Source organism: Papio anubis, chromosome 14, assembly GCF_008728515.1.
Source record: "Papio anubis isolate 15944 chromosome 14, Panubis1.0, whole genome shotgun sequence".
Lineage (NCBI taxonomy): Eukaryota > Metazoa > Chordata > Mammalia > Primates > Cercopithecidae > Papio > Papio anubis.
The window spans coordinates 79,485,984-79,554,594 of record NC_044989.1 but is presented as its reverse complement, the minus strand read 5'-3'; the positions used below and the strand labels follow the sequence as shown (position 1 = coordinate 79,554,594).

General features: G+C 39.3%; 3 protein-coding genes across 4 annotated transcripts; 1 reads left to right on the top strand and 2 right to left on the bottom strand.

Moving 5' to 3' along the window:
- Positions 1-19,945: 19,945 nt before the first annotated feature.
- On the top strand, positions 19,946-20,971 carry LOC101007254 (lithostathine-1-alpha-like). The gene is made up of 2 exons (XM_021925013.2): positions 19,946-20,009; positions 20,653-20,971. Exons 1-2 carry the CDS (start codon positions 19,946-19,948, stop codon positions 20,859-20,861), a joined length of 273 nt encoding a protein of 90 aa, XP_021780705.1. The 3' UTR covers positions 20,862-20,971.
- A 13,328-nt stretch (positions 20,972-34,299) lies between these two features.
- Positions 34,300-38,138, bottom strand: LOC101005786 (lithostathine-1-alpha). 2 transcript variants are annotated; one of them, XM_021925012.2, is made up of 5 exons: positions 36,785-37,315; positions 36,025-36,143; positions 35,585-35,722; positions 34,753-34,864; positions 34,300-34,563 (listed from the first exon to the last, which is right to left on the bottom strand). In XM_021925012.2, the coding sequence occupies exons 1-5, from the start codon at positions 36,846-36,848 to the stop codon at positions 34,496-34,498; spliced, it is 501 nt and encodes a 166-aa protein (XP_021780704.1). In that variant the 5' UTR covers positions 36,849-37,315; the 3' UTR covers positions 34,300-34,495. The 2 variants fall into 2 exon arrangements, with proteins under 2 accessions (XP_021780704.1, XP_021780703.1); XM_021925011.1 differs by having other exon boundaries at positions 34,301-34,864; positions 36,785-38,138.
- Positions 38,139-56,709: 18,571 nt separating this feature from the next.
- LOC101006360 (lithostathine-1-alpha-like) lies at positions 56,710-61,547 on the bottom strand. Its single transcript, XM_021925010.2, has 5 exons — positions 60,854-61,547; positions 60,106-60,224; positions 59,672-59,809; positions 58,828-58,939; positions 56,710-58,617 (listed from the first exon to the last, which is right to left on the bottom strand). The coding sequence occupies exons 1-5, from the start codon at positions 60,927-60,929 to the stop codon at positions 58,550-58,552; spliced, it is 513 nt and encodes a 170-aa protein (XP_021780702.2). The 5' UTR covers positions 60,930-61,547; the 3' UTR covers positions 56,710-58,549.
- Between the last annotated feature and the right edge of the window lie 7,064 nt (positions 61,548-68,611).

Genomic DNA, 68,611 nt, shown 5'->3' with positions numbered 1-68,611 from the left:
TGAACTACACTTTAGACAAACGGACCAGACAAATATACAGAGCATTTCTTCTAACAGCAGCATAATAAACAGTCTTCTCAAGTGCACACGGGACATGCTTCTGGAGAGATCACATATTTGGCCATAAACCTAGGCTCAACAAATTTTAAAGGATTGAAATCATATCAAGTATAATTTTCACCCAAAATAGTACAATGCTAGAAATCAATAAAAAGAGAAAGATTTGAAAATGTTCAAATATGTAGAAATTAAATGACATTATCCTAAACAACCAGTTGGCCAGAGAAGAAATTAAAAGTGTAATTAGTGGTGAGATCCAGTAATTCCACTACACAAAAAAAGATTATATATCAAAAAGACACCAGCGTACGTATGTTTATTGTAGCCTAATTCACAGTTACAAAGATATGTGCCCATCAATCAAAGAGTGGATAAAGAAAACGTGGCATACATATATATACACATATACCATGGAATACTGGTAATTGACTATTTAGCTATTAAAAAAAAAACAAAATAATATATTTTGCAGTAACTTGGATGGAACTGGAGGCCATCACTCTAAGTAAAGTAACTCAGGCACGAAAAACCAAATATTGTATGTTCTCACTTATAATTGGGAGCCAAGCTGTGGGAACCCAAAGGCACACAGAGTGATAAAATAAACATTAGAGACTCAGGGTGGGGAGGGGAATGAGTGATGAAAAACTACCCACTGAGTACACTACTCAGGGTACAGTACTCGAGTGACACGTGCATTAAACTCTCAGACTTCACCACTATATAATTCATCCACGTAAGCAAAAGCCAATTGTACCACTAAAGCTATTGAAATAAAAAAATAAATTAGTATAAAAAAATGTTTTGAGACAAATGAAAATGAATATACAACATACTAAAACTTATGGTATGCAGCGAAAGCAGTCCATAGAGGGAATTTTATAGCAATAAATGCTTACATTAAAAATAAAGATTTAGGCCGGGCGTAGAGGCTCATGCCTGAAATCCCAGCACTTTAGGAGGCTGAAGCGGGCAGATCACGAGGTCAGGAGATCGAGACCATCCTGGCTAACACGCGGAAACGCTGTCTCTACTAAAAATAGAAAAATTTAACCTGGTGTGCTGTGCCTACAGTCCCAGCTACTGGGATGCTGAGGCAGAAGAATAACGTGAACCCGGGAGGCGGAACTTGCAGTGAGCCGAGATCGCGCCACTGCACTCCAGCCTGGGTGACAGAGCGAGACACCGTGTCAAAATAATGAATAAATAAATACAAATAAAGTTCTCAAATAAACAACTTCACTGTACACCTTGAGAAACTAGAAGAAAAAATAAGCCAATATTTTGTAGAAGTAAAGAAATAATAAAGATTAGAGCAGAAATAAATGAAATAAAGACTAGAAAAGGAACAGAAAAGATTGAGAGTGAGAGTTTTGTTTTTTTTTTTTTTTAAAAGGTGAATTAAATTAACAACCTTTTAGCCAGACTAAGAAAATAGAAGACCCAAATAAAATAAAGTTGAGAAAGGAGACATTACAACTTAAACCATAGAAATTCAAAGGATCATTAAAGAATATTATAAGCATATAAGCCACCATGTATCAATAAATTGGAAAACCATAAATTCATAGATTTCTAGACACAGAACCAAACAAGATTGAACCATGGAGAAATCTAAAATATACATAGATCAATGGCAAGTAATAAGATGTAATCACTAATAAAAAGTCTTCCATCAAAGAAAAGCCCAGAATTGGATGGCTTCAAGTCTAAATTCTATTTAAAGAATTAATACCAATCTTTCTCAAACTCTTCCAAAAAATTAAAGAGGAGGGAACACTTCTAAACTCATTTTATGAGACCAACATTACTCTGACACCAAAGCCAGAGAAAGACACTACAAGAAAATAAAACTAAAGATAAATGTCCCTGATGAAACAAGATGCAAAAATCCTCAACAAAATACTAGTAAACTATTTTCAATAGCACATTAAAATGACCAAGTGGGATTCATCCCTGGGTTGCAAGAATGGTTCAACATATGCAAATCAATAAATGAGATACACCATATTACTAAAATGAGGGACAAAAAAGATTATCCCAATAGATGCAGAAAAAGCAATTGACAACATTCACCATCATTTTACGTTAAAAAAAAAAAAAAAAAAAAAAAAAAAAAGCCTGTCAGAAAATTAGATGTAAAAGGAATGTACCAGCAGGGCCCAGTGGCTCATGTGTGTAATCTGAGCACTTTGGGAGGCTGAGGTGTGTGGATCACCTGAGATCAGGGTTCGAGACCAGTCTGGCCAACATGGTGGAATCCTGTCTCTACTAAAAATACAAAAAATAGCTGGCCCTGCTGGCAGGCGCCTGTAATCTCAGTTACTTGGGAGGCTGAGGCAGGAGAATCGGTTGAACCTAGGAGGTGGAGGTTGCAGTGAGCTGAGATTGCGCCATTGCACTCCAGCATGGGTGACTAGAGTGAAACTCCGTCTTCAAAAAAAAGGAATGTACCTCAACGCGATAAAGACCATATACAACAAGCCTCCAGCTCTCAACATACTCAGTGGTGAAAAGTTAGTTTTCCCTCTAAAATCTGGAACAAGACAAGCATGCCCACTCTCACCACTTCTCTTCAACATAGCACTCAAAGTCCTACCCAGAGCAATTAGGCAAGAGAAACAAGCAAAAGCATTGAAATTGGAAAGGAAGGAGTTACATTCTCTCTTTTTGTGAATGAAAGGATCTTACATTTAGAAAACCCTACCGACTACATACAAAAAAAAAAAGACTATTAAAAGTAATAAAATAATTTGATAAGGTTTCACGTTACTAAATAAACATACAAAAATTAGTAGCATTTTTACACTAACCATAAACTCTCTGAAAGGAAATCAAGAAAACAACCACATTTCCAGTAACTACAAAAATACTTAGGAATAAATGTAACCAAAGAAGTAAAAGATCAGTGCAATAAAAATAATAAAACTATAATCAAAGAAATTGAATAAAACACAAATAAATGAAACTTATCCCATCTTCATAGATTGGATAAGTTAATATTGTTAAAGTGTTCATACTACCGAAAGCAATCTACAGTTTCAATGCAATTCCTATTGAATTTCTAATAACATTTTTCACAAAAGTAGGAAAAATAATCTTAAAATTGAGATAGACCCCAGATATTCATAGCAATCTTGAGCCAAAAGAATAATACTGGAAACATACAACCTGATTTCAAAATATACTACAAAACTATATCAATCAAGACAGCATTCTAGTAGCATAAAACAAATCCATAGACCAATGGAGCAAAATAGCCCAGAAATAAGTCCACATATTTATAGATAATGGAGTTTTTAAAGATGCCAAGAATAGATAATGTTGATAAACAGTTTCCTCAATAAATGGTGTTGTGAAAGCTTAATGTGCATACATAAAAGAATAAAATTAGACACTTATCTCATACTGTATAGAAAAATAAACTCAAAATGGGTTAAAGACTTCAACATAAGACTGCAAACTCTAAGACTACTGCAAGAAAACTTAGGGGGAAACGTCACAACATTGTCCATGTCATGACTGTATAACAAAATCAACTGGAAAATCATTTTTTTGGATATAATATAAAAAACACAGGGGTAAAAAAGCAGAAAGAGACAAATGGGATCGTATCAAAATAAAAACTTTCTGCACAGGAAAGGGAACAAATATTAGAGGGAAGAGACTACCGACAGAATATGAGAAAATATTTACAAAGCATACATATGATAAGGGGTTAATATTCAAACTATATAAGGAACTTAATAACTAGCAAACAAATGCCCCAATTTAAAAAATGCTCAAAGGACCTGAACAAACTTTTCTCCAAAGAAGATACATATATCTAGAGGTATATGAGGAAAACGGCTTAACATCAGTTATCACTAGGAAAATTCAAATTAAAACCGCAATGTCATCTCACCTCATACCGGTTATGATGGCTATAATTAAAAATAAAAAGTACAGTTGTTGGCAAGAACTCAGGGGAAAGGGGATATTTGTATAGTATTGGTGGTAATGTAAATTACAATAGCAATTATTCAAAATGCTGTGGAGGTTCCTCAAAAGATTAATAAAGAATTACTGTATAATCCAGTGAATCCATTTCTGGGTGTATATGCAAAAGAAATGACTTCCAATCTCAGCACTTTGGGAGGCTGAGGTGGGTGGATCACGAAATCAAGAGATTGAGACCATCCTGGCTAACATGGTGAAACCCCATCTCTACTAAAAGTACAAAAAATTAACCAGGTTTGGTGGTGGGTGCCTGTAGTCCCAGCTACTCGGGAGGCTGAGGCAGGAGAATGGCATGAACCCACGAGGAGAAGCTTGCAGTGAGCCGAGATCACGCCACTGCACTCCAGCCTGGGCAACAGAGCGAGACTCCATCTCAAAAAACAACAAAAAAAAGAAATGACATCCATATGTCAAAACATATCTTCACTCCCATGTTCACTAAAACCTTACAATAGTTAAGATATGGAGTCAAATTCAGTGTCAATCAATGGATGACTATATAAAGAAAAGTATATACATACAAAATGGAATGCTATTCAGCCTTAAAAATAAAGGAAGTCCTGTCATTTGTGACAACATGGATGAACTTGGAGAATGTTATATTAAGTGAAATAATCCGAGCACAGAAAGACAAATACTGTATGATCTCACCTTTATGTAAAATCTAAAAAAATTAAATCACAGAAGTAGAGAGTAGAATTGTGGCTACTATGGGCTGGAGTGGGGGTTATTGAGGAGGTATTGGTTAAAGGATACACAATTTCAATTAGACAGGAGGAATAAATGGAAGAGACCAATTGTATACAAAGTAAATGGAAGAAACCAATTATACAACAAAGTGACTGTAGTTAATAACAACATATTAAATGTTCTTACAAAAAAATGATAACTATGTGAGGTAATAAATCCGTTAACAACTTGATTTAGGCATTTCACAAGGTATAGGTATTTCAAAACATCATATTGAACATCATAAACATATACAATTTTAATGTGTCAATTAAAAAATGAAAAGTAATTTTTTTAAAACACAGTCCTTCTGAAACTTATAGAGGTGAAGTAATTGTTTTTTTGTTTTTTAATTTTCAATCATCTATCATAAGAAATACCTGTAAAATAAATTTTAAATAAATAAAAATCAAATGGAAAAACAGATCATCAAAATGCAAGCTTTTTTTTTTTTTTAACCAATTTTGACAAACATGAATGTAATCTGTGAAGTTGTCATGACATTTTCTAGTATCTTTCTGCATTACCTCACCATAATTGGCTAGCAAACTGACTATCAGCACTGGTACATCACAGTATATGTTGTCCTGTCTCTGGAAGGCACTTGGAAGAAAAGACTCCAGTAGGTTTTCTGTCTTTGGGCCATAAAATGTATTCTGGGGGTTGAGATGACCTTAATGTCCACTGGAATTTCTATTAATACCTACATGTTTCTAAGTAGAAAAAAATTTTACTCTTCCACTTCTCTGACATGGAAAAGAAGTTATCACATGAGACCACTGACAATGTTATCCATGTGTAACAGGAACACTATAACATTGTCCTGGAAAGGTATTCCTTCCCAAATAAATATATGCATTGAATAGGCAGTGCCAATTCTTAAAATCAATGTTACATTTCTTTTACTCTTTCCAAGATAGACTATCTTGAGTAAAAACCTATTTAGCATTTTTGATGGAAACAGTTTTCCATCAGTTTAAAAGAATTTGCAGGGGGCAGTTCCAAGATGGCTGAATAGGAACAGTTCCAGGCTACAGCTCCCAATGTGAACGACACAGAAGACGGGTGATTTCTGCATTTCCAACTGAGGTACCGGGTTCATCTTACTGGGGCGTGTTGGAAAGTGGGTACAGGACAGTGGTACAGCCCACCGAGTGAGAGCCAAAGCAGGGCGAGGCATTGCCTCACCCAGGAAGCACAAGGAGTAAGGGAATTCCCTTTCCTATCCAAGGGAAACCGTGACACACAGCACCTGGAAAATCAGGTCACTCCCACCCTAATACTGAGCTTTTCCAAGGGTCTAAGCAAATGGCACACAGGAGATTATATCCTGTGTCTGGCTTGGAGGGTCTCACGCCCACGGGGCCTCCCTCATTACTAGCACAGCAGTCTGAGATCTAACTACAAGGCAGCAGTGAGGCTGGGGGAGGGATGTCCACCATTACTGAGGCTTGACTAGGTAAACAAAGTGGCCAGGAAACTCGAACTGGGTGGAGCCCACCACAGCTCAAGGAAGTCTGCATGCCTCTGTAGACTCCACTTCTGGGGACAGGGCATGGCCAAACAAAAGGCAGCATAAACCTCTGCAGATTTAAATGTCCCTGTCTGACAGCTTTGAAGAGAATAGTGGTCCTCCCAGCATAGAGCTGAGATCTGAGAATGGACAGACTGCCTCCTCAAGTGGGTCCCTGACCCCCGAGTGGCTTAACCGGGAGGCACCCCCCAGTAGGGACAGACTGACATCTCATGCAGCTGGGTACCCCTCTGAGACAAAGCTTCCAGAGGAACGATCAGGCAGCAACATTTACCGTTCAGCAATATTCACTCTTCCGCAGCCTCTGCTGCTGATACCCATGCAAACAGGGTCTAGAGTGGACCTCCGGCAAACTCAAACAGACCTGCAGCTGAGGATCCTGGCTGTGAGAAGGAAAACAAAGAAACAGAAAGGACATCCACACCCAAATCCCATCTGTACGTCACCATCATCAAAGACCAAAGATAGATAAAACCACAAAGATGGGGAAAAAACAGAGCAGAAAAGCTGAAAATTCTAAAATCAGAGAATCTCTCCCCTTCCAAAGGAAAGCAGCTCCTCGCCAGCAATGGAACAAAGCTGGATGGAGAATGACTTTGAAAAGTTGAGATAAGAAGGCTTAAGATGATCAAACTTCTCCGAGCTAAAGGAAGAAGTTAAAACCCATGGCAAAGAAGCTAAAAACATTGATAAAAGATTAGATGAATGACTAACTAGAATAACCAGTGTAGAGAAGTCCTTAAATGACCTGATAGAGCTGAAAACCATGGCACGAGAACTATGTGACAAATGCAGAAGCTTCAGTAACTGATTCGATCAACTGGAAGAAAGGGTATTAGTGATTGAAGATCAAATGAATGAAATGAAACGAGAAGAGAAGTTTAGAGAAAAAAGAGTGGAAAGAAATGAACAAAGCCTCCAAGAAATATGGGACTATGTGAAAAGACCAAATCTACAACTGGCTGGTGTACCTGAAAGTGATGGGGAGAATGGAACCAAGTTGGAAAACACTCTGTAGGATATTATCCAGGAGAATTTCCCCAACCTAGCAAGGCAGGCCAACATTCAAATTCAGGAAATACAGAGAACGCCACAAAGACACTCCTCAAGAAGAGCAACTCCAAGACACATAATTATCAAATTCACCAAAGTTGAAATGAAGGAAACAATGTTAAAGGCAGCCAAAGGGAAAGGTCAGGTTACTCACAAAGGGAGGCCCATCAGACTAACAGCGGATCTCTTGGCAGAAGCTCTCCAGTCAGAAGAGAGTGGGGGCCAATATTCAACATTCTTTAAGACAAGAATTTTAAACCCAGAATTTCATATCCAGCCAAGCTAAGTTTCATAAGTGAAGGAGAAATAAAATCATTTACAGACAAGCAAATGTTGAGAGATTTTGTCACCATCAGGCCTGCCTTACAAGAGCTCCTGAAGGAAGCACTAAACATGGAAAGGAACAACTGGTACCAGCCACTGCAAAAACATGGCAAAAGGCAAAGACCATCAAGGCTAGGAAAAACTGCATCAACTAATGTGCAAAATAACCGGCTAACATCATAGTGACAGGATCAAATTCACACCTAACAATATTAACCTTAAATGTAAATGGGCTAAATGCTCCAATTAAAAGACACAGACTGGCAAATTGGATAAAGAGTCAAGACCCATCAGTGTGCTGTATTCAGGAGACCCATCTCACGTGCAGAGACACACGTAGGCTCAAAATAAAAGGATGGAGGAAGATCTAACAAGCAAATGGAAAACAAAAAAAGGCAAGCGTTGCAATCCTAGTCTCTGATAAAACAGACTTTAAATCAACAAAGATCAAAAGAGACAAAGAAGGCCATTACAGACCGGTAAAGGGATAAATTCAACAGGAAGAGCTAACTATCCTAAACATATATGCACCCAATACAGGAGCACCCAGATTCATAAAGCAAGTCCATAGAGACTTACAAAGAGACTTAGACTCCCACACAATAATAATGGGAGACTTTAACACCCTACTGTCAACATTAGACAGATCAATGAGACAGAAAGTTAACAAGGATATCCATGAATTGAACTCAGCTCTGCACCAAGCAGACCTAATAGACATCTACAGAACTCTCCACCCCAAATCAACAGAATATACATTCTTCTCAGCAACACATCACACTTATTCCAAAATTGACCACATAGTTGGAAGTAAAGCACTCCTCAGCAAATGTAAAAGAACAGAAAGTATAACAAACTGTCTCTCAGACCACAGTGCAATCAAACTAGAACTCAGGATTAAGAAACTGACTCAAAACCGCTCAATTACATGGAAACTGAACAACTTGTTCCTGAATGACTACTAGGTAGATAAAGACATGAAGGAAGAAATAAAGATGTTCTTTGAAACCAATGAGAACAAAGATACAACATATCAGAATCTCTGGGACACATTTAAAGCAGTGTGTAGAGGGAAATTTATAGTACTAAATGCCCCCAAGAGAAAGCAGGAAAGATCTAAAATGGACACCCTAACATCACAATTAAAAGAACTAGAGAAGCAAGAGCAAACACATTCAAAAGCTAGAAGAAGGCAAGAAATAACTAAGATCAGAGCAGAACTGAAGGAGATAGAGACACAAAAAAAACCATCAAAAAATCAACGAATCCAGGAGTTGGTTTTTGGAAAAAAATCTACAAAATTGATAGACCACTAGCAAGACTAATAAAGAAGAAAAGAGAGAAGAATCAAATAGACGAAATAAAAAATGATAAAGGGGATATCACCACAAACCCAACAGAAATACAAACTACCATCAGAGAATACTATAAACACCTCTATGCAAATAAACTAGAAAACCTAGAAGAAATGGATAAATTCCTGGACACTTACACTCTCCCAAAAGTAAACCAGAAAGAAGTTGAATCCCTGAATAGACCAATAACAGGCTCTGACATTGAGATTATAATTAATAACCTACAAACCAAAAAAGTCCAGGACCAGATGGATTCACAGCCAAATTCTACCAGAGATATAAGGAGGAGTTGGTACCATTCCTTCTGAAACTATTCCAATCAATAGAAAAAGAGGGAATCCTCCCTAACTCATTTTATGAAGCCAACATCATCCTGATACCAAAGCCTGGAGGAGATACAACAACAACAAAAATAAAATTTTAGACCAATATCCCTGATGAACATCGATGCAAAAATCCTCAATAAAATACTGGCAAACCAAATCCAGCAGCACATCAAAAAGCTTATCCACCATGATCAAGTGGGCTTCATCCCTGGGATGCAAGGCTGGTTCAACATACGCAAATCAATAAACGTAATCCAGCATATAAACAGAACCAAAGACAAAAACCACATGATTATCTCAATAGATTAAGAAAAGGCTTTGGGAGAATTCAACAGCCCTTCATGCTAAAAACTCTCAGTAAATTCGGTATCGATGCAACATATCTCAAAATAGTAAGAGCTATTTATGACAAATCCACAGCCAATATCATACTGAATGGGCAAAAACTGTAAACATTTCCTTTGAAAACTGGCACAAGACAGGGATGCCCTCTCTCACCACTCCTATTCCACATAGTGTTGGAAGTTCTGGCCAGGGCAATAAAGCAGAAGAAAGAAATAAAGGGTATTCAGTTAGGAAAAGAGGAAGTCAAATTGTCCCTGTTTGCAGATGACAAGATTGTATATTCAGAAAACTCCATCATCTCAGCCTGAAATCTCCTTAAGCTGATAAGCAACTTCAGCAAAGTCTCAGGATACAAAATCAACATGCAAAAATCACAAGCATTCTTATACTCCAATAACAGACAGACAGAGACACAAATCATGAGTGAACTCCCATTCACAATTGCTTCAAAGAGAATAAAATACCCAGGAATCCAACTTACAAGGGATGCGAAGGACCTCTTCAAGAAGAATTACAAACCACTGCTCAGTGAAATAAAAGAGGACACAAACAAATGGAAGAACATTCCATGCTCATGGATAGGAATAATCAATATCATGGAAATGGCCATACTGCCCAAGGTAGATTCAATGCCATCCCCATCAAGCTACCAATGAGTTTCTTCACAGAATTGGAAAAAACTACTTTAAAGTTCATATGGAACCAAAAAAGAGCCCGCATTGCCAAGACAATCCTAAGCCAAAAGGACAAAGCTGGAGGCATCACGTTGCCTGACTTCAAACTACACTACAAGGCTACAGTAACCAAAATAGCATGGTACTGGTACCAAAACAGAGATATAGACCAATGGAACACAACAGAGCCCTCAGAAATAATGCCACACATCTACAGCCATCTGATCTTTGACAAACCTGAAAAAAACAAGAAATGGGGAAAGATTCCCTATTTAATAAATGGTGCTGGGAAAACTGGCCAGCCATATGTAGAAAGCTGAAACTAGATCCCTTCCTTACACCTTATATGAAAATTAATTCAAGATGGATTTGAGACTTAAATGTTAGACCTAAAACCGTTAAAACCCTAGAATAAAACCTAGGCAATACCATTCAGGACATAGGCATGGGCAAGGACTTCATGACTAAAACACCAAAAGCAATGGAAACAAAAGCCAAAATTGACAAATGGGATCTAATTAAACCAAAGAGCTTCTACACAGCAAAAGAAACTACCATCAGAGTGAACAGGTAACTTACCAAATGGGAGAAAATTTTTGCAATCTACTCATCTGACAAAGGGCTAATATCCAGAACCTACAAAAAACTCAAACAAATTTACAAGAAAAAGCAAACAACCCCATCAAAAAGTGGGTGAAGGATATGAATAGACACTTCTCAAAAGAAGACATTTACGCAGCCAACAGACAGATGAAAAAATGCTCATCATCACTTGCAATCAGAGAAATGCAAATCAAACCAACAATATGATACCATCTCACACCAGTTAGAATTATGATCATTAAAAAGTCAGGAAACAACAGGTGCTGGAGAGGATGTGGAGAAATTGGAATGCTTTTACACTGTTGGTGGGACTGTAAACTCGTTCAACCATTGTGGAAGATAGTGTGGCAATTCCTCAAGGATCTAGAACTAGAAATACCATTTGACTCAGCCATCCCCTTACTGGGGATATACCCAAAGGATTGTAAGTCATGCTGCTATAAAGACACATGCACACGTATGTTTATTGCGGCACTATTCACAATAGCAAAGACTTGGAATCAACCCAAATGTCCATCAGTGACAGACTGGATTAAGAAAATGTGGCACATATACACCATGGAATACTATGCAGCCATAAAAAAGGATGAGTTCGTGTCCTTTGTAGGGATATGGATGCAGTTGGAAACCATCATTCTCAGCAACTATCGCAAGAACAGAAAACCAAACACCACATGTTGTCACTCATAGGTGGGAACTGAACGATGAGAACACTTGGACACAGGAAGGGGAACATCACACACTGGGGCCTGTCGTGGGGTGGGGGGAGGGGGCAGGGATAGCATTAAGAGATATACCTAATGTAAATGATGAGTTAATGGGTGCAGCACACCAACATGGCACATGTATACATATGTAACAAACCTGCATGTTGTGCACATGTACCCTAGAACTTAAAGTATAATAAAAAGTAAATAAATTTTTTAAAAAAGAATTTTTCTTTGGGTGATGACACAAATCTCGATTTTCTGCCCTGGATAAAGCAATAAAATGGGTTAGAAAAGTCCACACCAATTGTACTTGGGTAAGCTCTTATTTTAAAAAATATTTAATTGACAAATACAGACTGTGTGTGTGTGTATATACACACATATATATAGATATAGATATACACACACACATATATACACACACATATATCTGTATTTTTGGTATATATGTATATATCACAATCTAATTAGCATGTCTATTACCATGGAACTATCAGACATTGATGAAATAAATTTTAAATGGAAAGTATCCCATGTTCATGTATTTGAAGAATTAATATTGTTAAAATGCCCATATTCCTCACAATGATCTACAGAATTGGTGAAATGCATATCAAAATTCCAATGGCATTTTTCATATAAATAGAAAAAAGTTCTAAAATTGGTATGAAACCACTAAATACCTCGAATAGTCAAAGCAATTTCAAGAAAGAACAAAGCTTAAGGCATTGATTCCTGGTTTCAAACTATATTGCAAAGCTATAAAAATCAAAACCTTATGATACTGGTATAAAACCCAGCTCCTCTTAGTCTGGGTTCTCCCTTTAATGACAGGTGAGTTATCACAGCTGTGGAAATCACATCCTTTTCTTACAGTTGGAGAGGCCTATTGTGAAAGATAGGACATTTGTAATTGCAAATAAGAAAAATCCCAATATAATTTGGATTAAAAATGCAGTGATCACTTTGGGAGGACGAGGCGGGCAGATCACAAGGTCAGGAGATCAAGACCATCCTGGCTAACATGGTGAAACCCCATCTCTACTAAAAATACAAAAACAAACAAACAAAATTAGCCAGGTGTGGTGGCAGGCGCCTGTAGTCCCAGTTACTCGAGAGGCTGAGGCAGGAGAATGGCGTGAACCCGGGAGGCCGAGCTTGCAGTGAGCTGAGATGCGCCACTGCACTCCAGGCTGGGCAACAGAGTGAGACTCCATCACAAAAAAAAAAAAAAAAATGCAATGATATTTATTTGACCACATAAACACTAAGAATCTAGGCATCAGTAGTCTTTGGATACAGTTCAATCAGAGCTCAAGTGCCATTTCTCTAGGATTCTCTTTTCTGTTCTCTCTTTCATTTGTATGTTTTCCTTTCTCTACTGGTTTCCTTTTACACCTCAAGATAGTTGCTATCTGCAACTGGGGCTACTGATTCTTTATCAGTTCCAGAAGGGGAAGCATAGGCTACTTTCTAATTATATACTTTTTTTAAATCCTAAGCTTCTCTCTTTTTAGACAAATCTGAGAAAGTCGCCATGGCCAGGGCCAGGGGCTAGTGACTGAAGTCTAAATCACTGCACAGCATTGAATCGTCAATATAGGAAAGAGGATACATTATGCTTGTTGAGTTTTACAAGTTATAAACAGCTCAGGATTTGGGGTGTAATCATTATCAAATGCACTATCAGGAGGACATATGGGTTGGATTTTCACAGAGAACACACCTGGCTACTATTTAAAGAAGGCAGAAATGAAACAGTGAAGCCAGATAGATAACCCAGGGAATATCACTGCACATACATTCAGGCAGAGAATTGGAATTAGGAAAGACTTGGCATCATAATCCATTAAGATTAAGAAACAGGAAAAATCATATAAGCCTTGTTTGTCACTTAGTATTCCACAAACACCACATTACTGTCATCAGAGAATCAAATTATAAATATGTCCAGAGAGGGAAAACATCCCAAATTTGGCAGTCCTCAAATCAGGAATCAGCCACGTTCTTGTTGTCAGTTTACTGTTGACACATGACAGCTATAAAATATCACTCTTTCAACTTTCCTTGTATCTTTGGTTGTTCCTTTTCAGTTATTAATTAATTAATTAATTAATTTTTTACCAATTTACATTGTGCAGGCTCTATTACCGTTTTCTTTTGCTCAAATAATAGTATGAAAAAGCCATGGTCATTGCAAGACTCTCTCTGAAAGTAAGCAGCCTCATTGAAACTTAAACTTTAGGTAACATGATTTTTAAGCCTAAGGTTGGTGATATTCCATATTTTAGACAAGCTGATGGGTCATCTGATGAAGGCAAAATCAAAGTCCTGTCCCTGCCTCGGAGAAAGAAAAGAATTAAGTGAAAATGAAAAAAATTGTAATACTGTTGCTTATTAAATATTTTGAAAACTCTTCTTTCTAAAATCAAGTTTAGAGTGAACATTACTGCTCCCTCTAGGATCTGTTCAACATTATGATAATGAATTTACCTAGAATTTCAATAAGACCACTTGGCAACGATATTCTAGGTCTGTAAACCAAGTGACTGCTTAGTGATTCCTTAACAATTCAGGGACTATATAGCCAGTTCTTTCCTGACAGACATTTTCCCAGAAACAAGTGCTTGCTTACTCTTTCTGTCTCTCTCTCTCTTTTTTTTTAAGAAACACCATTGCAAACAATCATTATAAAATGGAAATTAAAGATATAGGCATCTAGCAAACAGGATATATTTAACAAATTATGATACATGTATTAAACTGAATGTGGTTGAACTATTATATATGATGCTGTAGACATTTTGCATATGTTTTAAATTACAAAAGGCAGATATGGGGAGAGGAAGAGGTGAAGACAATAAATGATCTTCTTTCACATCCCCTCACACAATGTCCTGCTGGAATGGTTTTGCCAGCGTAGATGAGGAAGATCTTTCACTAACACATCTGATAGGGGGAAGAGCAGAAATTGGAGCCAAGCAAGTGAGCAGGACTTGAGACACTGAGGACACTGAGAAGGGGCACGGGTGAGTGGGCTCAGAGAGATTTCTGGCACGGCGGGATGCTCTTCCAGGCAGGAGCTGGGACATAAGGTATTCTCCCACAGTCAGAACACAGTTTCCTTCAGGTAAAGGTGGAGTTTTACTGTTCTCTGGGTGGCACCAGGTGCCCAGTTCCCATGTCCCTGAGAGGCAGAGGGAGAAACAAGAGATCTTCCAGGAAAGACTGCAAGAGGATACATGGGATCAACCTGGGAATAATGTGGACATGTGGGGTGACATTCACAGAAGAAGGACTCAGTAGATAAGAGTAGACTGAGCATTCCTCCTGTGGGCAGCCCATCTTATCTCTTGATTTTATCCCTTGCCCCAAACTAATGAAAATGACCAGTACTCGCCTATGTAGAATCCGATGGTGGCAGAGAAGGATGATTAAAATAATCATTCTTCCAATTGAATCCAGCTACTGTTGTTCTCTGAAAATCTGACTTTAGTGTAAAAAGTCAGCTTGTATCTCATTATTTGTATTTAAAAGCTGTAAGCTTGTATCTCATTATTTGTATTTAAAAATCTAATATAGTAGGTGTTCACCACAAACCCTCAACCAATTCTCTAAATCATATAAACATCTATATATAAACGGCAAAATATCATGCTGAAATGAAAAATTCTTTAAAAGTTAGCTCTCCTATTGGTAGATGAAAAATGTGTTTCTTAAAAACCATTTTCTTGTATGAAATGTCATGATCCAATGAGTCTCTTTTTACACCAGCAACATGTATGACACATGACCAGGACCCCTTTATTGACCATCAGTATTGTTTTCAAAGTACACATGATTCTGTTTCTTCATTCATTGAACTTGAAATGTAACTAGAGATTTAGCCCACTTATAATTGTATTAAAATACTTACATTGTTATTTGGAGATGCATATATAAAATATTTCTATGTAAGCTTTGGCTGAAAAAAATGTTGCACTGAGGAACATAAACATTGTGTGGAGTTGAGGTATTTAGAAACCAAGAGGTAGTCTATCGAGAAAAAGTTAGCCAGAGATGCTGTCTGTAGAATGTGCATGTAATGTCTTAGGTGCTACTTGAAATTTATCATAGGGATGAGAAAAGTTTTCCAGTTGTATAATTCTTTTGCACTCCTTCTTCAATTCCATCATTTTAAAGATTTTCAAAAGCTTGTCTCTCTGCTACCAACTTCCCACAGACCTTTCCTCAGAAAATTAAATCCATACCAATCATCTTTTTCTAAAAGTCATAGTCATACTCTTAGTATAAAAAGCCGTCTTGTTTTATGGAGAGAGAAAAAAATGTTCAGAGAAGAGTTGAGAGACTATTGTCTGTGTGTCTTTCATGTTTCTCCACTTCTTGCAAGCAGAGGCACTTACTGCCATTTTTTTCTAGACTATCTTTCAAGAATGTTTGGCTAGTGAAAAACCTTTAAAAGTAGAGGCAGCATCTTCCTCCAGAGCAAAGGGTAGGTTTGCTTATAGTCTTGAAAGTTTCCATTCATAGTGAAGACAGGCATACTTACTCCCAGGTACAATAAAGAAGTCTCCCTCTGAAGCAAAGGGTAGGCTTGCTTGTTTCCCATTATAAGTGATTCAGGTTTCCTAAACCCTCATAATGTAATTACAGGGGGTATTTCTCCCCTGTAACATAACCCACTCAATGTGAAGGCATCTGTCTGGCCCATCGATGTCACCTCCATGAGACTTAGAGTAACAGGACCTAGGGTGAGTGTGCTGCTGCTTGTGCTGCTTACTGTACCATGAGTAACAAAAAGTCCTTTGTCTTTTGCCAATATCAATCAAACTGTGGAAGTCTGCCTTACCTTGCAAGTAGGGTACAAATCTCAGAGCCTTTATAATTCTTGACATGCAATTAAATGATTTTCACTTGCAGCACATTGGAAGAAAAGAACCTCAGCTTTCTTTTCCTTTCCTTGAGACAGAGTCTTGCTCTGTCACCCAGACTGGAGTGCAGTGGTGCATCTCCGCTCACTGCAACCTCTGCTTCCCAGATTGAAGCGATTCTCCTGCCTCTACCTCCCAAGTAGCTGGGATTATAGGTGCCTGCCACTGTGCCTGGCTAATTTTTGTATTTTTAGTAGAGAGGGGTTTTTCCATGTTGACCAGGCTGGTCTCAAACTGCTGACCTCGTGATCTGCTCACCTCGACCTCCCAAAGTCCTGGGATTACAGGTGTGAGCCACTGTGCCTGGCCCAGGAACAGCTCAGCTTTCTAAGAATGTCTCCCCAAAGGAAACCTGAAGGTGAAACAAATGTGCTTCCAAAATATTTGCAAATATCAAATACTATGGAGTTCAAGAGGGTCACAGATTCAGGAATCTTGTAAGAAAATAAGTGTGGAAAAAAGTCAACCAGAACATTATTAAAATTTGGGGTTATACAGTCGAAATTTTTATTAGCCTATCCTCAACAATACTTAGGAAAATAAATTTTAGGATTTTTCCTTTTTAAAAATAATTTATCTATATTTCTAAAGCCATCTTTGTAACAACTTTTAAAATGCTGACCATTAAATAGTTGGAATCTTTGAACATTTTGAGTATAAAGTGCCAGAGAATACAATTATGGGTTATTTAACTATGGGGATATGTTCTAAAAAACGCGTCCTTAGGTGATTGCATTTTCACATGAACGTCAAAGACTGTACTTACACAAACCTAGATGGGATATCCTACCAAACACTGGACGAAAATCGAACAAAGCGTCAGTAGCATAAGACTTTATTTGAAAATGTTCTTGGCCTAAGAAGAGTCCCAAGGGCCATTCTGACTTGGGGCAGGAGGGTGAAATGTTTTATGGGGCTTTAGCAAGGGTACTTCAGCCACTATCAAGAATAGAGGAACTGTTCTTGAGGATTAGCAGTCATAAACTGAGTAATTTGAATTTACTCAAAAGATGTGAAGATAAATATTTACGGGGCTGAAGTATTATACAAGTGGGGATTAGTTGGAGGAGGGGGACGTTAGCTGAAAGGGCGGGGACATTAGCTGAAAGGATATGAACATGAAAGTTCAGAGGAATGTCTTAGGTATCAAGTCTTTTGGTTCTTTCATGTGGGAAATAGAGTAATTGTTCCCCTTACACGAGATTGAGTGAGGTTCATTGCAGGGGAGCACGAATTATTTGCTGTGCTGTGCTATGCAGAGTCATGACCCCCATGACCCTTGATCTTATATATGTGTGCCGTATGAATGTGAGCAGAACCTGTAAATAGGATGAGATTGAAAAACCACAACTATGCTATATTATATGGCAAAAGGGATTCTTGAAGATAAAATGAAGGTTACTAATTCATTGACTTTGCATCAATAAGAAAGGAGGTTTTGGGAGATTCCTGGAGGGACCCAGTCTAATCACATGAGCCATTTGAAAGCAGATAATTTTCTCTGACTGGTAGCATAAGGGGAAGTCAAGAAATTCAAAGGCCAAAAAGAATTCACTGTCTTGTTGCTAGCTTAGAAGATGGAGGGGTTCTTGTGCCAAGGAATCTAGCTGAGACTGGCACCTAAGCTGATAGCTAGCAAGGAAGTGGGAACCTCAGTGCTACAACTCTACAACTACAAGGAACTGAATTCAGTCAATAACCTGAATGAGAGTGAAAATTTGTCACATAGCCAACTTAAACGAATAAACTGACTTTACAGGGGTAAAACATATATGGGGATTAGTCTGGAATCCTCTTATGAGTTATAATTACCTTCTCCAAAGATCTAAGACCTGGTACCTCTAAAATTTCAATGAACAGATCTTAACCTATCTTCTGGTGTATTCTAAGGCTATTTTAATCTATGCTAAGGAGATGATGTGAAGGAGAATTCTTAGGTCTGGTCCTATTGTGTTCTTTAATTGACTAAGCAGAGAAAATGCCAATGTTGAAAAGAACCAATAGGAAATTCTACCAGATGGTAGGATCAGAAGGCAAGCCAGCAAATCCAATAAGGGAGATTCTTAGAAAGAACCTGGAGCTCCTTTTGCAAAAGATAGAGTGATCTTGATCCTCTTAAAAGTGTGCTCAACAGAGGAAGAAAAGTATGGGCTTTTCAGCTACTTGTGGGACAGTCAAAATTGAAATGCATGAATGGTTTGAGAGGTACATGAAGGTTATAAAAGGGTGATGCAGGCAGTGGTCTTGTCAGGAAATGGACAGTACAGAAGGACTGACCATACATGGACTGACAGAACCTGCAAGTGGGAGAGTGCTCAGAGGCCAAAATGAGCAAACAATAACAACAACAACAACAACAACAACAACAACAACAAAAACAAAACAGTATACTAGAATAAGAAGGAGAAAAAAACAAGAATTGAGTTTTAGCTCTATTTTCTTCCATAGTACGGTATTGGATAAGTCAATTAAGTTACCAATATTTTAAACTCTATTTGTCCCACTGCTTCCAACAGGGATGCTCCCTAACCATTCAGCAGCTCCCTTGTCTCTGTGTCTCAAAGACGGCCCTGCTCCAGGTTCTCACTCTGCCTGCCTCTACTACTGCTGGCCTAGCCTGCATAACAGCTGCCAAGATTCCTGGAAGGTCTCAGCTGCTTGCTGGATCTTCAGGGCTACAGGATAGGACATCCGGTTTCTGCTGAGCAAGGGCAAAGTCTGCCTTGAACTTGGAAAGTTTTCCATTTTGGGGGAAAGGACTTCATCTGTGGCCATTCCCAGGATATGCCAGGAAGAGCTCCTCTTGATGCCAGAATCTCTTACTGTCAATGCCCTGTGTAGGATCGCTGTCTCTCACTCCTTGCTCCACCCCTGGCTTAAATACTGTGGCTCTTCTCTCAGACCCTGTTATACATCTCTATCATTACTTGGCCTGAAAAGCCACCTCAGATTCAGCCAACAGGTAAGTGGGCATTACAGGAGAAGAGCACCTTTCACAAGGGCTGTAATCTAAAATCTTGGGGAAGATACAGCATTATCTGTCCAAGAGGTGTCAGCAGTAACAAAGCCTCAGTAGGAGCCAAAATTATTTTGGGTTACTGAGTTTGTATAGTTTCCAGATTCTCAAGAGAAATATATGGGAATGTAATATCTCAGAGGACCTTCCTGCTGTCAGGAATTCAGAGGAGGATCTAAGGAAGGTAATGGGTGCTCTGCTCTCATTCTCTCAAACCCTTTTCCCTGTGTTCTCTTACAGAGATTGCTGATTTGCTCCTTAAGCAAGAGATTCACTGCTGCTTAGCATGACTCAGACCAACTCATGCTTCATGCTGATCTCTTGCCTGATGTTTCTGTCTCTGAACCAAGGTGAGATTTCTTTCCCCCATACACATCTCCCACAACCCCAGCACTGAAGCCCTCACTCCATCCTCATGCATACGAGTTCACTTGAGAAAAAGCAGAGTCAAGTTCAGGGGTTGTTTTGTGTTGTTCAGTGACAGTTATTGCTGATCTCATCCCTTTCAAAAACATCCTCACCTCATTAGGGAGTTAGAGATGGAACTTAGCAAGACCCCTTATCAGTGAGCACTGCAGGTGGCATTGGTTGATCATATTAACACTACTCATGATGGGGGCTTTGGGGATATCTGTATGCAGTCATTCGTGGAATGGGGAACTGAGGAGAGCTTTGTGTGTAGAGAAACCGGACAAGCTTAAGAAAGGCAGAAGCCTGAGTACTTCGAGGCAGAAAAAGCCTGAGCCCCATATGTAAAAGGGACAATGGGACAATAGGAAGAGCTTCATTTCATGAACCTATTCATTGTGTGCTCTTGTCTTGAGCAAAGACATCTTGAGAGACTATAGGTAAGATGTAGGAGGGCAGTAGTGACCAATCGCTTCATGACCTATAGCATCCTTCTATTCCTATAAAGAATCCTCAGAAGCTCCTACCTCATCTCTTAGCCTTTCCCTTGCCCTGAGGGTCTTTCTTAATTGTCTCTTTTCCCAGGACAGGAGGGCCAGGCTGAGTTGCCCAAGGCCCGGATCAGCTGCCCAGAAGGCACCAATGCCTGTGGCTCCTACTGTTACTACTTTAATGAAGACCTTGAGATCTGGGTTGATGCAGATGTGAGTGAGGAGAGCAGTGTGGGAAGGGAGGCTCATGAAGGGAGGGGAAGCTGCCACTCTCCAGTGTGTTCAGTGGCTGATATGAGATGAGACTTGTCCCCTCCCTATCCGATCATCAGCCCAAAACTTTCCAATCTACTTTATCCCGTCATTCAGCACAGAGATGCTTGTGGTCAGTGACAGCATCATCTGGGACATTTCTGTGCTGTCCTTTTACTGACAGATCTTCTGGGAGGGCTCAATGTGTCTCCTACACTTTCCTCCATCACTGAGTGCTCCATTTTCTTCTGCAACAGCTCTACTGCCAGAACATGAATTCGGGTAACCTGGTGTCTGTGCTCACCCAGGCTGAGGTTGCCTTTGTGGCTTCGCTGATTAAAGAGAGTGGCACCAAGGATGGCAATGTCTGGATTGGCCTCTATGACCCCCACCGGGTCAGTCTGCTGCATCTTCTACCTTCTGATTATCAGGTTCCAGAGAGAAGATGGAGATCCGACGTCTGGCTCCTCAAGCACCAGTTTTTACCATATTATGATAAAAGCAACCTCTCTATAAATCCTATAACATAAAGGATATTAAGGTTCAGTTCTCTATAGGTTCTTAGAGATAAGCTTAAGGCTGAATTTCCTCTGTGTTTCAGGCATTCACAGATATACTCATTCTGTCTACTTCTAGGGTAGCATCTTTAAGTATCTATTATGTACCTCTTATCTATTGTGTTATCATCTGTGTTATAGAAGAGACTTTTGTGGACCATATAGTAAAAGAGAATAGAGGAGGAGAATCTACTGCTGGCAATCAGGAACCGCAAGGTTGATATAAATAATATATCAACAACTAATGGCCATCTAATGCTATGCTGGATATGAACTTTTGGGGCCTCAGGAAAGAAAAACCAGGAACCAGTTTCAATAATGAGGTTTCATGGTTCTCTGTGGCAAATTTAGAACACTTAATGTTTGGCAGGACACAGAGAGGTAGATGAACATTCCAGGAAAGAAGCAGCTTAGAGAAAATGTGGAGGAAATAATATGACACTTAGAGAAAAAGGAAGGTTTATTCTTGTCTTATAGTATTGACCTGTTTCTGAGTGTGAACACAAACCAGGTGTTTCCATCTCTTTTTGAGTCACATCTGCCCCTGTTCTGGCCCTTCCCCATCTAGAACTGCCATTGGCACTGGAGCAGTGGGTCCCTGGTCTCCTACAAATCGTGGGACACTGGAGCCCCAAGCTGTGCCAATACTGCCTACTGTGCTAGCCTGACTCCAAGTTCAGGTAAGAGGCACAGAAACCACACACTTATTGCCATCCTTTCCTATTTATCTCTGAGGATTGACCTGGGGACTGGGATAGAGGAAGAGTGAACTCTTCATTCAGGAAATGGAGGAGTGTTTCCTCTTTATTTTTGCTGAGTCCTGCAGCCAGGAGGGTAACACATTCTGGTCCCCTCAGCCTGAATCTTCTCATTGACTTATAGGATTCAAGAAATGGAAGGAAGATTCTTGTAAGGAGAAGTTCTCCTTTGTTTGCAAGTTCAAATACTGGAGGCAATATGTGGAGGGGTTCACATACCTGTGGTCTGAAGAGGGCACACCTGTGCTTTATTATATAAGTTGAAGCTATGACTGAAGTGATAATTTGAGAATTGTCAGATCTACAGTGTTGAAATCATTGGTGTTGGAATGACTAGAGGCTTGGTGGCCAGCAATGTTGGTTAAATGGCACTCCTGGAATGAATGGCTAAATGAATAATAAATTAGATTAATAAAATATTCAGGCATAATTATTTTGTAATCCTATCTTCATATACTGTTAAATTCTGAAGTACTGATATTAGGACTTCAATGAATTAATTTTGTGGGAACACCATTCATTCCATTACACCAACAGCATCAATAATACCATTACCCATGATTTAATAAAACAATGCAATCAAAGGCACATATCGTCAGTGTGAATTAAAACAACAATAACAAAATCTATTTATAAGGTATGAATAAATTGACTTAGATTCAAAGACACTGTGGAGATGAAAGTGACTCCATCTTGGGTGCTAATCTGCCATGCTGACTTTTGATTAGCCCCAGTCCTGGGAATGCTTCCTAATTCCTACGTTATTTACCGTCCTTAGGGTAAGAACATATACTTACTAGAAATCTTGCCATTAGATAAAAACAATCTTGAGGTCTTTGCACAAATTATAGGCTATAGTGAACACAGAATTCTTGTCTGTTTGGAAGGGTCGCCTCTAACTGTCTCTATAGAGCGTGTGCACTCTTTCCCTGTGGTACATAAGCCCTGGGGCCAGGGAGTAACAGTGTGGAGATCTCCCTGTCCTGTGGCCACCAAGACCATGCTTCTGTTTGTACGTTCCCCAGCAAATCACCCTGTACTGACAAACTGGACTTTTCCACCTCATTCTTTAGTTTCTTGGCTCGTTTTGTGTTTGGTGTTTGCTTTGCATATGTGGTCATTTATGAAACACCTGGGGAGTCAGTCAAGAGGGGTCCAAGAACCAAAGTATGGGCAAAGGGCAGGAAGCATGTGTGGAGGAAATCCTGGAGGGCCCCCCTCATCGATGTGGGGTGGTGTTGCCTGCTTTCTAGATGCCTGTGGACCATCATGTGAGTACAGGGATGCCCTGAAAATGCTGGAGGGTCTAGAATGCTCGTTAGTAGAGAGTCTTACAGCTCGCTGGGGTAAGAAGGTCCACCAGGTGGCTGCGACAGAGGGTTGGCCACTGTTACGGATTGTGGGAATGGCCACAGAAGTGTAGTTAGCAGCTGAGGTGAAGGTACGAAGACTAGAGGAAGAATTACAGTTAGAAAAGGATATGAGGGGCCGGGCGCGGTGGCTCAAGCCTGTAATCCCAGCACTTTGGGAGGCCGAGACGGGCGGATCACGAGGTCAGGAGATCGAGACCATCCTGGCTAACACGGTGAAACCCCGTTTCTACTAAAAAATACAAAAAACTAGCCGTGAGCTGAGGTGGCGGGCACCTGTAGTCCCAGCTACTCGGGAGGCTGAGGCAGGAGACTCCGTCTCAAAAAAAAAAAAAAAAAAAAAAGAAAAGGATATGAGGACCTCCACATCCATGTTTGCATCTAGTCTGGCAGATAAGCTCAAAACTCAGGATACCCACCTGGCACCCTTAGCCTGCTGCTTTGTACAGTTACGTGGGAAAGAGCTGTGTTGGCCAAAAGTGCAAGCTTTTCTTCCTAAATTGGACTGGAATATTAAGACTTGTTGTCTTTAGAAACCAATTAGTGAGTGAGATGAAGACATATCTCAGGAGGAGGATAATTATCCTTCCCTTTTGAGAGCAAGACCTCTCATGCAATGGAAAACAAAAGCCCAACGCCTGCAGCCAGGCAGTAATGGACAGCCTTTTCAGGAAAACTTCAATGTCCAAAATTACACCTTGGCAGAATTATTGAACATAGTGAAACTTTCAAACAGCAGCCAATAGAAAACTGAGCCACATAGATGATGCAGCTAAGAAACCCTAGTGTGGATGGCATCTTCTTAGCAGAAAGTGAAGCTGATAAAATGAGTACTGTAACCACTCAATCCCCTTTGAGACGACGTTGCATAGTGCTGGAACTGTTGAGAGAAAGCATAGTCTCATAGATCAGATTATCCTGGCTGTGACAGAGGCTTGGCCAAATGTAGGGGAATTTCTGGGTCAAACTCTGGCATGGTGAACTCTGGAGGAAACAAGGACAAATTCAAAGGCGTTGGGCATGCTCAGGCCATCTATGATCAGCAATTTGCAGGACCAGATAAGGCTGTGCTTACTATGGGCAAAAGAAATATATAATAATAATAAGTTGTTGCAAGCTGCCCCGTCCCCACCACCCCTGGAACTGGTATGATTTTTTCCTATGCCTCTTAATCCCTCTTGTGGGACAAGATATATATTACATGAGGAAGCTGTAGCTAACTTGGAGAAAATGAAAAGGAAAGAGATAAGGTCTGTCTGGTTACTAAGAAAAAAAAGGTTTTGGGGGGGGTGTGTGGGGAGGGGGTGGAGAAGGAGAAGTCAAGTCTGCCAGACTAAAAAAGGGAGGAATGAATGGCCTAGTTAGGATTACCAGGAAGCAGATATGGTATGATCTGATCTCAGTTGGAGAAGACAAAAAATAGATCAGAAACACAACACTGTATTAGGGGGCCTTTGGAAAAACCTGGCACCTGATCAACATGTTAGACTACTTCCTAGTGCCCCACCATAATAGGGAGAAGAAGAGGAAACTTCACATAAAAGAACCCCAATCTCTCTGCATTCCAGGGGCGACTCCCCCCCAGCCTAGAGACTGTTGCCTCTACCTGCCAGCAATAGGGCGCAAACAGAGGCCCCACGTGGATCTCACAATCTATTGAAGTTCAAAAAACAAGCAGAAAGGTTTAGCTTTAGTGGACACAGGTGAAAAATGCACCATACTCTGTGGAGACCCAAAGAGACATCCTGGTAAGTGAGCAGCTGTGGACGGTTAAGGGGGGCGAACAATCTGAGTGAAACGAGCTCCTTTCCTTCTTTGTATTGGGCAGAGTACCCCCACTTATTATATGTTTTTATCTCATTTATTCCAGAAAACAACTTCAGTCCACTTAGAATGCACTTTACAAATGTCTGTGAGGGAACTGACCCATGAGTTTGGGTGATAAAAGCTATTTTAAGAGGGTAAGCAAAATGGGAACTGGCACACCTTCCTCCTCCACTGTGTTTTTTAATGTGAAACAATACTATCTTCCTGGTGAGATAAAAGAAATGACAGACACCGTGCAGGAGATGGCCAGAGTTAATGTTATATGGCCATTCCAGAGTCCTTTCTAGAGTCCCGTACGGCCAGTAAGAAAACCTGATGGCACCTGGATCATGAGAGTAGACTACCAGGAACTAAATAAGGTGGTTCCAGAGATACACATCACTATGCCTAACATAATCTAAGTGATAGAGCAAATAATACCAAAATAGCACTTTGCACCCTGACTCACAGGACCCACCTGTTGTTAAACAGTTTCACTGTAACAATGATATTATGCCAACTTCTGAGGACTCGCTATTGCTACAACAGCACCTCCATGCATTGTGCACTCTTCTGCAGTCCAGAGGATGGGCCATCAACTCACAAACGGTATTGGTTGGATAAGATATGCCTTATCCCATGCACAGTCATTGATAAAATACAGTTTGCCACGCCAAAAGCAGTTAAACAGTTACAGAGTTCCCTAGGTCTTTTGGAATATTGGCAGGCCTTCATTCCCCTTTTAGCGCAATGTTTTCATGCTCTATAATGACTAGTGAAGAAGGGATCTAGTTGCTGCTGGGATAGAGAACAAGAAGACGCATTTGAGAAGGCTAAAATATTAGTGACTCAGGCATAAGCCTCAAGTCCCCTCTTCCTAAGGTGCCAATGTCTTTGCATGCGAACATAAGGCCTGAAGGCATCAGTTGGATAGAAGAGTTGTGTCCCAGGCCTGTATCAGCTATTCTCCAAGCCTCACTTTACAAAAGTGGCATGTATCCCTGCAACAACATAGTGCCTTCCCCATGAGTCTCTTGGGAATGAACTACATGCCATCTTAGAGCCAGCGCTATCTATGGGACCAGTGCTGTCCTTATTGAGGAGCCCCCACAGGAGATGTCTCCAATAATGCACAAAGGCACAGCCCCCATTCTTGAAAATGCTTGGTGCTCCAATAGACAAGAGCTAACCCTTGTATATGGATCGCAGTAGCTGTACAACCATGGGCAGATACTGTCTGGTTTGAGATAGGAATGCAGCAAAGCAGTCAGTGGGAAGAACTCTGAGGTGCATGGTTGGTTTGTACCCATCAGCCACTGTCTATAGTTCTCTGTACAGATAATTGGGCAGTGTTTAAAGGTCTTACAATTGGCTTGCCCAGTGGGCCCAAGATGGCTGATACATGCTTTGAAACTCTTATAGGGAGCTGCTATGTGGAAAGACATTTGGGAAAGGCTGCAAGAACTCACTGCAAGCTTAATTGTGTATCATGTTTCAACAACAGTTAGATTCACCTTCTGGAAACATAGAAGCTGATACTCTAGCAAAAATTAGAACACTAGCTCCCTTGCAATTATCTGAACTAGCTGATTTGTCCATAAACACAGTGGGCACCACATTGCAGGAGAGTGCTGACAAATGGCAAAGGGAACAAGATTGCTCTCTACTCTGCAGATTTAGTGGTGACAGTAATGAACTGCCTCTGCCATATCCCACAAACACATGGACAGAAACAAGGTGAATATATATATACACACACACACATAGGACAGTTGCTCTTGTAAGAACCTGACAGATAGACTACTTCAGACCCCTGTCAGGCATCTTGGAAAAAAAGCATGCACTAACATGTGTTGATACTGCCAAGAGATTGTTGCAGGCCGTCCCTAGAAAAATGGCAAACCAAACAACCATCATTAAGGGCTTGGAAAAATTCGGTGTCGTGTATGGATACCTTCCATGCATTGATAACAATGGAGACATGCGTTTCACTGGATGTGATGTCCAAGATTGGGCACATGAAAAAGATATAGACTGCAGATTTCACATGCCATATAATCCCCGAGTAGCAGGGTTGATTGAAATGGAAAATGACATTTTGAACACGCAGCAGCAAGTACTCTTACATTCCAATACCTTGCAATTTCCAGGGAGTTGATTCACTGGATGCATAAGAAAATGAAAACTAATAAGCAAAAAGTAAAATATTCAATGCCTTGGTTATTGTAATATGTTATAGTTTAAATGCAAATAAAAGAGAGTGATGGGTTGGAACTTAAGGCTGGAGCAAGTTTTGATGTGGGCCTGTCTGAACTCACGCCACTAACCTCAAAGCTACCTGCACGCAAAAGGGAAGATTATTCCAGGACAAAAGAAACTACCTCCAACCAGTGGTTACCAAAAAGGTAATCGACATGGGAGAAGGAACAACCAGTATCTATTGAAACAAGAGGATACAGTGAGAAAGAATTGTTTCATGTTGCAGATCAGCATCATTAGCTTTTTGAGAAAACTTAAATAATTGGATTCTGAGAGTAACTAATACAGGAGCAATATCTTTGGTTTAAAACACTTCAAAGTGAAATAGCAGGTTTGGGTTGATGCAGGACCCACAACTCACTATTGAACAATTGCAAATGGGGATAAATGATCCAGACACACAGGAGGTCATTCCCAAGCGAACTACCAGCCTGGTGGACAGGATGAAAGCCATTGAGACATCTGTTTATCCTAAGGAAAGGAGCTGTCCAGCTCTCCCTATAAATGTCAAGTAAAGCACTTTAGATGAAGCAGCTGATATACTTTCACTTTAGATAAAGCAGCTGACATACTTTCTATGAAAGCCACATGGGCCTGGCTTTATGAAGATAGGGATATGCGCCACTGAGCATACCCATTACTTAGGTCAGGGTAAATGATGTGGTTAAGGTGACTCCTTTTACATGGGAACGTCATGTGACTTTACTCCTGCAGGGTTAAATATCAGTTCAAGAAGCCTTATCAAATTTGCTGTCTGAGCAAATGGGTCTCACAGATGTTAATAAAAACACCAAGTTTATTAACAAGAGAATGGGGAAAGGCAGGAGGGACAGTGAATGGACTCATCACAGAAAGGTGGAAAATTTTAAACAAATATTAAGAAACAAGGTGGATGAAGAAAACATTGATAAGGATGAAACTGAAAGGAAAAAGAAATGGGAGAGACATGGGTCTCAGGCAGCAGGGCGAAAATCTTTAGATGATTTTTAAAAAATGGAAAGAATAAAATGGAAATTAGTGGGATTAAAACAAAGGTCTTCATACAACACGATTGAAGGTTGAGTGGACCAAAGGGAGCCCCTCCTAGTCCCCCAACATTAAAGAGCCTAAGTCTCTGAACCCAAATCCTTTTTCCACAGAAAGAAGTCAAATGGTCTGGGGATGGAGAAAAGAAGTTCCTGGGTCCTAGAATATAAAAATATAAAGGTGAATAGGATTAGAAAAGTTAAAATATATAAACAGGCTTTATGTAAAGTAGTTGTGTCTCCTTCACCTAAATGTTTTATGAAATGTCTGACTGGGAAATGTTTCCTCTACCTTGTAGTGTAAAACGAAAGGCATGTTACTCTCTGCTTTTTCTGCAATAGATGTCCTAGTGGCTGCACAAGGCGGGGACTTGTGCCATTATGAAGGTTGAATGCCGTGTATATATTCTTAATAATTTAATATTAATATTATAGTATTATTTACTACTATATTATTATTTAATATTATGATAATTTTATAATATATAATAATAATATAATAAAATTCTTAACAATTCCAGCGATGTAACTTCAGTCCTACAGGACACACGTGAACAAATAACTGTCTTTTCTTTCTGACTCTACCTTTTCTCCCAAAGGCTCTCCTTTTTTTTTTTTTTTTTGGCTCCTGGAGAACATGGTGGCAAAAGGCATTATTAATTCAGTTTCTTATACGTAGCATAGGTATCATCACCTGTTATTCATAGTACTGCTGTAGCCTCTGGTTACATGTAGAAAGCAAATTGATGTAACGTGTTATCCACGCCATCAAAATGACTGCAGTGCCCCCCATACTACCCTATCCCCAGCTCAGGGACCATTGTGGAACATGTGGGTGTGTGAGATTATAAGAGCCTGATTAGAGCTGTGGAGTATGGAGACAAAAGTGACTCCATCTTGGATGCTAATCTCCTATATTGACTTCTGCTTAACCCTAGTCCCAGGAATACCTCCTGATTCTTTATTTACTGTCTTTTTATTTTTTCTTTTTTTTGAGACAGGATCTCACTCCTGTCACTCAGGCTGGAGTGCAGTGGCATGATCACAGCTTGCTGCAGCCTCTGCTTCCCTGGGTTCAAGTGATCCTCCTGCCTCAGCCTCCTCAGTAGCTGGGATGACAGGCGCACCTCATGTCACCACATCCGGCTAATTTTTGTATCTTTAGTAGAGACAGGGTTTCACCATATTGCCCAGGTTGGTCTCAAACTCATGTCTAAAGCAATCCATTTGCCTTGGCTTCCCAAGCAAAAAGCTTACAGGTGTGAGCCACTGTGCCTGGCTTATTGACTGTCTTTGGTGCAAGAATATGCAGTCACTCTAAATCTTTCTTTTAGAGCAAAACAACCTTGATATTATCATACAAATTACAAATTATGACACATACAGCATTTTTCCTTGTTCTGGAAAGTTGCCTTTAATTGTCCCTAAAAAGCATGCATCCCCTTTCCCTATGGTATATAAGCACTGGGCCTGGGAAATTACGGTTCAGAGATCTGCCTGTCTTGCTGCCACCAAGACCACACTTGTGTCTGTAAGTTCTCTAATAAATTGCCCCTTACTGACAAACTGGATTTGTTTGCTTTGTTCTTTCTCTTCTCAACTCCTCCTTCATTTGCCAGTTGCCACTTATATGGTCCTTTCATGAAACAGATACAGTAGTTTGAAAGTAAAAAATCAGGAAAAGATATGTCATACAAACAGCAACCATAAGAACACTGGAGTGTCTGCTCTAACGACAGGCATGTTAGACACTAAAGCAAAAAATGTTACTGGACATGTTAGACATTAAAGCAGAAAATGTTACTAAAGGGAAGGAGGAGCATTGTATAATGACAAAGTGGCTAGTCTTTCAGAAAGATGTAATAATTGTAGACACCTGTACAAATAAGAACAGAGTCCCAAAATGCATAAAGCAAAATCTGGGAGGAGTGAAGGGAGAAACAGGTGATTGAACAGTAGTAGTTCGAGTCTTCAATGCAGCACTTTTAGTAATCGGTAGAACACTTAGAAGATCAACAAGAAAGTAGAACACTTTAAATATATCCTAAATTCACTAAACCATACAAACATATATAGAATGAATGCTTCGCCTAATGTCAGCAAAGTACACATCCTTCTCGAGCACACAAGATATTTTCTCTAGGAAAAACCATATGGTAGGAATAAACAATTTAAAATAATATCAAGAAAACATTTTCATTACAATAATATCAAAACAAATAACATTTTAAGAAAAAATTTTAAAAGAAGTGCAAATCTTGTACACTAGAAACTACAAAACATTGTTAAATGAAAGTAGAGAAGACCTAAATAAGTGAAAAGAGAGTTTGTGTTCATGGAACAGGGACTAAATATTAAGGTGAAAGTACTATCTAAATTGACCTATAGACTTGTCTTAATCCCCATCAAAGTCCCAGCTTCCTCTTGCAGAAATTGTCAAGTTGACTAATATTCGTATGGAAATTCAGAACAGCCAAAACAATATTGGTCAAGAATAGACAAAATGATTTTGATAAAGAACACAAGTTTTTACAGTTACAGTTTCAGATTTTAGAACTTATTACAAAGCTAAAGAAATAAAGATTGTGTAGAATTGTCGTAATGACAAACATGAATTATCAGCGGTACAGAATGCAGATTTCAGAAATAAACTTTTAGCCTTATAGTTAGTTGTTTGTTGCCAACTGTATCACAGAAATTCAAGAGGGAAGAATATTCTTTAGCAAATGGTGCTGGAACAAGTGAATAGCTATACGCTAGGGAATGCATTTGGTTCTATTTCTTACACTGTATATAGAGATTGATTCAAAATGAAATGTAGATTTATATTTAAGAGACAAAATTATCAAACACTTGAAAGAAAACATTTAGTAACTCTGTAAATTTAAGCCAAGTCTCCTATAGATACCACATAATTGAATCTTGATTTTGTTACTGTGGTGGTTGTTTTAATAGAACAACCTGTGTTTTTGGATTGGATTGTTTTATCAAATCGCATGTAATGGTATTATTGATATGGATGGTGTTATGATCTGAATTGGGTCTTCACAAAATTAATTTGTTAATCTCTTTAGACTCCAAACTTCAGAATTTGGCTGTATCTGGAGATATAATCTTCAAGAAGGTAACTAAGTATGTCTGGATATTTTAACTATTTATTGATTGTTATGTATTCAATGAGAGCCATGTAACAACTGTTGCTGGATTCCAAGTCCCTAGGTCATTCCACTATGCATTCAGCACTCTAGATCTGAAAATTTTCCTTAAAGTACCATTTTCGTTGTGGCTTCAATTTGCATATGGAGCAAAGATGCGACATCCTCAGACCATAACTATACAAATATTTCATGAATATCAAATACTCCAGCCATCTGTAGACCATCAACAATTGCTTCTGGAACTTGAACTGGGTTTATGTGAATACAAGCATACCTCATTTTATTGTGCTTGATAGATACTGTATCTTTGGTTTTTGTTTTAATGGAAGGTTTGTAACAACTCTACATTGAACAAGTCTATCAGTGCTGTTTTCCAATATCACGTAGTCACCTCAAGTCTTTGGGTCACATTTTGGTAATTTTGTGGTATTTAAAACTTTACTATTATTATTACATCCGTTATGGTGATCTGTGATCAGTGATCTTTGATGTTACTATTATCACTATTTTGGGCTTCGATGAAACATTACAATTATGAACTTAATCAATAAATGTGTGTGTTCTGACTGCTCACTGGTCACTTCCCCAGCTCTCTCCCTTTTCTCTGGCCTCCCTATTCCCAGAGACACAATAATATTGAAATTAGGCCAATTAATAACTTTCCCATGGCCTCTAATTCTTCAAGTGAAAGGAAGAATTGCCCATCATTTGAGTTAAATTAAGAGCTAGAAATGATTGATCTTAGTGAGGAAGGCATGTCCAAAACTGAAGTAGGCTAAAAATGAAGTCTCTTGTCCCAAACAGCCAAGTTGTGAACAAAAAGGAAAAGTTCTTGAAGAAAGTTAAAAGTGTTATTCCAGTGAACACACAAATAATTTTTAAAAGCACATCCTTATTGCTGACTTGGAGAAAGTCAGCAACATTCTATGAAGGCTGAGAGAGTTGAGGAAACTGCCTAAGAAAAGTCTGAAGCTAGCAGAGACTGATTCATGAGGTTGCAGGACAGAAGCTGTCTCCATAACATCAAAGCTCAAGGAAAAGCAGCAAGTGTTGATGGAGAAGCTTTAGCAAGTTATCCAGAAGATCTAGCTAGGATAATAAAGATAGTGACACTGAAGCCTGGATGAGAGCATCTGTTTATAGCATAGTTTATGGAATATTTTAATTCTACTTGTTGAGACCTCTGTATCAGAAAAAAGGTTTTTTAAAAAATATTATTGCACCTTGATGATGCACCTTGTTGCTTAGGAACACAGATCTATGCAAGAAGATTTATGATTTTTTCATGCCTGCTTATAACACAAAATCTGTTTTGCAGCCTAGGGATCAAAAAGTAATTTCACTTTTCAATTTTTATTATTTAACAAATACATGTCACAAGGCTATAGTTGCCATACATAGTGATTCCTCCAATGGATCTGGGCAAAGTAAATTGAAAACCATCTGGAAAGAATACACTATGCTAGATGCTATTAAGAACATTTTTGATTTAAGGGAGGAGGTCAATATATCATTATTGACAGGAGTTCGGAAGAAGCTGATTCCAACCTTCACGAATAACTTTGAAAGGATCAAGATTTCTGTGAAGGAAGTAACTGTGAATGTAGTGGAAATATCAAGAGAACTAAAATTAGAAATGCAGCATGAAGAGGTGACTGAATCGTTGCAATCTTATGATAAAACTTGAAAGGATGAGGAGCAGCTTCTTATGGATGAGCAGAGAAAGTGGTTTCCTGATATGGAATCTACTCTTGACAAAGGTACTGTGAACATTGTTAAAATAACAACACAGGGTTTAGAACAACATATAAACTTAGTTGATAAAGAAGTAGCAGGGTTTGGAGAGGCCGACTCCGATTTAAAAGAAGTTCTACTGTGGGAAAAATGCTATCAAACAATATGACATGCTATAGAGAAATCATACATGAAAGGAAGAATCAAATCAATGTGGCCAAATTCATTGTAGTCTTATTTTAAGAAACTTCCACAGCCACCCTAACCTTCAGCAACCACTGTGCTGCTCAGGCAGCAGCCATCAACATTGAGGCAAGACCATTCACCAGCAAAAGAATACTACTTGCTGAAGGCTCAGATGATTGTTAGTATTTTTTTAGCAATAAAGTACTATTTCATTAAAGTATGTATATTTCTTTTTCAGACATAATGTTATGGTTCATATAATAGATTACAGTGTAGTGTAAAGAAAACATTTCTATGCATTGGGAAGCAAAAAAACAAACAACAACAACAACAACAAAAACAAAAAACCACCTGTGTAACTTACTTTTCTGTGATATTACCCCTATTACAGTGGTCTGGAACTGAATGCAAAATATCTTTGAGATATGCCAGCATGTGAATTTTTGGTCAATCTCCATCTTGTTAGCCTTGTCATAAGCAAGGCCACATATGTTCATAAATACTGAATTCTAATATGCATGGTATGTGGATGGACTTTTTAAAAGTGGATAGGCCTGAGCAAGCTTTGTTGTAATCACTCTCATCTCAACCACCCAGGCGTCAGTTGTGGAAATAGCAGACACAGTAAGACAGCACAATAGTGGAAACATGTTTATTTTTATTATTTAGGGTTCCAGAGACTGGGGTAGGTAAAAGTACTGAAGATTAACAAGGCAAACTCAGCAGAGAAGAGAGTGTCCAGGTTGAGTTGCGTTGGAGAGATGGTCCGGTTTAATTTTTGACTCCGTAGTAATTGCTGGATCAGTTCTAGACATCTATTTTCCAGCAGCCTCTAGTTTTTGAACTTGCAGACAAAGGAGAACTTGTCTTCACAAGGCACATCCTTCCATTTCCGGAATCCTATAAGTCAATGTGAAGAGTTAGAATTGGGAGACCAGAAAGAGTATGACCCTCCTGGCTTTAGGACTCAGGACAAAAACCAAACACCCTTAATGAGGAGTTCACCTTTCCTCTATCCCAGTCCCAGTTCCATCCCTAGAGCTAAGCAGGAGAGAACAGAAAGAGGTGGATGGATTCTCTGTCTCTCACCTGAGCTTGAGGTCAGGCTCACACAGTAGCCAGGATTAACACTGTTTGGGGCTCCAATGTCCCAGGATTTGTAGGAGAACAGGGACCCACTGCTCCAGTACCAGCGGCGGTTCTAGATGGGGAAGGGCCAGAACAGAGGCAGTGATCACTCAAAAATTCATGGAATCACTGGGCCTTTGTGCACACTCAGAAACATACTAAGACACAAGGGAAGAATAAACCTTACTAAATATTGTTTCCTTTCCTTTGCTATTGCTCTAAACTTCTTCTTTCCTGAACTGTCCAACTCATTAACCACGTTTCACCAAGAAATAAGTGTTATGAATTTGACATAGAGACCCAAAGTAGCTCACTTAAAAAGTAGTTCCTGATTTTTTGTCTTTGTGGCCCAGGACCCTCATATCCAGCATAGCATTGGCTGACCATTAGTTGTTGATATATTATATTATGTAGTGTACTACTAGGTTCCCAAATGCCAGTAGTACAGCAGTAGATTCTTTACCACAAGTCTCCTTTCTGTATAGTCAGCAATCTAGTCTCTCTTATGACGCTGACAGTAACAAAATAGGTAAGAAGTTGGTTCATATAGATGCTTTGTTGACTGTAAACAGAATAAGTTTATTTATGAATGACCAGGACACCTAGGAAATTCAGCTTTCCACTTATATCTCTAATCATCTACAGTGCATCTTGCTACACAGGACATTATAGGATCTGTAAACAGCTTGAGTTCTGGAAAGTGACAAAAGCTGCTACTTAGGAGACCAGAACGTGAACCTCCTTCTTACTTCTCAAACCTGATTATTAGGAGATAAAGAAGGCTGCAGCCTACCTTTTTGGGGTCATGGAGGCCAGTCCAGACATTGAAGTCATCAGTGCCACTCTCCTTAATCAGTGAGGCCACAAAGGCACCCTCTGCCTGGGTGAGCACAGACACCAGGTTGCCCGAATTCATGTTCTGGCAGTAGAGCTGTTGGGGAAGAAAATGGAGCACGCAGTGGAGGAGGAGGGTGTGAGGGATATACTGAGTCCTCCAAGAAGATGGGTCATAAAAGGCACAGTAATGTCCCTGATGATGCTGTCACTGACCACGAGGTTCTTTGTGCTGGGAATGTGCTGAATAATGGGATAAAGTAGACTGGAAAGTTTGGGACTGATGATAGTACAGCGAGGGGTTCAGTCTCATCTCATTGCAGCCACTGAACACACTGGAGAGTGGCAGCTTCCCCTCCCTTCGTGAGCCTCCCTTCCCACACTGCTCTCCTCACTCACATCTGCATCAACCCAGGTCTCACGGTCTTCATTAAAATAGTAGCAGTAGGAGCGATAGGCGTTGCTGCCTTCTGGGCAGCTGATCCGGGCCTGGGGCAAGTCTGTCTGGGCCTCTTGACCTGAAAAAGAACAGACAATTAAAGGAGGCTCTCGGGGTAAGGAAAAGGCTTGAAGATGAGGTAGGAGTTTCTGGGGTTCCTTTATAGAAACAGAATAATCTAGTCTATTATGGAATGACTGCTCACTCTTGCTCCTGCATCCTACATCTTCTCTCTTTGGTTTATTTGATTGGGCAAAAAAATCCCAGAATGAATTGGCTAAAGAAACATGTCTCCAGTTTCCCTTTTATGTCTGGAGCTCAGGCTCTTCTACCTTGAAGAACTCAGGCTTCTGCTTTCTCAAGCCTGTCTTGGTTTCCCTGAACACAAGGCTCGCCTCAGTTCTACACCCCATTAGTGACTCTCTACACACAGACATCCCCAAATCCACCATCATGTATATAAATTTAATCAGATTAACTCATTCCAACTGCAGCAGTAGCTTATAAGGGGTCATTTTAAATTCTAGCTCAAACTCCTTAATGAGGTGTGGGTGCATATAAATGTGAAGAGATCAGCAATAAAGATCAATAAACACCACAAAACAACCCTTAATGGTGACTCTACTTTTTTTTTTTTTTTTTCAAGTAGACCCATATGCCTGGGGATAGAGTGAAGGCTTCAGGGCTAGACAGAGTTGGTTGGTGGAAAAAAGATCTTACCTTGGCTCTGAGACAGGAACATCAAGCAGGAGATCAGCATGAAGTATGAGCTGGTCTGAGCCATGCTGAGCTGCAATGAATCTCTTGCTTAAGAGGCAAATCAACAATCTCTATAGGAGAACACGGAGATGGGGGTTCTGAGAGATGGAGAGCAAAGCACCTATTACCTTCCTTAAAACCTCCTCTCAGAATTTCTGAGACCAGGAAGGTCCTCTGAGACACCCATACCTTCAAAAGGTTCTCTTGAGAGTTTGAGGATCATAGACTCAGTAACCGAAAAACAGCTTTGGATCCCACTGAGGCTTCATTACGGCTAAAACCTCCTGGACAGAAACTCATGCTGTATCTTCCCCAAGATTTTAGATTTACAGTGCAAGTTAGAGGTGCCCTCCTCCTGTAATGCCCACTTACCTGTTGGCTGAGTCTGAGTTGGCTTCTCAGGCCAGGTAGCTGTAGGAGTTTTATATCGGGATCTGAGATAAGAACCACGTCATTTAAGCGAAAGGGGTGAGGGCAAGGGGTGAGTTTTGGGGGCCTAGGGAGGGCATTGACAGTAAGAGCTTCTGGAACCAGTAGGAGCCTTTTCCTGGCACACCCTGGGAGTGGTCACAAATCAGGTCCCCTTCCGGCAAACAATTTGGCAAGCTGTCTAAGTCCAAGGTGGACTTGGCTGTTGCTCAGCAGAAAACAACTGAGGGTTCCCATGTGCCCTAACAACCCAGAGAGGAGCAGAGAAGAGTAGATTTCCTTCTACTCCCTGTAAATTTAGAGGCTCCCCTTTGGTGTCAGGCATGGCTAGGAGATGGGGAGGAATTAACTGATTCCAAATAATTTAGAACAATGTGCCTGTGGCATTAAGTGGTTCCTCCATGTCTTTTTAGGCTCACAAACCTCTCAAGACCTATCTCAAGAGGTAGGTTAAATTTATATTTCAAAACATTTAACATGTCCAGCAAGGTGTGAGCCAGCAAAATACAGATATTCTCAATGTGAGAATTGTAGAGAGCTGATGCCCAAGGAAGCTTAAAGGAGCTAGATATGAAGTCAGGCTTCATTGAAATTGTCCATGTGAAGTCAACTGTTTGTTAGTATGAAGTCAAAGATTGTGTGGTGAAATTGAATATTTAGCAGAACCATCATAGAATAGTCATTTATAATTCAGGGAATAAAAGCCAATCGGAATGCAAAATTAGGAAGAAGAAACTAACCTGAATGTTCACAGAAAGAGAGATAAGTATATGAATTGGGACAAATGGATTAACAAAGTACAATAAAATACCAAACAATTTAAATAGAATAAAGTAGATATCTATATTTCAACTTGGATTAGTGTCAAATCCATAACATTGAATACAAAAATTCAGTTGCAAGAAGCTATAAGCTACTTGATAAACTTTATATATGGTTTTAAAAGACAGATTAATACTAAATTTTATTTATTAATCAATTGTCATACAGTTTAAAAAATAAAAATCTGAAATGTAAGAATATATATTACAATTTGTCATAATATTTGCCTAACAATTCTAAGGTTTTTTCCTTTATATAAAAACTAATGATGGGCCTGGTGTGGTGGTTCAAGTCTGTAATCCCAGCACTTTTGGAAGCTGAGATGAGAGGATCACTTGAGCCCAGGAATTTGAGACCAGCCTGGGCAACACAGTGAGACCCCATCTCTACAAAAAGTATACACACACACACACACACACACACACACACACACACACATATATATATATATATATATATATATATATATATATATATATCTCCAGATATGGTGGCACATGCCTGTAGTCTCAGCTACTTAGGAGGCTGAGGTGGGGGATTGTTTGAGCTTGAGAAGTTGAGATTACAGTGAGTTGTGGTTGTGCCACTGCACTCCAGCCTGGGTGAAAGAACAATAAACTGTCTCAAAAAATAAAAACAAAAACAAAAACTAATGATATTAAACAAAGATGACAGATGTTAATATTGTTTATTCTCACTGTCTGGTTCCTATGTGTTTGTTAAATTAATCCAATTTTTTTCTGCTTTTACAAAAAGTAGTTATGCTTTTTAAAATTATTACAACCAGAGAATGATTCCTAGTTTTTCTCTAAATAAGAGATTCAGACGTATTCTTCCATTAACAAAGGATAGTAGGGAAGAGTCCAGTATACTTGGTACCATGACATATTTATCTGGTAAAAATTAAACAAGCAATTAATTTAAAAAAATTAAGATAAAAATACTTTATGGCATAATATTTTCTTTTCTTTTCTCAACTTTAATTTTAAGTTAAGTGGTACAAGTGCAAGTTTGTTACAGAGGTAAACTTGTGTAATGGGGCTTTGTTGTACAGAGTATTTCATCACCCAGGTGTTAAGCCTAGTACCCTTAGTTATTTTTGCTGACCCTCTCCCTCCTCTCATGTTCCACTCTCCAAAAGGTCCCAGTGTGTGTTGTTCCCTTCTATTTGTTCAATTGTTCTCATCACTTAGCTCCCACCTATAAGTGAGAACATGCAGTATTTGGTTTTCTGTTCCTGTGTAAGTTTGCTAAGGATAATGGCTTCCAGCTCCATTCACGTCACTGAAAAGGACATTATCTCATTCTTTTGTATGGCTGCATAGTATTCCATGGTGTATATGTACCACATTTTCTTTATCCAGTTTATCATTGACGGGCATTTAGGTGGATTCTATGTCTTTGCTATAGTGAACAATGTTGCAATGAATATATGTATGCATATGTCTTTATAATAAATATTTTTAAAATATGAGATTTTTTTCTTAATTTAACATAACTTCAAACAAGAAATGACTGTCCAGGTATAAAAGATCTAGTACTCTAAAATACACAATGACAGATGTTACAACTAGGAAGACATAAAACAGACAGAGATTCAAAACAAATAACAATTGACAGAGTACGCCCATAAAAATCTTTATTGTCCCCAGTAGTGGTAACTCCATTGAGAAGTTGCACTTGTTGCTTACATAGGTGACTGGCCAAGTTCCACATGCAAGATAATAAAATTTAGGACATAAATTGGTAGCAGCCATGGTCCCAAAGAAATTCCTTTTTCAGGAAAGCCATACATTCAATCCCTTTAGTATTTACCTTATTTTTCTGAGGATCCTCAAGGACCTTTGACCTAGTTTTATAAGATTCCCAGAAGCTCATTTCAGGCCTTTCCCATCTATTCCTTATGTTAGTTTTCTCAGAGGCAGAAGCAAGTATCATGGACGTTAAGGTTAATATGTGCCCAAGTGGGGCAATTTCTTGATAAGACTCAATATGGCTTAGAACGTTTCAAGGCTGTGGATGATAGACGGTGCTACTGGCCATCATCCAGTAGCTATTTTCTGCTTTTGATGCTTGGAATAGAGATTTTAGACTTACTATTGAGAAATAACGTTCCTCTTGTTTAAATACTTAGCAGGCATGTGAATAGAAGCCTTTCTGCAAGCCTTAGACTGGAGAGGAAAGGAGCTCAAGAAATCCAAGATGCGTTCGGGATTTTCCCTAGTCTGCTGTGTTCTGCAGACATAAAGAAACTTACTTATAACTTAGCCTTTTCTGCTTCACAGGAAACCTCTGTTTTATTTAACACAAATTTCCTTTTTCTTTCTTACTTTTTTTTTTTTTTTTTGAGACGGATCCTCACTCTGTCACCCAGGCTGTAGCAAAGTGGTACCATCTCAGCTCACTGCAACCTCCGCCTCTCAGGCTCAAATGTTTCTCCTGCCTCAGCCTTACAAGTAGCTGGGATTACAAGCATAAGCCACCATGCCTGGATAATTTTTGTATTTTTTGTAGACATAGGGTTTCACTAAGTTGGCCAGGCTGGTCCTGAACTCCTAACCTCAGGTGATCCACCCACTTCGGACTCCCAAAGTGCTGGGATTACAGGCATGAGCCACTGCATGTGGCCATTTAACACAAACCTTCATTGCATGCTCTCTGTGCCAGGGACTATTCTAAATGCTGACTAAGAGGAACCTAATTAATTCACATGACATCCTAATAATATAGGTGCTATGAAGAGCCATATTTAACAAATGAAGAGACTGAGGGTCAGAGAAGAACTAAGTAACTAAACCAATTCAAATGACAAATATTTATTGGAACTATATTCAACATAAGCAGTTTTGCTTTAGGGTCATTTTGTTATTCCAACTACCTTTCTGAGTTTCTTTTATTAGGTAATTTCCATGTTCAACCCATCTAGGCCTCTGAGGACTGATTTAATAACCACAAACTCATGATGGCCATGGCCAGGGACACATAAGGAGAGCTTAAAATGTGAATAAATATAAGACATCAAGCACTCATATCTACCCCATAATTTATTTGTTTGTTTTTTTTTTTTAACATATATTAACAACACAGTTAGGTGTGTGTGTGTCTGTGTGTTTGTGTTTGAAAAAGGGGGAGCCATTCAAGATGGTATGCTGCCATCTTAGCGTACATATGAGCAGTTCTGACCTGAAGTCACAAACCAATGTGGTCAAATAACTTGAAATATTGGAGGAGCCTTGGAAGAGCAGAAACTTAGGGCCCCCAACTCACCCTTTCTCATGTCTCAGCACTTGTTCAGAGAAGTGAAAGGCAGAAAAAGATTCAGGAAAATACCAGGCACAGAAAGACAAACACCACATGTTCTAGTTCATATGTGGAAGCTAACAATTTAGATCTCATAGCAGTAGAGAGTGAAATGGTGGTTACTACAGACACTGAAGGGGACAGAGAAGACAGCCAAAGCTTGGTTAAGGAATACAAAAGTACAGCCACATCTGAGGAATGGATTCTAATGTCCTATAGCACTACAGGGCAGCTATAATTTATAACAATTTTGTGTAAATTTTTGAAAAGCTAGATGAGTGAGTTTTGAATATTCCCAACAAAAGAAATGATGCATGTTTGAAGGGATAGATATGCTAATTACCCTGGCTGGTTTATTATACATCGTATACATGTATTGAAATATCACAGTGAACCTGAAAAATATGTACAATTATTATGGGCCAATTAAAACACTGAAAAGAAAAAAGGAAAAAGAAAAGAAAAAGCTATTACATAAAATTATCCAGGACATCTTCCTACTCTAAATTTTGCATCACTGAATAGTCAGAAACACCTACTCTATCAAGCCCCCAGTTATTTAATGTATTTATTTGAGTATAGAGTTTCCAGAGAAGTTGTAAGCTCCTCAAATCCACAACAGAAGCTATTTTTCTGTGGATCCCTCCTACTGTAAAGAGAGCTTTGAATTTGAATTCCAAGCAGAGGGCAAGAGTAGAAGCTCAGAGGCCTTACAGATGGCTCCAACACAAGGGAATTCTGGCATTGGGGAACTCTTCTTGGCATACCCTGGGAGTGGTCACATATAAAGTTCTCTTTCACAAACAACTTGGCAAACTGTGCAAGTCAAAGATGCTGCAAAGTCAGCAGCAACCAGATGCCCAGTTCTCATGGCCCTGAGCAGCCCAGGAAGAAGCAGAGACCTTCCAGGAATAGTGATGATGTGTGTGAAGGGAGGACTCTGGGAGGAGGGGCAGTGAGTGTGTGAGTCTGGAGCAGGAGCATTTGTGGGACAAGGGACAAGGGCAGCAGCAGGACAAGATGTGGACCATCCTGCTTGGGACAGTGGGGAAAGGGAGAGACAGAAGTTTGTGGAATGCTAATGTCATTTACCTCGGAGGCCTCCTCTACTGACTAGGCGTGTCCTGAAAGGATCCTGTGGAAAGAGAAACTCCCATGGAAGAAGCTGAAGGTTTCTGGGGATTGCACCTTACATCTCACTTCCTCAAAGTAATAAATCAACTCTAATGCCTCTTCAGAACTGTTGTCAGATACATTGAGGAGAAAGAGGAGGAAGAGAGTGATGATGGTGATGGTGCATTCAGCAAAGGCACTCTTAACACTGTTGACTTTCTGCTAAGCATATAACAGTGATGATTAAAGCTGAAACTATAATTCTCTATGTACTTTCATAATACCTTCAAACACACCCTTTCATATAATAGTTTAGAATATTTCTGTTATATTATTCCATTTGAACAAACATGTATATTACAATTTTCATGTTCTGAGAAATATTTTTACATGTGTAAAATATGTTAGCTTTTAAAAAATATCCCTACATATTGGGAGGCTAAGGTGGGTGGATCACGAGGTCAAGAGATCCAGATTGTCCTGGCCAACATGGTGAAACCCCGTCTCTACTAAAAATTCAAAAATTAGCTGGATATGGTGGCGCACAACTGTAGTCCCAGCTTTTTGGGAGACTGAGGCAGGAGAATCGCTTGAGCCTGGGAGGCAGAGGTTGCAGCGAGCCGAGATAGCACCACTGCACTCCAGCCTGGCGACAGAGCGAGACTCTGTCTCAAAAAAAAAAAAAAAGAAAAGAAAAAAAAAATCCCTACATAGAAGACAGTTACCTTAGTAAATAAATAAATAAATAAATAAATAAATAAATAAACAAATTTTTAAAAAGCCTTATCCACAGAAAGGTGGATTAACTTGCCCAAGGCCACACAGTAACCACAATATGTGGCATAGCTAGCATTCAGACCCAATGAACCTGACACCAGGGTCTGTGCTCTCTATTTCTCTGTTCTATCACCCACCCTGCAAAAGTTCTAAAATTTTGACACAACCGGTAAGAATGGAAAGTTATTGGTAGATGGGATCACATATTGTTCCACTCCCTCTCATAAGGACACAGGTATTTAGAGAATTTTATTGTCTAGTTCAGACACTAAAATTGGATCTCTCCTCTCTAAAGAGAACCACTGTCCAATAGTGATCAAATAAAATGCTGAAACTCCAATCCACTTCCCAGTGCTATAGGACATTCCTTCCACCACTTTGCCCCTTCTTTCCCTGCGGGCTCCAGCAGCTATTTTACTTTGTGGTTATTTTGTAAAAGTTTCCCATCCACAACCTCATCTCCACATGAAAGCTGGAGTTATACCCTATCCTCCTCTGACTTCCATTTTTACACTTCACAGACACACAAAGTCAAACTCAGTTTTGTGAATACGTTGTCTCTACTTCCCAGTCTCTGGACCAGTTAACTTGTTGCTGATGGGGTTTGACTTATTTTTGTGAGACTTCCAAGGAGGAATCACTCTGTCAAGGACTGTTGTCAACTGTCCATTATAAGCCTATAGGCTGAAGGGCCAAATTTGGTTTAGGGAAAGCTCCAAAGACACTGATCCTCAATTTCTTTAGTGAATTATCTTTTGCAGGAGTAATGGATCCCTGAATCCTAAAATATGAAAAGCTAAGCATATAGCCATGTTCAGAGCCATTTTCTGCCAAACAACGTTGGGCTTTTAAAACACACATTGATATCAGCCACAGACTAGCACAAATATAAGCTGCCTTAAAATCTGAGATTTCAGAATAGAGGTGGAGTTTGGGAGCTCAGATTTTATTTTCACTCATGTGAAAAAACTCTTTCTTCAGAGGAACAATGGCCTGCCTCAAAGACATGGTAAATCCACAAATTTAAACTGAACTCATAATGGATGTCTTGCTATGGAATTAGAGAAAATGTAAAAGAGGAAGCCAGATAACCCTTTTAAAAATACCATTATGTTAATTGAGATGAATATTAACCAGGGTCCAGACGAATTAAAAAGGTAAGAAAATCAAAGAAGGTTATAATATCTGTTCCCTCCAAAATTTTTGTTGAAATTTAACTGCTATTGCAATACTACTAAATAATGTTACCTTAAAGAATTAATGGAGCTATGAGGCTTCTGTTCTCATAGGTGGTATTAATGCCATTATAAGATAGCTCCTTTCATTTCCTTTTGCCTTTTTGTCATTCAGCCTTTTACCATGAGATAACACTGTAAGAAAGCCATTGCCAAGTGCAAGCACCATGATATTGAACTTAGTATCCAGAGCTGTGAGAAAATAAATGTCTGTCAATTATAAATTCCCCTCTCTCAGGTATTTTGTTCTAACAGCACAAAAAAGACTAAGATAGAAATCAGTGTTGGTACCAGAAGTGATATTCTTACCATAACAAATACCTAAAAATGTGTGTCAGCTTTGGAACTGGGTAATGAGCAGAGGCTGTATCGGTTTGAAAGAAGAGGCTAGAAAAAGTCTATATTGCCATTAACAGAGAGTTAAGGGCTTTTCTGATGAGGGCTCAGAAGGAGAGCTAACAGCCAAGCCTAAATCATACTCTAAGATTACTACGTAAATGTAAACAGAATATTGTTAGAAACATAGACACTGGAAGTAATTCTGATAAAGTCTTAGATGGAAATGAGGAGCATGGTATTGCACAATGGAGGAAGGGCCATCCTTTATATAAACTGGTAAAGAACTTGGCTGACTTATCTTTGTGTCCCAGCAATTTGCGAAGGCAGACTTTAAGAACCACGAGCTAGGATATTTGTTAAAAGAAATATCTCGGCAACAAATTGTTTTTGTTTGCTGCATGGCTTCTTTGACCTAATAATAGTAAAATTCAGGAAGAAAGAAGCAACTTAAAGCTTATGGATGCTGGGCTTAATACCTAGGTGATGGGTTGATCTGTGCATTGAATCACCAGGGCACACGTTTACCTATGTAACAAACCTGCATATTCTGCACATGTACCCTGGAACTTAAAATAAAAGTTGATGAAAAAAGAAGATATAATTATGTGAAATGATAAACAAAATGTAAATGTTTGAAAATATTACAGGGTTGCTTTTTTTTTTAAGAAAGAAAAGGCAAGGTAACAAGAGAAAACCAAAAATACAGCTAAGTAGCTATTTGATAAAGAGATTAGTATGAATGGAAGAAGCCAGCTGCTTCTTCATCAAGACTATTCATCAAGATAATGGAAGAATGAGCCCAATGGCATCTTGAAGATTACTGGTGCTGCTTCTCCCATCACAAGTCCAGAATGCCAATATCTAGGGGATAGAATTATACTAAAAGCTGGACCTTGGAAGCCCTTGAGACCTCGATGCTCAATGCCCAGGACTACTTCAAGTCTCTGATGCCTACATTCCTGAGCAGCAATCCTTACTATTTCAGAAATGGCTTAAAGGCGCTCACATGTGGCTACATCCACCGTTCCAGAAGGTGCAGGGTATAAATCTTGGCAGTGCCCACTGGTTGCTAATTTTGTAGGCTTGCCTATTATAGATTTCAAAAGATGCCTCAGAGAGGTGCAAGGCTCAAATAATTGACCCAAGGACAGGGTCACCACAGAGTTTGTCCACTAGGGCAATTTCTAGTAGAACTTTGGGGGATGGGTTTCCTTCAAAACCCTAACTGTAGATCCAGCAGTGTGAGATGCCACCTGTTGAGGGCTGCATACAAGATACCCTAACCTGTGACAGCTACTTCCCGGGATGAACCCAGCAAAATCATGGGGGACCAAACCTCATCCCAATGTGTAGAGAAGGTTTGACTTGGTGCCAAAGTCAAACCTCAAGATTTAATGTTGTTTACTTTGGTGGGAATTGGACTCATTATAGTCTTATTATTTCTTTTTATGTTCTGTTTCTCCCATTTGGAATGGGGCTGTCCATCCTGTGCCTGTCCCACCACTATATTGTGGAAGTATATAACTTACTTGATTTCACAGCTGGAGAAGAATGTGCCTCAGAACGAGTCATACTTGAGTTTCACACATATCTGATTTTGATTATATTTAGGTGAGAATCTGGACCTTAGACTTTTAAGAGGGTACTGTAATGAGCTAAGACTTTTGGGGCTTTTGGGATGAAATGAAACATTTTGTACCTGAGAAATACATGATTTTTAGGTTGCTAGAATGCTGCAGTTTGAATGTTTGTCTTCTCCAAAGTTCATGTTGAAACTTAATTACCAAAGGAACAGTGTTAAAAGGTGGGACTTTTATGTGGTGACCAGGCCACCATGAGGGTTCTAAAGAACAGTTCCTCCTTTCTGGAACACACACACACACACACACACACACACAGGTTTGTGGTACCAGTGTGTGTGTAAAAGACAAATTAAATTGCAGGTTAAGAATTGGGTGCTTAATGTCTTACATTTATTCACTTTTTAAGCTCTTCTTGTGGAGCCTCTGTCCTTGACCATAATCGATGGGTGGTTATGTGTTGAAATCAGTCAGGATCCAGATAGCTGGAGGAGTTGCATGTGGAAATAAGTAGAGGAAAATCAGTGTTTTAGGAGCTCAGGGAATGGCCCTGAAGCTAAACTGCATGTGTCTGAATCTAGTGCCAACACATAGTAGCTGTTTGTTTTTAAAAATTTTATTTTAGGTTCAAGGGTACATGTGCAGGTTTGTTACATGGGCAAATTGTGTGTTGCAGGAGTTTGGTGTATGGATTGTTTCATCACCCACGTAATATGCATAGTATCTGACAGGTAGATTTTCAAACCTTACTTGCCTTCTACCTTCTATCCTCAAGGAAGCCCTGTGTCTGTTGCTCCTTTGTTTGTGTCCATATGTACTTGATGTTTGGCTCACACTTATAAGTGAGATCATGCAATACTTGGTTTTCTATTCCTGTGTTAGTCGCTGTTTTCATTTTGCAGAAGTTACCTAGCCCTTCTCTTGCTTCCAGTTTTTTTATGTGTCAAATATGGTTCCTAGCAGCACCTATATTATTAGGTTTTCAAGGGGGTTAAATGGTTTTTAATTAGGCAAGCATTTAGAATTGTGCCTGGCATCGAGAACATGTGACAAAAATTAATGTTTAAAAATCAGAGGTTTCTTGTGATGTAGAACAGGCTAACTTATAAGTAGATTTCCTTACACCTGTAGAACACAGCAGACCATGGAGAGTCCTTGGTGCATTTGGTACTTGTTCAGCTCCTTTCTTTTCCAGTCTAAAGTTTGCAAACAGGCTATTATTTACATGCCTGCCAAGGATATAAACAAGTAGGAGATTATCTCTCTCTTACATGTCCAAAATCTCAATTACAAGAGTGGAAAGCAGAGAATAACTCTTGGAAAATGGCAAACAGCATGAAGAATCAGCCATAGCTTGTAACTTCCTTGGCATTATTGGAGGCTTATCAGAAAGTTTCCCCACTTAAGGACATATTAAAATTAGATTTCCAGGAGACTGCTTTCCATATACAAGAAGACTGCTAGAGGGAATATGGTGGGAAAGACCTGAAATGAGCTTCTTGGAATCTTGTAAAACTATGTCACAGGAAGGGCCTTGTTATCTGGAGGACAACGAGATAAACCTTGAATAGATAGGAAATACAGTTCGTATGAAAAGGGCATCACTTTGAAACAAAGAAGTTGCCAGATAAAGTTATCAGTTTTATTACCTTGCATGGGGAATTTGGCCAGCCACAAGTGCAAGCAATAAAATTAATGACGTCTCAATGTGTTTTTGGATACTGGCAGCAATAAAGATTTTTATGAGAATGCTGTGTCAATTGTTGATACAGTATTGAACTGAATCTCTCTCTGTTTTATATCATGCTACTTACAGTGTATTTCATTATGTATTTTAAAGTATTAGATCTTTTATATCTGGAACGTTTTTGCTTGCTTTAAGTCTTCTTGAAGTAAAGAACAACTTTCATATTTAAAAAAAAATTATGCCACAAAGAATTTTTTGTTTTAATTGTAAACTATTAATTACTTGTTCATTTTTTTTTTTTTTTTTGCAAGTTACACTTATTATGGTACCAAGTATACTGGACTCCTACCTACTGTATCTTTTATTAATGCTATCTTAAAAGCTTTTTTCTTATAAATGAGAAAGTCAATTATACTTGACTTTCTCATTTATAAGAAAAAATGTATCTTAACCTGGCTATAAGCTTTTAAGATAGCATAAATATTTTTACTAAATGCAGAAATAAGTTGGATTAATATAACAAACACCTATGAACCTGCTAAGTAGAATAAATAATGTCAACTTTTGTCATCTTTGTTTAATATTATTCGTTTTACTTAAAAAGTTATAAATTTGGCTGGACGCGGTGGCTCACGCCTGTAATCCCAGCACTTTGGGAGGCTGAGGCAGGCAGATCACAAGGTCAGGAGATCGAGACCACGGTGAAACCCTGTCTCTACTAAAAATACAAAAAATGAGCCGGGCGCGGTGGTGGGCGCCTGTAGTCCCAGCTACTCGGGAGGCTGAGGCAGGAGAATGGCGTGAACCCAGGAGGCAGAGCTTTCAGTGAGCCAGTGTCGCGCCACTGCACTCCAGCTTGGGCGACAGAGCGAGACTCCGTCTCAAAAAAAAAAAAAAAAAAAAAAAAAGTTATAAATTCTCCAGGCAAATACTATGATACATTTTTCTGTATATTCTGTGTATATGCAACAATGTAGCAAAAGTTATCTCACCAAAATCTGACAACTTGATCTTGGACTTCCCAGTCTCAAAAGATTAGAAAAATAAATTTGTGCTCATTAAAAATTAGTAAGTCTCAGGTATTTCATTCCGTTATAGCACACAAAATGAACTAAGACTAGAAGAATGCCTACCTGGTATCCATCTCCTCTTCTTCTCTAATGACATAAGCAAGAATTTACATGACGTGTCAATGCATCACAACAAAGAACATTCTTTTTAAGGTCTTATGCATCAGAGTACTTAATGTAATTACATTTTTATGAATGAGATATGTGTATCTGAGCCTTTGTGGAATGAAAACGTTTCTTTTAAAAGAGAGTTAAAAACTGTGATATGGACCATTTTGTCTTTCTTCTATTCCTCTTGTCAGATGCCTGTAGGGGTGGAGCACTGGCAGCCTTCTTAGAACATGAAAGAAGTTTGTAGGGATTATTTATGTGCAAAAGATAATGGTTTAGAAGGACTAGGTTAGCTGATAATTGTGAAACTTTCACAGCAAGTCTGTACATCTTTTAACATGGCATAAATATATTTCAATCTTATTTAGCCATTTTAAATTTTAATTTTATAATATTTGTAGCTGAATCACATTCATAGCTGAACCAGGGGAACCTTGACGGAAAGGACTTTATCTGCAAGGCTCTATCTGTAGGAGCCTGCTCACTGACAAGTCATTAGGGGGATTTCTTTAAGTTCTGAGAAGTCAAAAGTCACCTTCCCCATCAGCAGTTTTCCTTAAGAGAATATATATATATATATTTTTTCCTTATCTGTTTCTTTTTTAATTATTATTATTATTATACTTTGAGTTCTAGGGTACATGTGCATAATGTGCAGGTTTGTTACATATGTATACTTGTGCCATGTTGGTGTGCTGCACCCATCAACTCGTCATTTACATCAGGTATAACTCCCAATGCAATCCCTCCCCGCTTCCCCCTCCCCATGATAGGCCCCGACTCGGGAAGGGGAAGAGAATATTTTTTAAAAAACACTAAGCATATATGTTTTGGAAAAATTTGGACTCAAGGGCTACATGTGCAGGTTAGTTACATGAGTATACTGCACGATGCTGGGATTTGGGCTTCTACCCATCCCATCACCCTGATAGTAACCATAGTACCCAATAGGTAGTTTTTCATCCCTTGTCCTCTTCCTTCCCTTCCCCCTTTTGGAGTTTCCAGTGTCTATTTCTCTCATGTTTGTGTTTGTATGTAACCAATGTTGAGCTTCCACTTATAAGTGAGAACATATGGTATATGTTTTTCTGTTTCTGTGTTAATTCACTTAGGATAATTGCCTTCAGGTGGATTGGATAAAGAAAATGTGGTACAGGCACACAATAGAATAATACACAGTCATAAAAAAGAATAAAAAATACTTTGAATAGGGGGGAGCAAGATGGCCGAATAGGAACAGCTCCAGTCTCCAGCTCCCAGCGCGAGTGACACAGAAGACAGGTGATTTCTGCATTTTCAACTGAGGTACTGGGTTCATCTCACTAGGGAGTGCCAATCGGTGCTGGTCAGCTGCTGCAGCCCGACCAGTGAGAGCTGAAGCAGGGTGAGGCATCGCCTCACCTGGGAAGCGCAAGGGGGAAGGGAATCCCTTTTCCTAGCCAGGGGTACTGAGGCACACAACACCTGGAAAATCAGGTAACTCCCACCCCAATACTGCGCTTTACCAAGGGTCTTAGCAAATGGGCATACCAGGAGATTATATCCCACACCTGGCTGGGAGGGTCCCACACCCACGGAGCCTCCCTCATTGCTAGCACAGCAGTCTGCGATCTAACGTCAAGGCAGCAGCGAGGCTGGGGGAGGGGTGCCCGCCATTGCTGAGGCTTAAGTAGGTAAACAAAGCCACTAGGAAGCTCGAACTGGGTGGAGCTCACAGCAGCTCAAGGAGGCCTGCCTGTCTCTGTAGACTCCACCACTGGGGACAGGGCACAGCTAATAAACAACAACCACAACAATAACAGAGCAGCAGAAATCTCTGCAGACACAAATGCCTCTGTCTGACAGCTTTGAAGAGAGCAGTGGATCTCCCAACATGGAGGTTGAGATCTGAGAACGAACAGACTGCCTGCTCAAGTGGGTCCCTGACCCCTGAGGAGCCTAACTGCGAGACATCCCCCACTAGGGGAAGACCAACACCCCACACCTCACATGGTGGAGTACACCCCTGAGAGGAAGCTTCCAAAGCAAGAATCAGACAGGTACACTCGCTGTTCAGCAATATTCTATCTTCTGCAGCCTCTGCTGCTGACACCCAGGCAAACAGGGTCTGGAGTGGACCTCAAGCAATCTCCAACAGACCTACAGCTGAGGGTCCTGACTGTTAGAAGGAAAACTAACAAACAGGAAGGACACCCACACCAAAACCCCATCAGTACGTCACCATCATCAAAGACCAGAGGCAGATAAAACCACAAAGATGGGGAAAAAGCAGGGCAGAAAAGCTGGAAATTCAAAAAATAAGAGCACATCTCCCCCTGCAAAGGAATACAGCTCATCACCAGCAATGGATCAAAGCTGGATGGAGAATGACTTTGACGAGATGAGAGAAGAAGGCTTCAGTCCATCAAACTTCTCAGAGCTAAAGGAGGAATTATGTACCCAGCACAAAGAAACTAAAAATCTTGAAAAAAGAGTGGAAGAATTGATAACTAGAATAATTAATGCAGAGAAGGCCATAAACGAACTAACAGAGATGAAAACCATGACACGAGAAATACGTGACAAATGCACAAGCTTCAGTAAACGACTCGATCAACTGGAAGAAAGAGTATCAGCGATTGAGGATCAAATGAATGAAATGAAGCAAGAAGAGAAATCTAAAGAAAAAAGAAGAAAAAGAAATGAACAAAGCCTGCAAGAAGTATGGGTTTATGTAAAAAGACCAAATCTACGTCTGATTGGGGTGCCTGAAAGTGAGGGGGAAAATGGAACCAAGTGGGAAAACACTCTTCAGGATATCATCCAGGAGAACTTCCCCAACCTAGTAGGGCAGGCCAACATTCAAATTCAGGAAATACAGAGAATGCCACAAAGATACTCCTCGAGAAGAGCAACTCCAAGACACATAATTGTGAGATTCACCAAAGTTGAAATGAGGGAAAAAATCTTAAGGGCAGCCAGAGAGAAAGGTCGGGTTACCCACAAAGGGAAGCCCATCAGACTAACAGCAGATCTCTCGGCAGAAACTCTACAAGCCAGAAGAGAGTGGGGGCCAATATTCAACATTCTTAAAGAAAAGAATTTTAAACCCAGAATTTCATATCCAGCCAAACTAAGTTTCATAAGTGAAGGAGAAATAAAATCCTTTACAGATAAGCAAATGCTTAGAGATTTTGTCACCACTAGGCCTGCCTTACAAGAGACCCTGAAGGAAGCACTAAACATGGAAAGGAACAACCGGTACCAGCCATTGCAAAAACATGCCAAAATGTAAAGACCATCGAGGCTAGGAAGAAACTGCATCAACTAACGAGCAAAATAACCAGTTAATATCATAATGGCAGGATCAAGTTCACACATAACAATCTTAACCTTAAATGTAAATGGACTAAATGCTCCAATTAAAAGACACAGACTGGCAAACTGGATAAAGAGTCAAGACCCATCAGTCTGCTGTATTCAGGAGACCCATCTCACATGCAGAGACATATATAGGCTCAAAATAAAGGGATGGAGGAAGATTTACCAAGCAAATGGAGAACAAAAAAAAAGCAGGGGTTGCAATCCTAGTCTCTGATAAAACAGACTTTAAACCATCAAAGATCAAAAGAGACAAAGAAGGTCATTACATAATGGTAAAGGGATCAAATCAACAGGAAGAGCTAACAATCCTAAATATATATGCACCCAATACAGGAGCACCCAGATTCATAAAGCAAGTCCTTAGAGACTTACAAAGAGACTGAGACTCCCATACAATAATAATGGGAGACTTCAACACTCCACTGTCAACATTAGACAGATCAACGAGACAGAAAGTTAACAAGGATATCCACGAATTGAACTCAGCTCTGCACCAAGCAGACCTAATAGACATCTATAGAACTCTCCACCCCAAATCAACAGAATATACATTCTTCTCAGCACCACATCGCACTTACTCCAAAATTGACCACATAATTGGAAGTAAAGCACTCCTCAGCAAATGTACAAGAACAGAAATTATAACAAACTGTCTCTTAGACCACAGTGCAATCAAACTAGAACTCAGGACCAAGAAACTCAATCAAAACCGCTCAACTACATGGAAACTGAATAACCTGCTCCTGAATGACTACTGAGTACATAACGAAATGAAGACAGAAATCAAGATGTTCTTTGAAACCAATGAGAACAAAGATACAACATACCAGAATCTCTGGGACACATTTAAAGAGTGTGTAGAGGGAAATTTATAGCACTAAATGCCCACAAGAGAAAGCTGGAAAGATCAAAAATTGACACTCTAACATCACAATTAAAAGAACTACAGAAGCAAGAGCAAACACATTCAAAAGCTAGCAGAAGGCAAGAAATAACTAAGATCAGAGCAGAACTGAAGGAGATAGAGACACAAAAAAAACCCTCCAAAAAAATCAATGAAGCCAGGAGTTGGTTTTTTGAAAAGATCGACAAAATTGATAGACCACTAGCAAGACTAATAAAGAAGAAAAGAGAGAAGAATCAATTAGATGCAATAAAAAATGATAAAGGGGATATCACCACCGACCCCACAGAAATTCAAACTACCATCAGAGAATACTATAAACACCTCTACGCAAATAAACTAGAAAATCTAGAAGAAATGGATAATTTCCTGGAAACTTACACTCTCCCAAGACTAAACCAGCAAGAAGCTGAATCCCTGAATAGACCAATAGCAGGCTCTGAAATTGAGGCAATAATTAATAGCCTACCAACCAAAAAAAGTCCAGGACCAGATGGATTCACAGCTGAATTCTACCAGAGGTACAAAGAGGAGCTGGTACCATTCCTTCTGAAACTATTCCAATAAATAGAAAAAGAGGGAATCCTCCCTAACTCATTTTATGAGGCCAACATCATCCTGATACCAAAGCCTGGCAGAGACACAACAAAAAAAGAGAATTTTAGACCAATATTCTTGATGAACATCGACGCAAAAATCCTCAATAAAATACTGGCAAACCGGATCCAGCAGCACATCAAAAAGCTTATCCACCATGATCAAGTGGGCTTCATCCCTGGAATGCAAGGCTGGTTCAACATATGCAAATCAATAAATGTAATCCAGCATATAAACAGAACCAAAGACAAAAACCACATGATTATCTCAATAGATGCAGAAAAGGCCTTTGACAAAATTCAACAGCCCTTCATGCTAAAAATGCTCAATAAATTTGGTATCGATGGAACGTATCTCAAAATAATAAGAGCTAGTTATGACAAAACTACAGCCAATATCATACTGAATGGGCAAAAACAGGAAAAACTCCCTTTGAAAACTGGCACAAGACAGGGATGCCCTCTCTCACCACTCCTATTCAACGTAGTGTTGGAAGTTCTGGCTAGGGCAATCAGGCAAGAGAAAGAAATCAAGGGTATTCAGTTAGGAAAAGAAGAAGTCAAATTGTCCCTGTTTGCAGATGACATGATTGTATATTTAGAAAATCCCATTGTCTCAGCCCAAAATCTCCTTAAACTGATAAGCAACTTCAGCAAAATCTCAGGATACAAAATTAATGTGCAAAAATCACAAGCATTCTTATACACCAACAACAGACAAACAGAGAGCCAAATCATGAATGAAATTCCATTCACAGTTGCTTCAAAAAGAATAAAATACCTAGGAATCCAACTTACAAAGGATGTGAAGGACCTCTTCAAGGAGAACTACAAACCACTGCTCAGTGAAATAAAAGAGGACACAAACAAATGGAAGAACATACCATGCTCATGTATAGGAAGAATCAATATCGTGAAAATGGCCATACTGCCCAAGGTTATTTATAGATTCAATGCAATCCCCATCAAGTTACCAATGAGTTTCTTCACAGAATTGGAAAAAACTGCTTTAAAGTTCATATGGAACCAAAAAAGAGCCTGTATTGCCAAGGCAATCCTAAGTCAAAAGAACAAAGCTGGAGGCATCACACTACCTGACTTCAAACTATACTACAAGGCTACAGTAACCAAAACAGCATGGTACTGGTACCAAAACAGAGATATAGACCAATGGAACAGAACAGAGTCCTTAGAAATAATACCACACATCTACAGCCATCTGATCTTTGACAAACCTGAGAAAAACAAGAAATGGGGAAAGGATTCCCTATTTAATAAATGGTGCTGGGAAAATTGGCTAGCCATAAGTAGAAAGCTGAGACTGGATCCTTTCCTTACTCCTTATACGAAAATTAATTCAAGACGGATTAGAGACTTAAATGTTAGACCTAATACCATAAAAACCCTAGAAGAAAACATAGGTAATACCATTCAGAACATAGGCATGGGCAAGGACTTCACGTCTAAAACACCAAAAGCAACGGCAACAAAAGCCAAAATTGACAAATGGGATCTAATTAAACTAAAGAGCTTCTGCACAACAAAAGAAACTACCATCAGAGTGAACAGGCAACCTACAGAATGGGAGAAAATTTTTGCAATCTACTCATCTGACAAAGGGCTAATATCCAGAACCTACAAAGAACTCAAACAAATTTACAAGAAAAAAACAAACAACCCCATCAAAAAGTGGGCAAAGGATATGATCAGACACTTCTCAAAAGAAGACATTGATACAGCCAACAGACACATGAAAAAATGCTCATCCTCACTGGCCATCAGAGAAATGCAAATCAAAACCACAATGAGATACCATCTCATACCAGTTAGAATGGCAATCATTAAAAAGTCAGGAAACAACAGGTGCTGGAGAGGATGTGGAGAAATAGGAACACTTTTACACTGTTGGTGGGATTGTAAACTAGTTCAACCATTATGGAAATCAGTATGGCGATTCCTCAAGGATCTAGAACTAGAAGTACCATATTACCCAGCCATCCCATTACTGGGTATATACCCAAAGGATTATAAATCATGCTGCTATAAAGACACATGCACATGTATGTTTATTGCAGCACTATTCACAATAGCAAAGACTTGGAATCAACCCAAATGTCCATCAGTGACAGACTGGATTAAGAAAATGTGGCACATATACCCCATGGAATACTATGCAGCCATAAAAAAGGATGAGTTTGTGTCCTTTGTAGGGACATGGATGCAGCCGGAACCCATCATTCTCAGCAAACTATCTCAAGAACAGAAAACCAAACACTGCATGTTTTCACTCATAGGTGGGAACTGAACAATGAGATCACTTGGACTCGGGAAGGGGAACATCACACACCGGGGCCTATCATGGGGAGGGGGGAGGTGGGAGGGATTGCATTGGGAGTTATACCTGATGTAAATGACGAGTTGATGGGTGCTGACGAGTTGATGGGTGCAGCACACCAACATGGCACAAGTATACATATGTAACAAACCTGCACATTATGCACATGTACCCTAGAACTTAAAGTATAATAATAATAATAAAAATACTTTGAATAAATTATTATAGTGCCTTTTGAAACTTAGAGAGGATATAATTTCCTAGAAAAGCTATCATACTCAAAAATATAGGAAACTGAATAGATTCATAGCCATTAATAAACTGAAATAGCAGCATATAATCTGTAGAAACTAAGTCAAACTAAATAACCATGCCCATAATGTTTTACAAGGCATAGGACATGATATATTGAATAAGCTTACATAGATCAGATCATTCCAGCCTTACACAAACCATCAGCAGAGCCTATAAATGAGGAAATTTCTATAGTTCATTTCTTGAATATATTATAACTTTTATACCAGAATGAGATAAAAATATATAGAAAAACAGAGCTAGAAGTCTACATCAATTACAAAATTAGAAATGAGAGTCCCTCCAAAAATGTCAGAAATTCAAAATAAGCATATGTATAGTGTGACACGTAAATTCTTCATATTCAGGTTGAAAGTTATATTCGTTTAGTAATATAGTCTCAGAAGTGACATCCACTCACTCTGTGGTATCCCATATATTACCCAGGCTTTGCTCATTCTTTTATATTCCTTTTTCTTTATTTTGGCTGTGTCACAGGCCATTGGTCACTCATATTTGGGTCAGAATAAATCTCTTCAAATATTCTAAAGATTCTGACTCTTTTCGTTGACATGATTTTGGTCTGGTTTTCCTTTAGGCTCTCATAGGACAGTGCTGAGTTCAATGCCTCACAATTGCTATACTTTCCCTCTCTCAGTGCTCAGCGATGCTCTCTGCACCACGCTAATGTTGCTGGGGGTGGGTGAGGGCTGGTATCAGCAATTCAAGACTGTTTTTTCTATCTTCTCAGTGCCTCTTTCAGTAATTCAACCCTCCCAGAGGATGTGTCAGCTCTCCCAGAGGATGTGTCACCATTACCATTCAGTAATTCAGAGTTAAATCCAGGTACTAAGAGGGCTCATCTGACTTTTGGTTCTTATGAAGGTATTTTTTTCTGAATAGATAGTTGTTAAATTGGTGTCCCTGCAGCAGGGGGACAATTGGCAGAGCCTTCTATTCTGCCATCTTGCTCTGCCTCTCAGAAAAATTCCTACAAAATTAATCTGTGGAAATCCTAAAACTCAGTATTTCAGAATTTGAACGTATTTGGAGATAGGATCTTTAATGAGGGAATTAATATGACTGTAGATTTTTATTTATCTAATTTATTATTTATTTATTTACTCAAGTAGCACCATTTAACAAATCTTCTTGGTCTTCCAATCTCTAGTTATTCTACCACCAATGAAGTCCTCTCTCTATACCTGACAATTCTTAAATTATCACTTCAGTCATGAAATCAACCTGCATATTTGAGAATAGATGTGGACTCCTTACACCCTAATTATGTAAATCCTTTCATAGTACCAAATATTCCTAGATTATTAGGAATATCTCTAGATTAACAATCCAGTTATTTCTTTAACACAAACTAGGTCCATGGTAACATGTAGGATATGGCTGAAATCTTTTTCTTCTTAACTTGTCATAAGAAAGGCCATCACATGTTCATAAGTGCAACAGGCATGGTATGTAAATGAGACTTTAAAAAGTAGCCAGGAAAAAGCAAGCTCTGAAATGTTGCAATCACTCCAACCCCAACCATTCAGACATAGGCTGTGGAATGAACAAATGCGGAAGACAGCACAGTGGGGAAAACATGTTTATTTTTATTATTTCTGGAGACTGGGGGTGGGTAAGGTACTGAAGGTTACCGATGCAAATCAGTAGAGAAGAGAGGGTTTGAACTGAGTTGGAGATGTGGTCCAGTTTAATTTTTGACTCTGTAGTAATTGCAGGATCACTTCTATACGTCCATTTTCCAGTGCCTCTAGTTTTTGAACTTGCAGACAAAGGAAAACTTTTCTTCACAAGACACATCCTTCCATCCCTTGAATCCTAAGATACAATGAGAAGAGTCAGAATAAGGGGTTTGAAAGGAGTGTGGCCCCTCTCTGGATCTAGGACTCGGGACAAGAAACAAGAAAAAAACACTTCACCATTTCTTGGATGAGGATCTCACCTCATCTCTACCCCAGTTCCTACGTTCATCCCCAGAACTAAGTAGGAGGGAATGGTAAACAAATGGATGGATTCTCTGCCTTTTACCTGAGCTTGAAGTCAGGCTCACACAGTAGCCAGGATTGATACTGCTTGGGGATCCAATGACCCAGGATTTGTAGGATACCAGGGACCCACTGCTCCAGTGCCAATGGCGATTCTAGATGGAGAAAGGCCAGAAGAGGGAAAGAGGTGACTTGGAAAGAGAAATACCTGGCCTGTGTGTACACTCAGTAACAGGCCAAACATAAGGTAAGAATAAACCTTATTGTTCCCATGAATAGAACATTTTTTCCTCTGCTTTTGCTTTAAGCTTCTCCTTTCCTGGAATGTCCAGTTCTCTCCCACTCTCACACAAAATGACAAATGTTCTGAAGTTGGTACAAAATAAATAAATAAATAAATAAATAAAAGCTCATTACAGAATGTGGTTTCTTATTTTTCTCTCCTGAGACCCATGACCCTCATATTCACCATGCCACTGGTTGCCCATTAGTTGTTGGTATATTGTTTAGTATAACACCAGGCTCCCAAATGCCATAAGTAGGTTGTCCTCCACCAGTATCTTTTTGTATATAGTCTACAGAAGGATATTGTTCAAGAAAGACAATAATAAAATGGGTAAGAGGTGGTATATAAACATGCTTTCCTAGAAGTAGATAGAGTTTATGCATTAATGAATGCCCAGGACACTTAGAATATCCAGTTTCCACTCATCTCTCCTACTACCTACACTGAATCTCACTACCTCATACATCACAGGATCTCCAAAGAAGTCCCTTTTATTAAAAATAAGCAAGGGTAAAAGCTTGTTCTAGAGTTCTCAAAGCTTAGACTTCCCTCTTTCTTCTGAAAATTGATAATCAAGAGATAAAAGAGGCTGCAGACTGACCTTTTTGGGGTCATAGAGGCCAATCCAGACATTGCCGTCATCAGTGCTAGTTTTCTTAATCAGTGAGGTCACGAAGGCACCCTCTGCCTGGGTGAGCACAGACACCAGGTTGCCTGAATTCATGTTCTGGCAGTAGAGCTGTTGGAGAAGCAAATGGAGCACTCAGTGGAGGAGGAAAGTGTGGGGGATATACTGAGCCTTGCCAGAGGATGTGTCAGTAAAAGGACAGCACAGAAATGTCCCTGATGATGCTGTCACTGACCACCGGCATCTCTGTGCTGAATGACGGGATAAAGTAGATTGGAAAGTTTTGGGCTGATGATCGGATAGGGAGGAGACTAGTCTCATCTCATATCAGCCACTGAACACACTGGAGAGTGGCAGCTTCCCCTCCCTTCATGAGCCTCCCTTCCCACACTGCTCTCCTCACTCACATCTGCATCAACCCAGGTCTCAAGGTCTTCATTAAAGTAGTAGCAGTAGGAGCCATAGGCATTGGTGCCTTCTGGGCAGCTGATACGGACCTTGGGCAAGTCTGTCTGGACCTCTTGGCCTGGAAAAGAGAGACAATTAAGAAAGACCCTCAGAGCAGGGCAAAGGCTGAATGGTGAGGTAGGAGCTTCTGAGGATTCTTTATAGGAAGAGAAGGATGCTATAGGTCATGAAGTGATTGGTCACTACTGCCCTCCTGCATCTTACCTATAGTCTCTCAAGATGTCTTTGCTCAAGACAAGAGCACACAATGAATAGGTTCATGAAATGTGTCCCCATTGTCCCTTTTATGTACGGGGCTCAGGCTTTTCTGCTTTGAAGTACTCAGGCTTCTGCCTGTCTCAAGCTTGTCTGGTTTCTCTACACACAAAGCTCCCCTCAGTTCACCATTCCACTAATGACTGTCTGCATACAGATATCCCCAAAGCCCCCATCATGAGTAGTGTTAATATGATAAACCAATGCCACCTGCAGTGCTCACTGATAAAGGGTCATTCTAAGTTCCATCTCTAACTCCCTAATGAGGTGAGGATGTTTTTGAATGGGATGAAATCAGCAATAAAGGTCATTGAAGAACAGAAAACAACCCTTGATGTTGACTCTGCTTTTCCTCACGTGAACCCATATGCATGAGGATGGAGTGAAGGCTTCATGGCTGGGGTTGCGGAGGTCTGGGGGAAAAAATCTCACCTTGGCTCAGAGACAGAAACATCAGGCAGGAGATCAGAATGAAGCATGAGTTGGGCTGAGCCATGCTGAGCAGCATTGAATCTTACTTAAGGAGCAAATCAGCGATCTCTATAGAAGAACACAGGGAAGAGGGTTTGAGCAGTGAAGAGCAGAGCATGATTACCTTCCTTATAACTTCCTCTCTCTGGATTCCTGATGGCAGCAAGGCCATCTGAGATACTCACACCCTCAACATTTCTCTCTACAGGTTGGAGATTATACAGATCCTGTAACCCAGAAACACATATGTCTTGTGCTTAGGCTTCATTACTGTGGAGACCTTTTGGTTAGAAAATTATCCTGAATCTTCCCCAAGATGAAAGAGGAAGAACCCATGTTAGAGTTGCCCTCCTCCTGTAATGTCCACTTACCCGTTTGCTGGGTCTGAAGTGGCTTGTTGGGCCAGGCACTGGTTGGAGGTTTATTACAAGGTCTGAGAATAGAGCTGCATAAATTAAGCAAGAGGCGGGGCAAGAAGTGAGGATCAGAGGGCCTACTTATGGCACTGAGACAGAGAGATTCTGGCATCCTAAACTAGCTTCTTTCTGGCACTCACTGGGAATGACCGCAAATGACATCAACTTACCACAAACAGATTGGCAAACTGTCCAAGTGCAAGTCAGGCTTTGCCTTTCCTCAGCAGCAACCAGGTGTCCAGTGCCTGCATTCCTTAGTGGTTCTAAAGAGGGTGTGCAGATTTCCTTTGTCCTTTCTGTAACATGGAGTCCCTTTATATTGGCATAGGTAGGGGTAGAGGAAGAGTTGGCTGAGTCACATGATTAAGCACAATTTGCTGGTTGCTTGGGTTGTTCCTCTATTTCTTTCTTTCTTTTCTTTCTTTCTTTTTTTTTGAGAAAGAATCTCACTCTGTCACCCAGGCTGGAGGGCAGTGGTGCAATCTCAGCTCACTGCAACCTCTGCCTCCCAGGTTCAAGCGATTCTTCTGCCTCACCCTCTCGAGTAGCTGGGATTACAGGCACATGCCACCATGCCTGACTAATTTTTTGTATTTTTTGTAGAGACAGGATTTCACCAGGCATTATAGGTCTCGAACTCCTGACCTCAAGCAATCTGCCTGACTCGATCTCCCAAAATGCTGGAATTACAGGCATGAACCACCGTGCCCTGCCATTCCTCTATTTCTTTTCAGGTTCAGGAACTCTCAAGACCTACTTCAGATGTCAAGCCTTAAGAGTTACATACATGTAAACCAATATGTCCAGCCAGGTTTTAGTATAAGTAGCTAGCCTGATATAGGCATTCTCCAAGTCGAAGCAGGTGGGAACTGTACAGTAAGCTAATGCTTAAGAAGGCTCAAAATAGCTGGATATGAGGGTAGGTTTCCTTGAAGAATTCAGTATGAAATTAAAAATCTCTTAAAGTCACAGATGATGTGATGAAATTGAGCATTTAGCAGAATCAACTGAGTAGTGGAATCGTCACCCAAAAAAAAAAAAAAAAATTCAGAATGGAATATTAGAAAAAAAAAACTAACCTAAATGTTCACAGAGACAGGTGTATCAATTGGCATAAATAGATAATGTATTATAAGATACTAAACACATTAAAGCAAATAAGCTAGATATTTATCAACATGGCTTAGTTTCAAACACATAATGTTGAATACAAAACTGTCAGTTGCAGGAAGTTATAAACTATTCAATAATATGTATAGATTCTTTAAAAAGATAGCAATTAACATTGTATAATTTTTTGGTCAATTCACATGTAGTTTAAAGAATAAAAATCTGAAATTCAAGAATATACATAACCACTTATATTATTTGCATAGAGAATTTAGAGTGAGTTTTTAAATCTTTCCTTTGTTTTATAAAGGCTAAAGATTTTAAACAAAGATATCAAATATTAATAGTATTTATTCCAAATGATAGCTTTATACATAGTTATAAATGTAGTCCATTTAATTTCTGCATTTACTAAAATGAGTTATGCTTTCTAAAAAACTTAGCACCAGTGAAAGATGTCTTTCTTGTTTCTATAAATAAGAGGCTAAGTCATGCTCTATAGAGTTACCAAAGGATAGAGTAGGGAGGAATCCAGTATATTTGGTACCATCACAGGTTGATATGATAAAAAGTAAAGACACAATTAATTAAACAAAAATTAAAACAAAACATTTTGTGGTATTTCTTAAAAATATGAGTTCATCTATATTTCAAGAACATTCCAAACAAGCAATGACTTTCCCGGTATAAAGGATCTAATACTTTATAGTGCCTACTAAAATATATTATTGCTAGTGTGATATAAAAGAGATATATAAAACAAATAATAATTGAGAGAGTACTCTCATAAAAACTTTTATTGCCCTAAATAGCTCTGTCCCTATTGAGATACCCTTATTGCTTGCATATGTGACTGGCCAAATTCCACATGCAAGACAAAAAAAAATTTAGGACATTTACGGGCAGCCACTGTGGTTCCAAAGTGATGTCCTTTTCAAGGAGGTCATAGTTCCTATTCCTTCAATGCTGATCTCGTTTTCCTCAGTAACCCCAGGTTCTTTCCTCTGACTGAGTTTTACGACATTCTCATAAGCTTGTTTAAATCTTTTTACCAAATTCACTCTGAAAGTCGTCTCATAGGTGAAAATCATTACCCTGCCCATCTAGTGTTAATGTAGCCTCCAGTGGGGCAATGTCTTGATATGCCTTAATAAGACTTAGGAAGTTTCAAGGCTCTGGCTAATTTTTGGTGCTTTTGGCCATCTCCTTGTAGATATTCCCTCCTTTCCACCCCTGTAATAAAAATTTGACACTTATGAAGGAGAGATAATTTCCCTCTTTTTTTGGTCCTTGGCAGACATGTGAATACTGCAAACATTAGACCTAAGAGGAAATTAGGTTAAGTAGTACCAGGTTCACTGAGGACCTTCCATGGTCTATTTGTGCTCTGCAGATGTAAGAAATCCTTCCTACAACTTAGCTTCCTCTCCTTACCAAGAAAGTTCCAGTTTATGTAACACAAGCTTTCACTGCCATGTTCTTGATGCCAGATACTATTCTAAATATTTTACCAGTAAGAACCCACTTAATCCCATGACATTCTGAAAATACAGGTGGTATTTGCAGCCATATTTAAGATATAAAGAAACTGAAGATGAGAAACGGCTTAACTATTTTACTTAATATAAAACAGCTACTATGTGGTGAAGCAAAATTCAAACATAAGTGTGAGTTTTGCTTTAAGGTCATTTAGTTATCACAAATATCTTTCTGAATTCCCTTGATTTACCTCAACATTCAACCCAGAGCTCTGACTGATTTAACCAAATAACTAAGTTAGAAAGAATGATTAAGGCATAGTATTTGTTAGCACAACAGGGTGACTATAGTAAAAGCTAATTTAATAGAACATTTTAAAATAATGAAGATGGCATACTGCAATGTGTTTATTAGGCATTGCATGCTTACAATAAAATATCTCATGTAACCCATAAATATATATACCTACTATGTACCCAGAAAATGAAAAATAAATAAGTAAATAAACAACCACTCAGCAATCACAGCCATACCACAAGCCCTAAAGGATGAACTTAAAAGGTTTATAAATATAAGATACCAAGCCCCCAATCCTTCACCCACAATTTAATTGGACTTTTACATACACCAGCATGACAATCATGTCTGTGTCTGTGTTTGGCACAGAGGGAGCTGTTCTTTACCACCTTAGCACAGATAGGAGCCAGCCCCGCCAAACATCACACAACAAAGGGGTCAGAAAATTTGAAGTTTCAACGGACTCTTGGAAGGTTAGGAAACAAGCCAGGACCTCTTTTCTCCCTTCCTCATGTCTCAGCACTTGTCTACAGAAATAAAAGCCACAAAAACTCTAAGAAAAAACTAAACTCTTACAGAAAACCATCCATGATCTCTTAAAGTCTTGCATCCCTGAAGAGTTAGAAACCCATCTACTAACAAGCTTCCACTTATTTACATTATTTAATATGAATAAGGAATCTCAGAAAAGTTGTAAATTCCTCAAATCAAAAAAGAGAAGCTCTTTTTCTTTAGATCTCTCCTCTATAAAATAAGCATTTAATTTAAATTCCAAGCAGAGGGCAAGGAGAAAATTCACAGGCCTTGTAAAGGGCACTGACACAAGTTCAGCATCGGGGGGCCTCTTCCTGGCAAACGCAGGAGTGGTCATGCATGAGGTCCTTTCTCATAAACAGCTTGGTAAACTCTGCAAGCCAAAGGCAGGCTTTGCCCTTCCCCAGCAGCAACCAGATGCCCAGTTCCCATGGCCCTGAGCAGCCCAGGAAGAAGCAGAGACCTTCCAGGAATAGTGATGATGGGTGTGAAGGGAGGACTCTGGGAGGAGGGGCAGTGAGTGGTGTGAGCCTGGAGCAGGACCATCTGTGGGACAAGGGACAAGGGAGGCAGCAGGACAAGATGTGGAGCATCCTGCTTGGGGCAGTGGGGAAAGGGAGCCACACATTCATGGCATGCTAGCGTCATTTACCATGGAGGCCTCCTCTCCTGACAAGGCAAGCCCCAAAAGGAGCCTGTGGAAAGAGAAACTCCCATGGAAGAAGTTGAAGGTTTCTGGGGACTGCACCTTACACCTCACTTCCCCAAATTAATAAATCAACTCTAATGCCTCTTCAGAACTGTTGCCAGATACAATGAGGAGAAAGGAGAGGGGAGTGAAGATGGGATGATGCATTCAGCAAAGACGCTGCTGACTGTCTGCTAAGCACATAACAGTAATGATTAAAGCTTAAACTATAATTCCTCTCTGTACTTGCACAATACCTTCAAATGCACTTTCCTAGTCTAGAGTATTTCTATTATATTATCCCATTAAAGCAAACATGTATATTTTAATTTTTATGTTCTTAGAAATATTTTTACAAGTATTAAACATGTTAACTTTAAAAAAAAAAATTCTCTAAATTGAACATAAATACCTTAAGCACCAAAAGGTGAAGTGACTCGCCCAAGGTCACACAGGATTCACAGAAAGTAACATAGCCAGAATTTGGGTCCAATAAATCTGACACCAGTGTCTATGTTCTCTATCTGTCCGTTCTATTGCCCACCCTGCAAAAGCTGTAAAATTCTAAAACAACTGGAAAGAATGGAGTGTTACAAGCAGATGGGATCACATGTAATTAAACTGTCCCTCTCATAAGAGGACAGGTGTTCAGAGAATTTAAGTATCTGAACCTCTATCCAGTGGTGGTGAGAAAAAGCATTAACTCCAATCTACTTCTCAACCCTCTGTTTCTTCTACCACTTTGCTCTGTCCTTTTTCTGCAGATTCCAGCAGCTATTTTACTCATGGTTATTTTGTAAAATCTTTCCATCCACAACCTCATCTCCATAGGAAAGCTAGAGTGATTGCCATATCCTTCTCTGGGTGTCTACAGTCTCTCAAGTTTCCTGATCACTATCCCACTCCCTCCATTTACATACCTCACAGACAGATAAAGTCAAACTCAGTTTTGTGAAAACATTGTCTCTACTTTCTAGTCTCTGGGTCAGTTAAATAACCAACTGAGGTTACTGACAAGGTTTGATTTCTTTTCTTTTCTTTTCATTTTTGTTTATTTGTTTTCTTTTGAGATTTCCAAGGAGGAATCATTCTGACAATGACTATTGTCAACTGTTCACTGTAAGCCTATGGGCCGGAGGGCCAACATTTGTTTGGGAAAAAATACAACAGTTTTGAACTTCAGGATGTAAGTGAATTACCCTTTGTAGTGAGAAGAGGAAAAAAAAAATAGCTCAGAGCTCTGACCTATGTGAGATATGCAAAATTTATCAGGCCCAGAGAGGCATGAGTGTGGAAGTTTGATCATACCCCTTCACACCCATGCTTGGGGGCAACTGCTTAAGGGCATTTAGTTCCTGACTAGCTGCCTCACTTACTATCCTGATATTTTTTATACAAACTAAGATTTATAACCTGTAAATAGTCTTCGTTATTAATGTAAATTATTAGTAAAGAACTTAGGAACTGCCTCTTTTTTTTTTTTTTTTTTTTTTTTTCTTCCTTTAAAAACCCGATGATAACTGCTGCTAATTGGAGCATATATTCAGGAAAACTTGAATTTATGCTCCCCGGTTGTAGTCCTCAAACTTGGCCCAAATAAACTCTCTACTTATATTACTTTTGCCTCATTTTTCCTCTTTAGTTTGACAGTAGGACTAAAGAATCCCTGAACCATAAAACATGAAAAGCGAAACCAATATCTATGTTCAGAGAACACACTTGTTGAACGGCATTGTCCTTTTCAAATACAGAAGGCACAGAACTAGCAGAAATATAAACTGCTGTAACATATGAAGCTGAGGAATAGAAGTGGAGTTTCAGAACCCAAACTGGATTTTCTCTCAAGTGAAAAGATCCTTTCCTCAGAGGATCAATGATATGCCTCCAAGCAAGGTAAATTCACGAATCTAAATTAAACCCATAATGTATTTCCGGCTATGAACTGATGAAAAGTGTAAGACAGATAACAACATAACCTTTAAACAAATGTCATTATGTCAGTTGAGAAGATGAATGAAGGTTTTAGAAGAATGAAGACAGTAAGAGAATCACAGAAAATTATCAAGTTTATCCTCTCTAAATTCAGGTCGACATTTAATTGAACACTGTAATCATATTTACATGGACCTTTAAGAAGTGATTGAGCCATGAAGCCTCTGTTCTCATAGTTGAGATTAACACCATTATAAAATGGCTAGTTTCATTCCCTTTTGCTTCTTTGCCCTTCAGCGTTTTGCCATATCATGAAACAGCAGGAAGGCCCTTGAAAGATTCCAGCATCTTAATAATGAACTTCTAAGTCTCTGGAACTGTTAGAAAATAAATTTCTGTTTATTATAAATTATCCAGTCTCAAGTGTTTTGTTCTAGCTGTAGAAAATGGACTAAGGTAGAAATTTGTACCAGAAGTGGGGTTGTTACTCTCAGAAACACCTAAAAATGTGTGTCAGATTTGGAACTGAGTAATGGGCAGAGGGCAAAAGAGTTTAGAGGATCAGGCTAGAAAAAAGCCTAAATTGCTATTAACAGAGTGTTAAGGGCTATGCTGGTGAGGGCTCATGAAGAGGAGAGCTATAGGCTAAACCTAAATCATCAGTGAGATTACTTGCATGGTTTTGAAGAGAATAATAGCAATATGAATGGTAGAGGTAATTCTGATGAGATCCCAGATGGAAATGCAGAACATGTTATTGCACAAAGACGTGAAGGTTATCCTTTTTACTAAGTGGCAACGAATGTGGCTGAATGGTCTTTGTGTCCCAACATTTTATGAAAGGCAGAATTTAAGAACCACAGGTTAGGATATTTGGTGGAAGAAATATCTAAGTAGCAAATTGTTGAGGATGCTGCATGACTTTTTTAAACTGTCAATAGTAAAACTTGAGAAAAGGGAAAAAATTAAATATGAAATGTATATTGAAAAGGAAGCAGAAAGTAAAGATTAGGAAAATTCTTAGTCTGGTTGTGTTTTAAATAAATAAAAGGCATATTCAGAAAAGAAAAACCTAGGGTGTGGCCAAATTTTGATAAGGAGATTAGCTCCCATCACAAGCCCAAAATGCCAATGTCTGGAGAACAGAATTAGATCAAAAGAGGCGTCTTGGGAGCCCTTGGGACCTTGTTGTTCATCACTCAGGGCTTCCTCAAGTCTCTGATTCCTGCATTCCTGAGTAGCTCTTTTAAGCCATCTCAGAAA

Coding starts and splice junctions, on each gene's coding strand:
- LOC101007254 (XM_021925013.2), top strand. CDS start 19,946: ATGACTCAGACCAACTCATGCTTCATGCTGATCTCTTGCCTGATGTTT. Junction 20,010..20,652: donor GTTTCTGTCTCTGAACCAAG/GTGAGATTTCTT, acceptor CTCTTTTCCCAG/GACAGGAGGGCCAGGCTGAG.
- LOC101005786 (XM_021925011.1), bottom strand. CDS start 36,848: ATGGCTCAGACCAGCTCATACTTCATGCTGATCTCCTGCTTGATGTTC. Junction 35,723..36,024: donor AGACCTGGGTTGATGCAGAT/GTGAGTGAGGAG, acceptor CTTCCCCAACAG/CTCTACTGCCAGAACATGAA. Junction 34,865..35,584: donor GCCTCCATGACCCCAAAAAG/GTAGGCTGCAGC, acceptor TTCCCCATCTAG/AACCGCCGCTGGTACTGGAG.
- LOC101006360 (XM_021925010.2), bottom strand. CDS start 60,929: ATGCTGCTCAGCATGGCTCAGCCCAACTCATGCTTCATTCTGATCTCC. Junction 58,940..59,671: donor GCCTCTATGACCCCAAAAAG/GTCAGTCTGCAG, acceptor TTCTCCATCTAG/AATCGCCATTGGCACTGGAG. Junction 58,618..58,827: donor GAGCCTGACTTCAAGCTCAG/GTAAAAGGCAGA, acceptor ATTGTATCTTAG/GATTCAAGGGATGGAAGGAT.